We start from the raw sequence: 72,089 nt of genomic DNA, 5'->3' as shown, positions 1-72,089 counted from the left end.
ATAGATATCAGATTAAAGACTTTAACCCAGGTACTTTGATTCTTTTACATAGTGTTCTTCCATGCTCCAACTTATTCATGTTCTTCTAACATATGAAAATTCAAATGTACATAAAAGATAGATTAATTAATTATCAATTTTCTTTAAAAAGTATTCCCTTTTTCCTTATTTTTTTGCCAAGCAGACTAATAAATCAATTGTTATTGTGGTTACCCAGCAATTCTTTGCCCTTCATTTTGTTGTAGGACTGGAGAGAGTTAGATTTCGGTAATGCAGGGATGAATCTATCCCTAGAGTAAAGGTCTTGTGGTACTTAAAACTTTCGTTTCATTTACTTCAAATGTTTTTAAAAGTAGCTATTTTTGCAGTTTTGAATTTGATAGACTCAATGATCATTCAAACTTTAAAATAAATTGCATGCTCATTACAAAATGTACCACTTGCTGGGTGTTTTTTTTTTTTTTTTTTTTTAATCATGCTTTCCTGGAAGACTGGTTGTCATGGCAATCCCTTCAGATAGCTGTATGACTGCAAAAGAATATGGGCCAGTGATGTAGTGATGGGTAACTGATGGACAGTTAGTGTTCCATAGATATGTGTGCAATGAAAACAGATTTAGAGATAGTCCCCCCAGCAAGTTCAATGGACTCCTGCAGATGATTTATGGGAATATTCAGCCATTTTGCATACATTTTGCATTTACTTATCTATAAACATGGTATTTCCTATTCCTGATCATGGAATATAAACTCCATGAGGGCAGAGATGTCTTTATATTGCTAGAACAGTGCCTGGAAGATAATATGTGTTGAATAAACACTTGGTAAATTAAATTCAAAGGCTGAATGAGCTATGATTTCACACAGTAGAGGAAATGACCTTACAGATCCAACAAATGGTGTAAGTGCCTAGAAAACTATCTTTGGGCTGAGTCCAAAAGAAATGATGATAATAATAATAATAAACATTTACATAGCACTTGCTATGTGTCAGACTCTGTGCTAAACATGTTACAATGATTATCTTATTTGATCCTCACAACAATCTTGCCAGGTACATGCTATCATCAGCCCAATTTCACAGATGAGAAAATTGAGGCAAGAAATTAAGTAATAATATTATTAATTATTTTTCTTTAGTAATTTTTAGTCCTTCCTAACTCATCATGACTCCCTTTTGAGGTTTTCTTGCCAAAGATAACCAGACTGGTTTGCCATTTTCTTCTTTAGCTCATTGTACAGGTGGAAAAAAAAAAGGAAGCAAATAGGGTTAAGTGATTTGCCCAGGGTCACTTAGCTAGTAAATGTATGAGGTCAGATTTGAACTCAGGTCTTTATATTTCCAGGTCTAGCATTCTATCCTCTTTGTCATCTAGTTAACCTAACAACAACAACAATACCCAACATGTATATAGAGCTGACTATGTTCCAGTTAACTGTGCTAAGTGCTTTACAATTATTATCTCATTTGATACTTACAACCTTGGAAGGTAGCTAACTGTCCCCATTTTACAGATGAGGAAACTGAGACAGAGGTTTAAGAGACTTGGGGAAGTTCAGATAGCTATTAAGTGTCTGAGGCTACATTTGAACTCAGGTCTTCCTGATTAAGGTTGTATCTGTATCACTTACCTACTATAGTCTTACTATTACAAATCAAGTGATATTTTATGATTTTCTGTTGCTTCTCCCACTTACTGAATAAGGCAAGGGGCATGTGTATTTTTATTATTATTTGATGCTTCTGTAGACCACCCCTTCCTTATCTCTTCCATTCTCCCATTCTACTCTCCAGTTCTCTTATTGATATTATCCAAGACTCCTTTCAACTAATGTATTCAGCAATCAGTTGTATTAAACACTGACTATGAGTCAGGCATTGTGCTAGTCACTGGAAATGCAAAGTACAAAATGAAATAGCTCTTGCTTTTAAGAAAGTTGTTACATTCTAGGATGGGAGGAGAGGAAAACAAAGCCAATAAACAATTGATCAATAAACATTTATTAACACCTCCTATGTGCCAGGCACTGTGCTAAGCATGGGAATAGTATAGATCCAGACAAGTAAAAAATATTTACAAAATGATTTCTTGTTATTTTTTATGGGAGAGCACCAGGTAGGGAAACAGGGTTCAAAACTAATCTATTTCTGTCTTCTACTTAAATACATTCTTTTATATATATATATATATATATATATATATATATATATATATATATATGTGTATTTTTTTTAAATGTTCCATTCAAATTCCAAACTATTTCCCTTCCTTCTTTCCAACCCTGAATTAAAGAAGACCAACACTGGAAACAGATTTTATGTGTGTGGATGTATATATTTGTGTATGAAACTATGCAATAGATAATTCTATCAGTTCTTTGTCTTGAGGTAGATAACATCTTCCTTTGTAAGTATTTTGTAGTTGAATTGAATATTCATATAACTCAGAAAAACTTAGATATGCACATTTACTTTTCTAACAATATTGTTATTAGGATATATAATATTTTCTTGGTTCTGTTTATTTCATTCGATTCTTTCCACGTTTTCCAAAAAATCAACCTGCTCATCATTTCTTACAGCCCAGTAGATTTGCATCTTAATAATTTACCATAAGTAATTCATTCATTCTGCAATTGATGGACATCCCTTCAATTTCACTTCTTTGCCACCACACAGAAAGCTATAATAAATATTTAGAACATATTGGTTCTTTTCTTTCTTTCTTTCTTTTTTTTTTTTGATTAAATTGGGAAACAGACCTAATAGTGGTATTGCTGGATAAAAAGATTTATAGTTTTATAATTCTTAAGCATAATTCCAGATTGTTCTCCAAAGCAATTTGGATCTGTTTGCATCAGTTCACAGCTTCATCAATAGTGTATTAGTGTCCCAGTTTTTCCACATTCCCTCCAACATTTGTCATTTTCCAATTCTATCATTTTAACCAATCTGGGAGGTGTGAGATGGTATTGCAAAGTTGTATTAACTTGCATTCCTCTAATCAATAATGATTTAGAGCATTTTCCTCATATAATTATAAACAGTTTTGATTTCTTTCTCCAGAAATTGCCTGTTCATATTCTTTAACCGTTTTTCATTTGGGAAATGATTGATATTCTTACAAATTTGAAGTTCTCTATATATTTGAGATGTGGGTTTTTTATCTGAGAAATTATCTATTAAAAACTTCCCCCCACATACTAGAACTTTCTTCTTTCTTTCTAACCTTGGCTACACTAGTTTTATTTGTACCAAATCTTAAATTTAATATAATCAAAATTATATATTTTACATATCACAGAAGTCTCTTATTTATTCATAGATTTTCCTCTCATCCATAAATCTGATAATAATATATTCCATGTTCTTCTAATTTACTGATGGTATGCCTAGGTGATGTTTCCATCTTGACCTTATCTTGGTAAATAGTATAAGATATTGTTCTATATTAAGTTTCTCCTGGATTATTTTTCAGTTTTCCCAACAATTTTATTTTACCAAATGATGAATTCTTATCCACAAAATTTGACTTTACATTTATCAAACAACAAGATTACTATAGTTATTTATCTCTCTATATTATATTATCTACTATATTTTACTGATCCACTATTCTATTGATTAGCTAGTATCAGATAGTTTTGATAATTACTACTTTATATTACAGTTTAAGATATGGCACTGCTAACCCTTCTTCCTTTACATTTTTTCGTTAATTCATTTGGTATTCTTGACCTTTTGTTCTTTCAAATGAATTTTGTTGTTATTTTTCCTAGCTCAGTAAACTAATTTTTTGTTAATTTTTTTTGAGATGGTGATTAGTTTATATAGAATTGCCATTTTTATTTCATTGACTTAGTCCACCCACATACTATTAGGATTTCTCTAGTTATTTATATCTGACTTATTTATTATATTGTTTATGGTTATTTAAAATGAATTATCATTTCTTCTTGCAGAGCTTTGTTGTTGATGTATAGAAATTCTGATGATTTGTAAGAATTTATTTTATATCTTGTTACATTGCTAAAATTATTGTTTAAATAGCTTTTAGTTGAATTCCTAGTATTTTTCAAATATATCATATTATCTGCAAAAAAAAGATAATTCTTTTCATTGCCCATTCTGATTCTTTCAGTTTCATTTTCTTCTCTTATAGCTTGCTAACATTTCTGGTACAATATTAAATAATTTTGGTGATAATGGGTATTCATTCTCATTTCACTACTGATGTTATTGGGAAGTCTTCTGGTTTATCCCCATTTTTGCTGATGATTTTAGGTAAACGTTTCTTATTGTTTTAAGGGGAAAAAACATACCTATGCTTTCAAGTTTTTTTTTTAAAATAGGATTAAGTTTTGCAGTTCATCAAAAACTTTTTCTGCATCTATTAATATAATCACTTGATTTTGTTACTTTTGATATTGGTAAAATCAATTATATTAATACCATATCCCTCATGATCATAACATATACTCTTTGTGATATATTGTTGTAGTCTCCTGGCTAGTATCTTGTTTAGGATTTTTGCCTTAATACTCAGTAGTGAAATTGGTATAGTTTTCTTTGTTTTGCTCCTCCTGGTTTAATATCAGTACCATATTGGTGTCATAAAAGAAGCCTGAGAGGATCCTCTTTGGCTATTATAAATAATTTATTTAGCATTGGAATTAGTTGATTTTCGATTTTTGGTAGAATTCACTTTTAAACCATCTTGTTCTAAGGCTTTTTCCTTAGGAAACTCATTTAGAATGTGTTCAATTTCTTTTTCTAAGAATAGGTTTATTTAGGTATTATATTTCCTTTTCTGTTATCTTGGATAGTTTTTGTTTTTATAAACATTCTTCCATATCACTTAAATTGTTAAATTTATTGGCATATAATTGGGCAAAAAAACTTCTAATAATTCTTTTAATTTCATTCTCATTAGTGGTATAGTCACCCTTTTAATTTTATTTTTGATACTAGTGATTTAGTTCTTTTCTTTTATTAATTCAATAGTTTTTAAGTTCAATTTTATTAATCTCACTTTTAATTTTCAAGATTTTCAATTTGGTGTTAATTGAAATTTTTTCATTTGTTCTTTTTCTAGCTTTTTAAAAATTGCATACTTAATTCATTAATATGCTCTTTTTCTATTATATTATGTTAAGAATTCAGAGATATAAATTTTCCTCTGATTATTGCCTTTGCTGCATCCCATCAGTTTGATATGTCATCTCATTATTATCATTCTTTTTAATAAAATTTTTAATTTCAATGACTCATTCTTCAACTTAATCATTTTTAAAGATTAGGTTACTTAGTTTCCAATTAATTTTTAATCTATATTTCCATGTTTTTTTACTAAATGTAATTTTTATGATCTGAATTATTATCATTTGAAAGGCTGTATTAACATTTCTGCTTTTTTGGCATTTAGATATAAAGTTTTTATGGTCAATTTTTGTAAAGGTGCCACTGAGAAAAAAAAAGTATATTCCTTTCTATTTCCATTCAATTATCTCCAGATATCATATCTAAGTTATCTAAGATTATATTAATTCTTTGACTTCTTTATTATTTATTTTTGGTTAGAGTACTTAAAGGATGTCAAAATCCTTCACTATTGTAGTCTTGCTATTTCATTTATCTTTAATTCATTTACCTTTTCCTCTAAAAATTTGAACACTATAGCATTTAATGTATATGTGTGTATGTGGGTAGTACCTTTTGATGTAATGTAGTTTTCATGCTTATCATTTTTAATTAAATCTCTTTTTAGCTACAACTTTGTCTGAGATCATAATTACCATGTCTACCAGTTTTAAACATCATCTAAAACATAATATATTATATGCTAACCCTTTATTTTTACTCTGTGTGTTTGTCATTTTTTAAATGTAGTTTCTTGTAAACCACATATTATAGGATTCTGAATTTTGATCCATCTTACTGTCTGATTCTGTTTTATGGATGAGTTCATCCCATTTCACATTCAAAGTTACAATGACTAGTTTTATTTCCCTCTTCTGTTTTATTTTCCCTATTGTGTATGCTTCTTTCTCTCTTTTTATTCTATCCCTCTTCAGAAGTCTAATTTATTTCTGATCACTGCCTTCCTAATCTATATATCTTTCTAAAAGTACATCCTGTATCTTCTCCCCTTGCTTCTCTATTTCTCTGTAAGTTAAGAAGACATTTACATCCTAATAAATGTATATGTTGTATTTACCTCCTTAATGTTTCTCCTGGTTCTTATAAATCAGGTTTTCTATTCAGTTCTAGTCTTTTAGCTTTGCTGGGTAGGTTATTCTTGGTTACCAATTCAGCTTCTTTGCTCTTTGGAATATCATATTCCCTATGTTTTGGTTTTTTAATGTAGAAGCTGCTAAATCTTGTGTTATCCTGACTGTAATTCCACAATATTTGAATTGCTTCTTTTTAGCTGCTTACAATATTTTCTCCTTGACCTGGGGACTTTGAAATTTATCTATAATGTTCTTGTGGGTTTTCTTTTTCTTTTTCCTTTTTCTTTTCCTTTCTTTTTTTGGTGAGTTTTCATTTAGTTGGTGATTGGTAAATTTTTTTTTTCTATTTCTATTTTGCCCTCTAGTTCTAGAACTTCATGGCAATTTTTCTTAATAATTGATTTTAGTATATAGAGTCTAGACTCTTTTGTATTGTAATTTTCAGATAATCTGAGTAAATTCTTGTGTTATCTTTCTTTAATCTGTCCTCCAGGTCAGATTATCACACTCATAAGCAAGCACTCACTTCTTAGCTGTAGCCCCAATATAAACATTATGCCTCCCTCCTCCACCAACGAGGACCAGGAGAGAGCGGTAGCTTTCCCTAATCAATCACAACCCTTACATTACCCTGAAGCAAAAGCTGCTGAAGTAAGGGTTCCATCTACATAGCTGTTTGCTTTTGTTGTTTGCTGTTTGGTGACTCTGAGCTATGTGCCTGAGGGTACTTGCTCTTCAAAAAGGCAAAATAATATGTTAGAGGGCAGATCTTTCTTAACTTTCTCCAAAATTGCCTTAGGCTAGACAATTACTTTACTTTTACTTTTAATTATTTTAAATTTTAATTGAATTTAATTATTTCTGCCACTCTAAAATTTACTTTAAGGCATTATTTTTGTTATTTGTGGGGGAAGTTGAAAGAGCCAGGTAGTTTTCTGTCTTATTCTGCCATCTTTTCCCAATCTCCTCCAGATGATAATTGATTTAAATGCTTTTTTGGGAAGTTCTCTTCTCTGGGGGGGTGGAGCCAAGATGGGGAGAGTAGACAAGTTTTTGTCTGACCTCTTCTTTTTGGCTTCCTCAGATCAACACTAGATCAAGTCTCTGAACTGGTTTTGGGGTGACAGAACTCACAAATATTTGGAGTGTAACAAATTTCCAGCAGAAGATATTTTAGAAGAACTTCAGAAAAGATCTATTTCAATTGGGCATTGGGGAGAGAGACCCAAGCACAGGTGCAATGGCAGGATCCAGAGGAGAGTGGCTTCCTTAAACCAGAGGAATGTACTAGGAGACTCTTAGCCAAAATTCAGTACCATTGGCTACTATGTCCTGGTTCAGAGCTAGTGGATCAGCAAAATAGCTGTGAGTCATCAAGACAAATAGTAAGCCCTTGAACCCCAGAATAATGTTGGACTTGGTCACATCCACCCAGCATGGAAAGGAAGCCAGTAGCACTGGCCTCAGGGCAGTGTGAAGCCACTGTTGCCTATAGAGGAAGATTGAGACAATCTACCTTTTGCCCTTTGCCTATCTTTGCCCTAAGAGCAGACCTCAATCTTTAAAAAAAAAAAAAAAAAAACACAAAAAAAAAGCAAAAATAGCTCGGACCATAGATAGCTTTTATGGAGGCAGGGAAAAATAGATGTCAAACCCTGAAAACACTAAAGGCAAAATGTGTCCAGATGAAGCTCCAAAAGGTGATATGAGTTTGTCTCCATCTTACAAGGCTCACTTGGAAAAATTCAAAAAAGGATCTTAAAAGAGAGTTTGAAGAAAAATGGAGAAAGGAAATGAGAACTTTGCAGGATAGTTTGGAAAAGGAAACTCAAACTATCTGAAGAAAACTCCTTAAAGATAGATTTAGTGGGGGCAGCTAGGTGGCACAGTGGATAGAGCAAGAGCCCTGAAGTCAGGAGAACTGAGTTCAAATCTCATCTCAGTCACTTAATACTTTCTAGCTGTGTGACCCTGGGCAAGTCACTTAACCCCAGTTGCCTCAGGGGGGAATATATATATATATATATATATATATATATATATATATATATATAACTGGAAAAAGCAGATAGCTCCTTACAAAATAGATTTGACAAAATGGAAAAAGAAAGCAACTCCTTGAAAAAAACTGAATTTCTGAAATGGAAAAAAAGTCTAGTGAGTAAAACAAGTCATTTAAAAATTGAAATTGGCTAAATGCAAAAGGGGATAAAAAAACTAACTGAAGAAAATAACTCACTAAAAATTAAAAGTGGACAAATGGAAGTGAATGACTCAAAGAGACATCAAGATTCACTCAAAATCCCCAAAATGAAAAAAATAGAAGAAAATGCAAACTACCTCATTAGAAAAATAATTGACCTGAAAAATGGATGTAGGAGAGACAATCTAAGAATTATTGGACTATCTGAAAACCATGATGAAAAAAAAGAGCCTAGATAACATCTTTCAATAAATTGCCAAGGAAAACTGCCCTCATGTCCTAGAATGAGAAGGTAAAATATCCATTGAAAGAATTCACCAATCACCTCCTGAAAGAGACCCCCAAATGAAAACTCCAAGGAATTTTGCAGCTAAATTTCAGAATTATCAGATTAAGAAGAAAATATTGCAAACAGCCAGAATGAAACAATTTGAATATTGAGGATCAACAATCAGAATTACCCAGGACTTAGCAGCTTACACTTTAAAGGACTGAAAGATTCGAAATATGATATTCCAAAAGGCAAAAGAGCTTGGATTGTAGCCAAGAATCAACTATCCAGCAAAATTAAGCATTATCTTTCAGGGGAAAAGATAGACATTCAGTGAAATAGGTAAATTTCATTTATTTCTGATGAAAAGACCAGAACTGAACAGAAAATTTGATCTTCAAATATAGAACTCAAGAGAAGTTAAAAAGTTAAAAAGAAAAGAAAAAAAAAAAACTTGGTTCTATTAAAAGTTAACAAATTTACATCCCTATATGGGAAGATGATAAGTGTAACTCTTGAGAATTGTATCTCTGTTAGGGGTGTACCTAGAGAATGAATTTGACTTTATTGTGATGATATAAAAAAGAAACTAGAGGTGAAAAGGGATTGTACTGGAAGAAGAGAAAAGGGGAGGTAAAACTGGGTAAATTATATCTCAGGAGAAGTTAATAGAGCTGCAAGAAGAATTAGACAGCAAAACTATACTAGTGGGGATATCAATCTTGCACTATCAGAATTAGATAAATCAAACCACAAAATAAATAAGAAAGAAGTTAAGGAGGTAAGTAGAATTTTAGAAAAGTTAGATATGATAGATCTTTGGAGAAAATTGAATGGAGACAGAAAATATGACTTGAATTGAATGGAGTCTTTGTTCATAGCTGTATATGGAACCTACATAAAAATTGACTATGTTTTAGGGCATAGAAACCTTAAAACCAAATTCAGGAAAGGCAGAAATAATAAATGCATCTTTTTCAGATCATGATGCAATAAAAATTAGATGTAATAAAGGGCTAGGGAAAAGTAGACCAAAAATTTATTGGAAATTATATAATCCAATTCTAAAAAATGAGTCGGTGAAACAACAAATCATAGTACAATTGATAATTTCATCTAAGAGAATGACAATAATGAGAAAACATGCCAAAATTGATGGAATGCAGCCAAATCAATTCTTAGGGGAAGTTTTATATCTCTAGATACTTACTTGTATAAAATAGAGATCAATGAATGATGCAACTAAAAAAGCTGGAAAAAAGAACAAATTAACTCCTCCCCTAATTAAATAATAAATTTAAATTCTGAAAATAAAATTGAAATCAATAAAATTGAAAGTAAGAAAACTATTGAATTGAATAAATAAAACTAAATAACATTTAGTTTCTATATACCCTCCTCTCCACACCAACAAAATAGATAAAACTTTTGGTTAATTTGATTAGAAAAAAGAAAGAAAAAAAACAAATCACTAGTATCAAAAATGAAAAGGATGAACTTACCACTAATGAAAAAGAAATTAAAACAAAGGTTTTGCAAGGGTCAGTGTTGAAAACTATCTGTGCATATGTTTTGAAAATAAAAAGCTTTATAAAAAAGTTCTTTTCTCAGTTATTTGTGTTTTTGATGACTATTGTTGTGACAATATAAGTTTCATGTCATCTATTAGTCCTCATAGTACAAAGGGATGCCCATACTTTTCCTCCAATTGTGTGTCCCTTCATACTTTAAAGAGTCAGCTGAGTGTGCAGGAATTGAATAATTTTATATTTTGTTTGTCAGGTAATACATCATTAATTCTCAGCAAAGTTTTAAAAATAACTTGAATCAAAAATAAACAATTATAAGAAATTGACTTTGAAGTAACTATGAACATAAGCTCTTTAAAAGAAGATATTGTTTCATTCTTTGTACTTATATCCCCAGTTCCTGGCACATAGTAAGTGTTAATAAATGCTAGCTGATTGATTTTCAGTACTACCTCCATCAATACAAGCAATAATTCCTCTATAAACTTAGGAGTTACTATTATCCAAAAATGAAATATGGTCAGGCCATAATCAAAGCTTCTCCAATTTTGTTTTACTCTTTGATGACTGGGGTCCACTTTTATATCATAAAGAGGCATTAGAATTAAATCTTAGTGGAAAATATAAGTTAAATGTAAAGTCGTCTTTTATCATGGCATGTTTTTATATCATGTTCTCAGTGGTATCAAATTGCTGTTGTTCAATTATGTCTGACTTTATGACCCCATTTTGGTGGGGTTTTTTGGGCAAAGATTCTGGAGTGGCTTTTCATTTCCTTCTCAAACTTATTTTGCAGATGAGTAACTGAGGCAAACAGGATTAAATGAGTTGTCTACATTCAATTGAGACCAGTTTTGAACTCAGGAAGCAACTAGCAGCCCAATGTCAAATACATTATCTTATTTGATCCTCACAATTGACCCCAGGTGATACACTGTTAAGAGGCAGCACGAGTTAATGAAAGGAACTTGATATTTAAAATAAGAAGACATGTTTTGAGACCAAGAATGAAACCAATTCATTGTTGGTCCATGGGAGAATTACTGAATCTATCTGAGAGCCTCAGTTTTCTCATCTAAAAATAGGCATAAACCACTATTTTTCTCAAAGAATTGTTATGAAGAAAGTCCTTAATGATTTAATAATCCTTAAGCACTATACAAACAGAAGCATTTCTTATCCTCATTTTATAGATAAAGAAACCAAGTTTGGAGAAGACCAGTATTTGCCTGAGATCATGCTCCTAGTAGGTTACAGGATTATTATTAGATATTATTTAATAATAATAAAAATAGTAGCTATATATATGTATATATATATATATATATATCAAAGAGCTTTATAGATATTAACTCATTTGACCCTCATAGGAATCTTGGGAGATCCATTTTACAGATGAAGAGACTGAGGCACAAAAGTTTAGTAACTTGCCCAGCTAAGAATCCAACGCAGTGTTTGAGCTCAAGTCTTCCTGCTAACTTGCCATCCAGTCCATCTCCTCCATTTTATATGTAAGAAAATTGAGTTCTAGAGAGAATATGATTTGCTTATGGTTACACTGGTAGTAAGTAAACATTAGAACTGGGATTTAAACCCATATGGGATCTCTGAGTCCAGAGACAGGACTCTTTCCAGTGAACTCCACTACCTCAATGTTAGAATCAATGGTTAAAAAATAGTATTTCTGACTTCAAATTGTTCTTTTCATTATTCCACAAGACCATCATTATTCACTCAATTCAGTCAATTATAAAAATTTATTAAGTGCCTGATCAAGCATTTCCTCCTCCCCTTCTTTTTTCTTTTTTTCTTCCTTTTCCTCCCTCCAGTCTTCTAGTACAGGCTAGATGACTACATGTTGGGCATGTTGGAGAGAGCATTCACTGATAACCATAGAATCATAGATAGAGATTTGGAAGGTATTTCCGAGATCAACTAATCCAACATCCTCATTTTATGGTTGAGAAACCTAAGGCCTAGCGAGGGGATATGATTTGCCCCATTATTTGCCCAAGGTCACACAGGTAGTTGGACATGTTGGAGAGAGGATTCCTATATAGGATGAAACTATTTAGATTAATTAATTTAAATTGATAGTTGTCCCTTTCAACTCCATGATTCAGTGATTCTGTAATTCTTTCTCCTCTTTTCCTTCTCTAGGTCAGAAATCAGAAACACAGCTATTTGACATAATAAGATAGAGCATTTACCTCTTTCTAAACAAATAGCAAAATTATTATCAGTTGATCTATTAAGTAATAAAAAGTATTAAGTACCATAGTATACCTGGCAGTATGCTAGGCATAGGAAAGATAAACAAAGACAAAAGCAAAATAGTACCTGCTCTCAAAGACCCTGCATTTTATTGGGGCTACATTTGAGTCATTATCAGTCACAGTTTTTAAAATTAAATTTTATTTATTTTTCATTTCATTTTTATTTTTTGAGATTGTGTCTCCCTATCTCATCCTGACTGGAAATGCAATAGCCACTTCTAGGCCTCATTCTGATATTGGTTGGCATGGAAGTTTTAATCAGTTCTGTTTTTAAACAGTTTCTGTGTTTAACCTGGATCCTCTTGGACAGCCTGGGGTGCCTGCCTTCTTCCCTCCCTCCCTTCCTCCCTCCTTCATTCCCTTCTTCTTTCTGTTCCTTTTCCCCTTCTTCTTTTCCTCCCTTCCCTCTTTTCCTGCCTCCCAATTATATATAAAGCAATTTTTTATATTTCTTTTTAAAACTTTGAATTCCAGATTCTCTTCCTTCTTCCCACTCCAAATTGAGAAAGCACTTGTGAAATTATGGAAAACATTTCCATAAAAGTCATGTTGTGAAAGAAAACATAGATCTTCCTTACCAAAAAAAGCCTCAAGAAAAATAAGTAAATACAAAAAAAAAGTATTCTTCAATCTGTACTCAGACACAATCAGTTCTTTCTTTGGATATGGATAGCATTTTTCATCATAAGTCCTTATATCATTGGATTGCTGAGAATAACAAAGACATTCACAGCTGATCATCCTACAACATTGCTATCACTTCATATACAATACATTTCACTTTGTTTGAGCTCATGGAGGACTTTCCAGGTTTTTCTGAGAGTGTCCTGCTTGTCATTTCTTATAGAAGATATTCCATCATAATTGTAGAGGACCACAGATAGGAGGGGAACTCTTGAAGAGGTATACCCTTCAGCCCAGAGGGAACCTGCTGACAATGTCTGGTTCAGCTCTTATCTCCTCTTGGAGGTATCTCAGCCTTCCTAAGAAGTCAGGGAGTGTGACAACCTGTGTTCTACTTGAAGCAGAAACACTTGCAGTAAAGATGCATTTACATAATAATAGCAAGATGCTTATAGTTTAGTGCTCAGTGAATTGTAATGATATAATTGTACCAAGGTATTTAAGGCTGAGAGAACTTGAAATAAATGGATTCCACATTTGACCATCCACAGGGTCCCTGTCTCAGTACTTCTCTTCTAAGACCAAGGACTCAGGCTGGTACAGAGATCCTCCAGAGAGTTAGTCTGGATGTACACATAATCACTTACCACAATTTATTTAGCCATTCCCCACTTGATGAGCAGTTTCTCAATTTCCATTTCTTTGCCCTGAGGAAAAAGCTGCTATAAACATTTTTGTACATATAAGTCCTTTTCTTTTTTTTTTTTCTTTTCTTTTTTTTTAATTTCTTTTGGGATTCATGCCTAGCAGTAGTATTGTTAGGTCAAAGGATATGCATGATTTATTATAGCCCTTTGGGCATAGTTCATATATTTTGATCCTTTATCAATTGGGGAATAGCTTTTTCTTTTTAAATAAATTTGATTCCGTTCCCTATACAGTTGAGAAATGAGACCTTCATTAGGGAAACTTGCTTCAAAATTCTTTTCACAATTACTATTGCTTGCTATAGGGAAAAACTTTTTTCAAGAAATACATCAGTAAAAAAAATTAGGAGAAAGAAAGATAAAAAGAAGGCTTAGAGAACATCAAGTCTGACATTCTGATTTTACATATTAAGGAAACTAAAACTGATAGTGTTGACCATCAAATGTTACACAGAATTAGATTCAATTGTGGTTCATATGATTTTTGATATTCTACCCTTCCATTGTCATTAAGACATAGATAAAGGGATTAGCTTTAGTGAAAGACAGAGATTCATTTTCTATGGATAAAAAGCAGTGATGATTCTGAGAAATCATGAGCATTATAGAAGAAAAGCTAAGAGGGTCATATTCAATGATTTCAATAAGCTCAGTGAAAAAAGAAGACTGAGTCATATTCTATAACTAGTTGGGACTGAAGTGTAATTTCAGGTGAGGAAAAAAAAAGTTTAGAACAATTGATGTGTCAAGAGAAACAGGGTCAATTAGAATAGAAGGATTTTTGAGAAAGCCAGATGAATTGCCAGATCGCAAATGAGTTTAGGGATCATGAATTTGTAGTGGGTGAAGTTGGCTGGGTTAAAAACAACTTTCTTTAGTGAATTGCAGGAGTCTTGAAACAGAAATGAAGAAATTGAGGGGTAGGAATTAATGGATGAAAGGGAAGTTGTATTTATAATGGGAAAAATAGTGAGGTTCAAATCTCCCTTCTGGTCCTTACTATCTGTGTGAGCTTGAGCAAATCATTTAACAGTTCTTAACTTCTCACTTTCCTCACCTGCAAAATGGGGGCAGGTAGATTAAATGAACTTCAAGTTCCTTCTAGCTCTAACCCTATGATTTCTATATAGGTCAGGAGAAAGGGATGTTCAAGAGGACAAGTAGATAATTAAATAAACATGCCATTAGATTGAGATAAAAATTGTCAACATGAGTATAATTTTCTACTTTTCATTAGTAATTGATGAATATTAATTGATTAGTCATATACTCTGATGCATTTTCAAAATTCTAGGTTGCCACTCATTCATTCTAAGACTTTATAGACCTATAGCATCCTAAAGCAACAAAAGTGGGAGAAGAATTGAGAATATTTGACTATCACAATCCTGGGAAAAGCCCTTTACAATTTCAGGTTATTTGCCAAGAATGAATTCTAATTGGTTTAGGTAAGAATTCACTCTGTAGGATTTTGAATAGATATGAAGACTCTTTAAACAGAAGTTAATAATAAAGGATGACATCTCTATCTTTATTAAAGTATATTTAAATAGGGGTAGGTCCAATTTTTATAATGGTTCAGAAGTAGAAGTATATTAATAAAGTTGGTATATGATATTGGGTTGGGAAGTAAAAATACCAGTATTGAAATATAATTAAAATGAGATATTATAACTAGACCCATAATAATACTAACACATAGTAATAAAAATAAATAAATAGAAACAAAAATAATATTTTGGGGGGCAGCTAGGTGGTACAGTGGATAGAGCACCAGCCCTGAAGTCAGGAGGACCTGAGTTTAAATTTGATCTCAGATACAACACTTCCCAGCTGTGTGAGCCTTGGCAAGTCACTTAACCCCAATTGCCAAAGCAAAAAAAAAAAAAATAATATTGGGGAGGCAGTTATATATGAGCCACAATTGAAGTATCTATCCTTATTTTTATTTTTATTTTTTTAACATTTTAAGTTTTATATGAGCCCTATAATTATCTCTGGGTTTCAAGTAGTACAAACGCTGATATAATATCTTCAATAAACAGAGTTTTTTTTTAATGAGCAATAAATATGCAAAATAAGTTAAATTCAGGTCTAAGTTTAATAAAGAGCAAATAGTTAAGAAATGAAAATTTTATTAAAGGACTAAGCTCTTATTTTTTATTGATAAACATAAATGATTTTTTTTCAGACAGTTTTTCCCTCATTTTTTTCCTTGAGATTAGCCTTTCCCTCTAGCATTAGTTTTCCATATATTACATTTTTTGAACATTAAAAACATTTTCCCCTTCAATTTTAGTTTGTATTTTTAGTATAGAACTTTAAATTGAACGCAGAAGGATGATTCCAGACTATATATCGCTGAGATATAGCAAAAATGGTTGTGAAATATTATTCTTTTGTGAATAAGGATTAATAGTTAAATATTTATTTTATCATTCCATTTGTGGCCTCATTTTCTTTTTTGGCTGCTTATATTTTAAATAGTTACAAATGTGATGGTTTCTTGCTAAATTCTCATCATATTGATTTTAATTTGTCCTTATCAAGGATCCAATTCTCATAAAGCTTATGATCTTTGCCAGCTCTGCATTATCTATAAATTTGTTTACTGTAACAGGTACTCCACACTCTCAGTCAGGAAAATATTTAATAATATTTGATCCAGAGCAAGCCTTGGATACAAAAACTACTCCCTGGAAATAAATTAAACATTTTCAAATGCTGTGCTCTCTCCTTTAGAGAAAGACTACCACTTACTAAGTTTTGCTTCAGTATAGTAACCAGTAGGTTCAGTGACTTGAAGAATTTTTATTGCTGCCTGAGAGGTCTCATATATCCAATGCAGAAATTCTCAATTTTGTGAGATGAGGGGGTTGGGTGGGAGGAGCATTTATGGACTACTTCAGCAAAGACTTGGCAGGATATGTATCCCTGACACATCTACCTGCTCCTAGTAAAAGGGAAATATGACAGAATGAATAGGGTTGGTGTTGCTTGGCCAGTGAGGTAATTCCTTTTTTCCTTCATTTAACAATTAAATGCCAAAAATAAATGATTAACTCATTCCAGAAACAACAGTACAGAAATAAGAAAGAGTCATAAGATAATAAGAAATTCATTCATGACCTATCCAGATGACCTTTCCAGACAGACACTTAGTAATTATAACAAATAGTACTGAGACAATGACTCACTCAGTAACTGTGTGATTGATGGGAATACCAGATGCAGTATGGTATAGTGGGAAAAGCATTGTGAAATATGAGGACCTGGGTCCAAATATCATCTCTGCCACTATTTAACTACATCTCCTGGAACCCCAATTTCTTATCTGTAAATGAGAGATTTGGGGTATGATCAGGACAGGGCTAGGAATATTTCTGTGATATTTCCCCATTCTCCTTCTAGCTAATAACAGACATCATTTCCTTTTTAAAATGCCAGTTTCTGCAGTCATGGTCTTGGGCAACTTCCTGTAATTATGTTCCTATATATTCAAATATGGTTGTTTTCATAATAGGTGTTTGAGGAATTTGTGGAACTTAATTGTCAGCCCATTAGCACTCTAATAGTGTTGGTATCTGTCTGTCTTGGAGATATCACTTAATTTCAGTTCTGACTTATCTTTGGAATGCACATCCTATATACTTGGAGTTTGTTTTCTGGTAGAAATAGTGTATTTTCTATCTTTGAACTGAGTATTTTTACAAATGGTTCTTTTTTTTTAACCCATTCATATCTGTAAGAGCACCCCTAAAATTACAGTCTATTTTCTATAAATTACCTTACTGGGCAGGTACACTGATCATAGAGTAAGCCTGTTGGCCAAAAGGAATCAATCAGAAGGCTGCAGTGAGCCAAAGTCTTGCTGACTCCCAGAGTGCTTTGCTAGTGTTCTCCGACTAAGCTTGTTGAGTTGTAGTGGTACTCCTCCCCCCAACCTGGCTAAAACCAATCTTTCAGTAATCTGTTTCTGCAAAGCATCCTGTTCTATGTCCACCTGTCTTTGGGAAAGTTTGTGCATTCTTTTCTCCTATCCCTCCTTTAGCTTCTCTTTTGTGGTTTTCCAAGCATGAATCTTTGGACTGTGGGCTCTTTTGTACTAGGTACTAGAGGTCTCAGCACTAGTATCTGATTTTCTTCCTAATAAAACTTTTCTGCTTTCAACCCAGCTTGACCTCCTGCATTTTTAAGGAGTGGGCTTCACTCCTGGACATCCCTATATATCAATTTAATTCTATATACGCAAGTTTTCAATTTAGTTTAACAACCATTATTAATGTATTTTACATTCACTATGTTCATGGAATCATGCTAGATGGTGAGAATAGTAAAATGAAAAATATGAAACTTTCGGCTTTCAAAGAATTTATCATCCAGCCTCCACCTAAGGTTCTTCTGTGTTGGGAAATATCATTTCCCAAAGCATCCCATTCTCCTTTTGGATATCTTCAATGATATGGGGAACAAGAAGTGAAAAGACAGGGAAATGTAATGAAATAGGCCAGTGTAGCTAGATTATAGAGTTGGGGAAGGGGTACAAGGTGTAAGAAGACTATAGAGGTAGGAAGGGGTAGATTATGAAGATATTTAAATTCCAAACAGAGCTTTTTATATTTGATATGGGCAATCTACTGAAGTTTGTTGTGTAGGAGTTATAGCATGGTTAGAACTGTACTTTAAGAAAATGATTTTTGCTGCAGAGTGAAGGATGGGTTAGAGAGGGAATAGACAAGCCAGGGAGATCAACCTGGGATCTATCTTGCCTGGATTCAGGTCAACAACACCACTTTCTGATCATTTTGACATCAAACTACCCTTTCCACATGTTCCAACTCTACTCTGGAGAACTGATCATCAAATCAACACTATCATTCCTAGAAAGAACATGCTAATCAATGATCCTATGACTACAATTGCTAGTCTTTCAAACTTCTCTGTCCAAAACAGTCCTCTTTGGTGATCTCCATCCCACAATTATGTTGTCTTCTCTTATTAGAATGTAAGTTCCTGGAGGACAATGACTTTTTTTCTAGTATTTATATCCTCAATGTTGAATACAGTGTCTGGTATGTGATCAATGCTTAGTAAATGCTTTTTCTTTTATTCAATTAATCATTTTTTATGACACACTTTTTACTTGTTTTTTCTCTTACATTTCTTATTTGTTATCCATTACAGTTTGCTCAGCCTATAATTGTATTTGTTCTTTTTCTCTTTTCTTCCTTCATTTTTCCCCTTTGTTGTTTCTTCCTTTTCTTCTATTTTCTTGTGTTACCAGTACACACCAATACTTTGTAAATAACCAAACACATATTTGAGAGTATATGCTCAAAAATATCTTGCTGAGGGGGTACAGGCTCAGAAAAGACTGGAGATCGCTGGTCTACAATGCAATATAGCTATTGAAATGTGAACTCCTTGAGGGCAGGAACCCCTTTTATTTCTCTGTCTTTGTATCTTAACAAAGTGCTTGGATTGTAGTATTTAATTAGTGTTTATTGAACAACAGCGGTAAAGACTAGATGGAATTCTTTGGGACCAGGTACATTTTAATAGAGCTCTTACACATTCATATGCTTATATACACTTCCCACATGAATACACATCAACACTCAAACTCCTCAGGTAGAGATCGGTATATTACAGAATATACAGAATAATATAGAATTACAGAATATTACAGAACTTCTAGAAAGTTTTGAGTTTTATTTGGATTTGAGACACAGGAGGGAGGAAGGTGGTTTTTTTTTTGGGGGGGGGGAGAAATTCTGTAACTATTCTAACATGTATCAGCTGTAATTGGCTTTTGCAGTTGTATGACAGTGGGACCTCATTAGTTTTTGTCTTCCTCCTGCTGCAGCTAATTTATCTTCCTCCCTAGGCAGGCAGCTGAAGGAGGAGGGAAAGTGTAGACAATAAATGTTTGATGATAGGGCAACTCCTCAGAGATTCTCCCAAGAGAACTCTGACCATGTCAGTGTGTCAGCTCATGGGAAGGAAAATAAGCCTCATTCTTGAAGATAGAGCCAGCATGGGATACAAGCGGGTAAGGATTGCTGGAACTATCCCACAGGACCAGGAAAGAGGAGTTTCGCCTTCATAAAAGGTCCTATTCCCACCCCAGAAGCTAGGTTGTCATAAGGGCAAAGTAGGGCCTAGCAACCCAGGCTGAAACGTGGGGGGGGTTAAAAATGCCAGCTCCAGGGTTCTAAGAGGTGACGCCTCCTGGGCTCTGGAGGAAGCCTTCGTTGACCCTTCCTCTGTCGCCCTGGTTAGCCTCTTGTCCATGGGGAGGAGAAGGTATCAGATGGGCGGGTTTAAACGTTTGCGGTGGAAATCCCGAGGCCGCCTGCTCCTCCCTGTGAGTGTGTGTGTCTGCTTGTCTCTGCACTGAAGCAGCAGCGGCGGTGGTGGCTGAGGCAGCAGCAGTGGCAGCAGCAGCAGCAGCGGCAGCAGCGGCCGGATTGGACTAGAACATCAGTGCGGTGATAGTGGAAGCTGCCCTGTGCTCTCTTGGAGGCCCCTACGCCCCGTCCCAGGCCGCCCCCAGACTCCTAGTGCTGCCATGCTTGAGTCCTAGCTCCCACCTCGGGTCTCCCTTCCCCCCAGCTTCCCTTTGGCTCTTTGCTTCCGTGGGGGGCAGCGGCGAGGGCCGTGTGTGGGGGCTGGGGTGGCCGCCGCTGCCTCCCACCTCGCAGCCCCCTGCCCTCTCCCTCGGCCCTCCTCCTCCTCCTCCTCCTTCACCACCTCTTCCATCTCCACCTCCACCTTCTCCCTCAGCAACCTCCGTGTCCGTGCCGTTTCTTCAATGGGCAATTTGCTAAGCGGGACCAGCTTCAAGGAGCCCACCACCGTGGAGGATTGCGACTCTACCTGGCAGACGGACTCCGAGCCCGAGCCGGACGAGGAGGAGGACGGCCGAGAGAGCAGCGGCCCCGGCAGCCGCGAGGGCCCGGGGCACGAGCCCGAGCAACCCTTGGGGCCACCTACTAGGACCAGCCAGTGGTCAGAAGACTGCGCCGCTGTACCTGACCGAGACGCGGACGCCGGCGGTAGCAAAGAGCAGGTACGCCCCAGAGCCTTCCCAGTGGTCTGGGAAAGGGGGTAGGGCCGTTCGGGACTCCTTCAGTCCAGTCCTTCTCTAACCTCTCCCCAGCAGTGCCATCTCCCCTGCTCCCCCCGCGTCCTCTTGGGGAATTTGAGAGCATCTCTGTCCCCGAGTGGACCATTTGGCTTTGCTGCCCCAGCCAGATGAAGGAGAGAGGGAGGATTCATTAGGAGGGTAAAGGGAGAAGCGTTCTCATATTGGGGAAGAGACTACCCCAATCTGGATGCATTTTATTTTATTATTTTATGGGCTGAGTGGGGTGGGGTGAGGGTTTTTTCTTTCAGCCCCATTCTTCCCTCCTTGCCTTCCGAAAGACAGAGTCAAGTCCAGGCGTTCTTTTCTCCCCTGGCACACTCCTTTCTGAGTCACCAGGAAGTTGAGGGGAGCCCTGCAATTGCGGGCGGGTTGAGAAGTAGGCGTGCAGTTGTGGCTATGGTTGTGACTGGAGGCCCAGGCCCATTGCACATCTGTGCCCATGAATTGTGTTGTTTAAGAAGTTCTTCCAAAGAGAACCTAATTTGGTTGGGTGCTTTCCTTGCACCTGGAGGAAGAGAGAAAGCAGAAGAATAGAAAAGGACTAGTCAGCTAAAAATAGAAGGCTATGAAACCTCTTCACACTTGTGGAAATTCTCTTAAACTTACAGATGCTGACCTTTATATGTAACTTTAAGGCTTAACTAAAAGGTTTCCCTTACCACAATCCTGTATGGTGGAGTACTTAGTAGTGCTAATTTCTCCATTTTACAAAGGTTTAGAGAGAATGCTCAAGGTCACAAGGGCTAGAAGATGGCAGAACTGAAATTTCTGACCCTCAAATTGAGTGCTCTTTCTATCGTGCAGACCATTCTAAAAATCTTTTTATTTTCTCCTGTCAAACTCTAATATTTCCCCACTTAAAGTCAAAATATTCTTCATTTACTCAGTGCATCTTATTTAAGAAATTCAAAGCAGTTTTTCGGGAATTGCATTAAGCCTGTTAAAACAGACACCTTACATGACTACTTTTATATTTAAAATGAAAATTCGATATGTAATTTTGCCAGTGGCTTTTTTTTCCAAATAAAGAAAATCAGCAATCTCTGATAAATTATCCAAGGATTTCTAGTAAAAGAGAAAAAGAAATGGCATCTACTACTCACTTGAAAAATTACCCCAAAAGCTGTTTCACTAAGAAGGGACATGCATATAAAGGATTGTATATTTCTATTGATCATCTTACTGATTGAGAAATTTGGGCCCAAGTAACTTGCCTAAGATGACATAGTTTATAAGTCCTTCAGTAAAATTCACTCTTCTCATTCCAAAACTGCTGCTCTTTCCAGTATACTGTACTGCCTCTAAATTAAACAAATAATAAACCTGTTCTGTTTCTATCCATTTGAATTCAATGAAAATGTGTGTGTGTGTGTGTGAGAGAGAGAGAGAGAGAAAGAAACAAGGGTTGATCACTCTTCTTCCTTAGACCTTCATTACCAGTACCATTTACATTGCAAAGAGTTTCCAGCTTGCTAAAGAATTCTCTGATTTATGAATCTTTTTGGCACTACCACAAGGACTTAATTTTCTCTGACCCTTTTAATGGTTATAGTGTTTTGTAGTCAAATGGGACAACTGGTTAAATTTAGGCTTACTTGGCTCAAGGATCCTCTGTTATCCTGACCCAAGGATAAGAACAGATCCCATGCTTCCCTAAGTCTTTCAACTTCTAGTTTCGAGAACTAAGAATAAACAACAATCTGCTGTTCTATGTGCTTGGTTCTGCTTTCTTGATATTATGAAGGGTAGAGAATATTTGGGCATTGTAACTACCTCTCCACACTCTGTCTCTCTACTTCCTATATAATCTATGCACCTCTCATCCTGCAGTTTTCCCTTTTTCATTTATCTTCCATTGAAAGCATAGTTTTCTATTGAAGTTTGGATGTTTCAGTTAATACGGGATAATCAGATTGAATCAGAACCAAAAAAAAATAGTGCCTTATTATAATCAGTACCATCTATATTAGTATTTCCCAAATAAACCATAGAAGGTAAATTTTTATCAGTCCATTACATACAAAGAGGCAGTTTGGTGTGGTGGATTTGAACAAGCCAATCTTGTAATCAGGAAGATCTGGGAATGACTCTTGCCTCTTACATGGATTAGCCCTGTGATTTGGGGCAAGAATTTCTTAGGCAAATTTTCCAACACCTATAAATTACAGATGAAGGGCCCATCTTTACTGGTGGAAAGATATTACAATTTGAGAGTTCTCCATAATACTAAAATCACAGGTCCAGGTTGACAAATAAGTGGCAAGTTATACATCACTAGCAAATCTTTTACTAACAAAGATTCCTATTCTTTAAACCTATAAACTTTAAAACTTTCTTTCCTTCTCCCTACTCATGGCTTTTGTTTCTTAATCTGCTTTACAAATAGTTTAAATCAAAACTTTGGGATTTCTTCCATTTCATGCTATACATTTAATTCCTGCCCCCCCCCCCCCGTATTGTTTAAAGTTTGTTTTTGTGGAGTGATAGGATTTAATATGAATCTTTGAGGTTTTCTTGGTTTTTTTTTTTTAACTCAGAAAATTGGGTTTTTATTCCTGACTTTGCCCTTTATTAGTCAAGAGTCTTAGTAAATCACTTTAGTTCTTTAAGCCTAAGTATCCTTTTTTTATGGATGAAATGAGGATACTTACAGAAGCTTTTTCATAGACATAGTGATGAGTACCATATACATGAGCTATTATTTGGTATCCATGGTTATATAGGAGAGAGGATCGTAATAGCATACATTCATAGGAGAGAGGTACCTCAGAGACCATCTAATCCAACTTACACAAGATAATATTTATAAAATACTTAACACAGTGCCTGGCACATATAGGCACAGCAAAATGCTAATTCTTTCTTCCTTCCCTAGACCACCCCCCCTCATTTTACAAATAAGGAAACTGAGGTCCTTAGTTCTGAAGCAACTTTACCTGAGGATGTAGAGGTAATGATTGTCAGAAGTAGGATTTGAACCCATTTCTTTTGATTTGAGAAGCAGTGTTCTTTCTGCTGCACCAAGAACAAGATTATATGATGCAACAAAGTAAGATATATTTTGTACTGTTTTATTATAGGGGTGACTTCTTCCTACAAGATTATTTTATGTGTACTTATAATTGTATTGGTATATGGAATTCTTGGTGCGCAGATGCTTCTGATTGATTTAAATTAGCAACTCTCTGACACATAAAAGTCTAAAGTACTTGCTTAAGCTCAGAGAACTTTAATAATTTGCTTGCCTTTGAATGCCCTTAGTCTGAGGCTGGACTCAAATTCAGGTCTTACTGATGTTAAATCTACTATACTAAACTGTTCCTTGATTTATATATAGGTATTTAATTTTTGTTGCCTTTTATCTACATTTTGGACATTTAAAACCCAAAGTAATGTTCCTCTTTGACATATGCATATGCCTATTATTTATGGAAGATATTGCATTTGAGCATGTTGGGCATTTCTGAGATAAAGATTTTTACACTTTCACTGAGGCCAAGCTGTAAACATTATTTTGTTAATTATAATGTCAATTTTTGACTTATTGGTGCCCAGTCCAAACAAATTTGGTAATTTGCTAGGTACAGCTGTCTTTATATGTATGATAGGAGCCAGAATTTAAGCTTCCTTGTGTTTCTGATAGAGTACCTAATGTTAAAAACCAAAGGATCTGGTATCAAATTGTATGTACTTGTCTTGAATTGTGAGAATCATAAGATTTTCTCTCTCTGCTGCTATTATAAATGAAAGCTGGAAAAAATTGGTCATAAAAGTCTTAACCAAATGTGAATGCTGCAGGTGGGATGCCCATCTATATATCTTGAACCCCAACTCTCCCTCTCCTAATACTAAACATGATAATATATAAATAGAATGATATCTTACACTTTGTATAAACATCTTTAGATATCAAAGCACTTGCAGGCACATTTTAACAAAAAGAATATCATCAAATCAAAAGGCATATATTATTATCTATTATGTACCAAGTACTGAGGATAAAAGAAGGTGGGTAGGGGTAAGGGGGAAGCAGAGAAGGGGCAAGAAATTATCTGTTCTCAAGGAGTTTACAGATGTGCAAATGTACAAGCAATTATGTAAAATATGATAATATCTATATATTTCTATACATATGTATAGAGGATAAATCAGGGATAGAAAAGAAATTAGCATTAAGGGGAATCAGGAAAGGCTTCTAGTAAGAGGTGAGCATTTTAGCTGGAGCATGAAGGAAGTCAGGGAAACAAGGAGATGGAGATGAAAAGTTCGGGAATTTCAGCACTGGGGAAATAAAGTGCCCAGAAATAATGTGGAGTAAATCTATTGTGAGAAAAATCAAAGTCAGTGGATCATAGAATATATGCAAGAGAGCAAAGATGTAAGAAGATTGGGACAAAGTATTCACATGTCCATTTTTAAAAGACATTTAGCTTAAGAATTTAGATTTGGCACAGATTAACTTGTTTTGCATAGATTTATGAAATTAGTAATGTTAGAAATTCAGGTATCTAAGAGTAAGATCAAGAAATATCATCTATGTTATTTCAGTTTGTAGATTAATTTCAGTGGAAAAGCTTTTGATTGCTTAGCATATGTAAGCATATTAACCTTGCTGATTTATGATACAGTATAATAAATATAATTGATGAAGAATTGTTTATACCTTCATATATTCCTTGATGTGGTGCTATAAAATATGCAGCTTATAAGATTATTTAGGTTTGTTAAAAGCCTTTTTTTCTTTCATAAATATATCTTTATTGTTAAGAACAGTTAAGTATTACAGATTTAATAAGTATTTTCTTTATAGAACCAATTTATTTCCTTAAGAGACTTTAGTTATGTGAAATACCAAAAAAAATTTTTTTCAGATAACCAGTTATATAACCTACAGTAAAAAATGTGGTGATTTGTTTATTTATTGCATTTCTGTTGTATATTGATCTGTCACATTTGGCATCATGGGTTCTGGCCTCTATTGGGTAATTATGAAATTTTATTATGTAACAGGAAATTTGTGTGAAATTCATAGTGACCCCAAATTAGAAAAACATTAACTAGTGAAGATTTCTTAGATGCTGTTAAGAATCAAAATGAGCTTGAGAATATGCCTGTGTGTGTGTGTGTGTGTGTGTGTGTGTGTGTGTGTAGGGTTATTTCAAGTTAATTAGGGAAATTGTATAATGAAATAAATGTGCTGATATTTAATGACATAAGCCAATATTCTCTTTCAGTAAATAGGTCTTCTTTTTAAATTTCAGAATGATGATTCCACTGAGTCGGCTACCAAACCAAAGAGAAGCTTTTATGCTGCAAGAGATTTGTACAAATACAGACATCAATATCCAGTAAGAATGTTACATAGAATTCTAGAGTATTAGAGTTGGAAAAGACTTAGAAGTTATTTAGGCCAACTCAATTTGAGGCATCTATTTTTTCCTTTGAAAGTTTTTAAAAAAATTTTTTAGCTTCTTCATGGATACTTCCAGTGATGGAGAATGCAATAGCAATAACAATAGTTAGGGGCATCCTTTTTTGAGAATGTCCCAGTTGTTAGGAATTACTTCTGTACATCAAACCAGAATTTGCTTCCCTCTATTATAAATTAATCCTATTAATCCTAATTAGTCCTCTTGGGATAAATAAGTTAAATATCCTTCTAATAGCTGGTTAAAGATTGTTTCACCAAAGTCTTCTGTTCTGTTGAATAAACATTCCTAGGTTCCTTTAATCTACATATGCTATGATTTTATTTACTTTCATCACCCAGGGATTATTCTTCTCTTAATCGGATCCAGTTGTAATCAAATATGATTATAATATATGATATGCAGTATTAAATATAATATTCCACAGGTGATTTTATTGGAATAGAGCATTGGGTCCTTGAAAGATGATTTTATATTTCAAAAACTATTTCAATATAATTTATTTCCTTTGTAATCCTATGTATTTTTGACTTATTCATTTAAAAAATATTTTTAGACCTCACTAGAAGTCTAAAAACATAATTTTTAGGCTTCATCAGACTTTTAGAGGGATCCAGAACATACAAAAAAGGTTAAGAATAACGAGGGTAGAGTTTGCCATCGCTAATAATTTCCTTATATAGATATGAAATTTCTATCACTAAAACCTAAAAATGCATTTGCTTTTTTGGCTGCCTCATAATATACTTTGAGCTTAGAGTCTCTACATAGCCGTAGATCTTGTTACATAAATTACTGTTTGGCCACATCTAGTTCACTCAATACTTTCACAATTCGTTCTACATTTTATGTTATTTATTAAATCTTAAGTTATTAACATAACTTACTATAATATTTCTCCTTTTTCTTATGCTGCAATTAATTAAGGAGGCACCTATTTATTTACTGTGTTGTTATTATTGTTTGAAATCTTTCAGCAGAACTTTAAAGATCTCCGATATCAAAATGACTTAAGTAATCTCCGTTTTTATAAGAATAAAATTCCCTTTAAACCAGATGGTAAGTAATCAAATACTTTTGATATGAAACAAATTTTAAGTAACAACAAAGATAATAATCCATTAGTTTATCTTCATCATGTACAGCATTCTTTTAAAAAATGTTTATTTAATATTTTTGTTTATTTTATTTTTACTGTGTGGCAAAAGTTATCCCAAATGCTCTTGCTGAGAGAGTTGTTCCATTTGCAAATGTCATTAAGGTCTGATGCTTATCTTGGTTATTCTTGTAGCTGAGAATTATAGAGAAATAATGATTAAAAGAGAGTCCCAAATTGAACCCATCCATTTCTACCATATAATAATTACAGAAACATTTACTTAGTGCCTACCATGTGCAAGGCAATATATACAATTTTGATTTTTCTTGAGTATATTTTTGAGTGGAATTGCTCTCACCATTTCTGAGGAAGCTTGCTTAAATGGTAATAGTTTCCAGAAAGCATCATGCCGTAATCCTCTAGGGTATTTTTTTTTTTGAAACAGGGAAGGACAGAAGAAGGATATAGGATATTTATCTTGTCTCTCTATCCTAAACCTAATAATCTCACACTATATATAGCTGTGATATATTAGAAAGTATATTGAATTGAATGTTAGAAGACATAGGCTAACTCTTTGAGTGAATAGCTGTGTCACTTTGGGCCAGATAATTTTACATATTGGAACCTTAATTTCTTCATTTATAAAATGGGGCATGATGCCAACTTTATTGGTAATGTAATGGAAATCTAATGGTAATGGAAAAAATGTTGGATTTAGTTGAAGCCAAATACAATCTGGTTAGAATCGTCTTCAGATCCTTTCATCTCTATTTTCTTATCTATAAAACAGAGAAAACAATCCTTATTGAATCTCCTTTACAGGGCAATTGTAAGCATAAAATGAAAAAAAAAACATGTAAAATTATTTTATTAACCCTAAAACATGTAATAATGTCTTCTTGTCTTTTTCATTGGGGTTCAAATATAAAAGATGTTTGGCAAGTAAATATCCTGATATTATTATTACATATTAATAGCTTATGATCTACTACACTGCTGGATAAAAAATAAAAACAACAAAGATGAGAAAAATAAGAATAAGAGTAATACTAATGATTATTCCTCTTTCTCCTTCTCTTCCTCCTCTCTTACAAATCTAAATCAGTTTCCAAGAATGTAGCTAGTTCCTGCATCATGGCTTGAATTATTCTTCAAAGTCCCATAAAAAGGGAGAACTTGTATTTCTTGCTGTGATAGCTGGGACTCTCTAATATGTAGATAGAAATAGGATGATTGGGATGGGGGTAGATAGAGGTGAGTCCTGAGCCCTCTAGATGATATGTATTCTTCAAATCTTACTTTAAGCCTGTAAAGTAATGGTTCCCAACCTTTTTTTGGTTTGTGGGAAGTCTTTGGCAGTCTGGTAAAAACCTATGGACTTTCAGAATTGAGATTACACAGATCCTAAATGTCTGAAGCTGAATAATTCAATGAAGATGAGTCTTCCTGATTCCAAACCCTGTGCTCTATCCACTTTGTTACTTAGGTGCCTCATACTTTTATTTGGAGATTATATATTTTTTAGTTAGAGATTATATAATTTCCCCCAATTTAGGTTTATTGACTCACTGAAATCTATTTAGACCCCTTGGTGGTTCATAGATGTCAAGTTAAGAATTTTTGCTCTAGAGCAGTAGTGCCAAACTTAAATAGAAACAGATTCCTGTGGCCCCTATATTAATTTAGAAAAATACAAATTAACATTCTCTGTTGTATTGTTATTTATTTTGTTAAACACCTCCAACTGCATTATAATCTGGTTTAGTTCAAGAAATGGAGTTCGACACATCTGCTTTAGAGCATCTTCCATAAGTGTATTAGTTAGATACATTGGTATAGTGGACACATTTACTTGTTCTTATCTTAACTATACATTCTTAGACATTCTTTTGGGATTGTAAAATTGGTTCAGGATAAATTGTTGTAGTTTTTACATTATTATCTGCTTCTTTCAGAAAAAAGGGGAGGCTAAGAAACATAAAAAAGAGTCAAACCATAAATATTTAATTTAGGTAAGAATTCCATAAGTTTTAATGATCCTTATGGAAATTGTTCTATGAGAACCCTTGAAAATAGAGTTATAGCACTTTCCTTTGGATTTAGTAACTTGTTCTTTGTCTCTTTCATTAGTTTTTGATTAGGCCGATTATAATCAGAGAATCTTTAAGTGAGCTGTTAAACATTTGTAATCCTTATAGTTAAGACCTAAGTTAGGCTCATGGCAGTATTAGTAGACTCATGTTTTCAGCCAAAATTTTATATAAATCATTTCCCTGGATTTCAGTACATATATTATATAAAGTAATTCACATGGCAATGCTCTTTACTTTTTGTTTTTTTAAAAAACAAACATTGTATCTGTATATGTTACCTTTTGAATGGTGGTATTCCGAAGGAAAAATGCTCCAAAGATAGGTATAAAGGCTGTCCCCCTTATTTTTAGCATGTCTTTAACTATAGAAATTCAGAATTACTTCTACTAGTAACACAGCCAAAGAGGAGAGAAACCTAGGTGGTGGGAGGGAAAATGCTCAAAAATATTTGGAGAAAGGAGAAAGAAGACATCAGTGGGGGTGGGAGAGAATAAATATGAGTCATATGAAAAAGATTTTTAAATGAATGAGGTTTTTTAATATAAAATATGTTTTCAGTTGAATAGCATCTTATATTTACAAAATCATATTGATCACTTGGAGAATTACTTTTAGTATCTTTTCATATGTTTTATATTTATTTATCTATTTACATGTGGCTTCTTCCTGGTAAAATGTCAGCTTCTTAAGGGAAGAAACTAGTTTTATCTTTGTATCACCAGTGTTAATACAATATGTAGTACACATAATAGACATTTAATAATTTTGTTGAATTAAATTGAATTACATATTAAAATCTGTTTGGGGGGAATTCAAAATATACAAAATTACTTATTTCATCATTCAATGAAATGTAGCATTTTACCAACATATTTTGTATCTTTAACTTCATCTATATATGTATATATATATATATATATATATATATATATAAAATTAAAGTTATGTACATATAACTATGTAACTCTATAGAAAGATATATCTATGTGTATAATGATACTATGTTTAAGTGTGATACCTGTTCAATTATTTTTTGACATAAATCTTACAGTTTATTCTTCAAACATTTCCAAATGAATCTGACTAGTTTTCTAAATATTTATGTTCAGGTGTTTACATTGAAGAAGTCCTAAATAAATGGAAAGGAGATTATGAAAAACTGGAGCATAACCACACTTATATTCAATGGTTTGTTATTTATTAGCTATTTTAAAGCATGACTTTAATTATTTGTGTTCACCAAATTATGTAAAAGAAAACTTCAATTTTTATTTCTTTTTTTTTGAAACAGGCTTTTTCCATTGAGAGAACAAGGTTTGAACTTTTATGCTAAAGAGCTAACCACATATGAAATTGAGGTAATATTTTTATGAGTGTTTTATTTTTTGATGTTCATTCTCTCTATATATATCTCTCTTTAAAAAAAATACACACACACACATACATACATGGTTAACATATGATAGTTGTACAATATATGTACTCTAGAGTAATTTTAGCTAAATTTGTTGTTCTTTAATAGGAATTCAAAAAAACAAAAGAAGCAACTAGAAGGTTCTTCTTGGCTTATAAAATGATGTTAGAATTTTTTGGAATGAAGTTGACTGATAAAACTGGAAATGTGGTTCGGGCTACTAATTGGCAGGAACGGTTTCAGCATCTGAATGAGTAAGTAAAGCAGTCCTTTATAAATCTTGGGCTCCATCCTTTCCAAGCATTGGATTTGCTCCTTGAAAATCTGCATTAGTGACAGCCAGATTCTTTCATTTAAAATATTTTAATAGTCTGTTATTTGTTTACATATTTCACCAAATACAGAGAAAATTTTCCTTTGGATCTGAAAAAAAAAAGAGTTTTTCCTGTTAATTTGAAAACTCTTTTTAAAACATGTAAAAAATCAATATATTTGGGATAGGTTGATAATTTTTTTTGGCTGAGATTTTTAGTATTTGTCATTAATTCTTATAACCAAAAGCCATTTTACTAATATTTTCCTGGTCTGCTTGCAAACTGATTTTTCTTGTTAATTGGAGGATGACATCTTTGTTGGACTGCAAAACAGCTTTAAAGCATTTTTAGAATACTATAATTAGCTGAACTAGACAAGTAGAGATAAAGGGAAAAAAACACCCATTAACACTAACCTAAACATTTTTTCTTTACCAAAACACTTTTAGAGCTTTATGCATCATTAAATTAAGTTTTTATTAAGCTCTTTATTTTATGTGCTTGGTCTTGATTTTATTAAATATAGGCATTTGCAAGAGATTTTATTAGTTCCTTTATGTAACATTATTGAATATAACTTCATTTTTGAAAGTTTCTTATAGTTTAAAAAAACTCTGGAGATTTAGATCTAATACTTTATGATCTTGAGTAGAAGATCAGCAACCATTTATTAAATGCCTAACGTGTACCTGGCATTGTATAGTGTGCTGGGTATACAAGGACAAAAAATGAAACAATCCTGTCTACTAGGAGCTTACCATCTAATTAAGAAACAACTACATTTGAATGAATAAATGAAAAAGCATTTACTAAGTGCTTACAGCTTGCTAAGCATGTATAAATATGCAGCATAATGTGGTGTCTGACTTTTTTAGCATTTTAAAAACATAGTATGTATATTTCTTTCTGTCATGAAATTAGTTGCTTGTGGATCAAATTGTCTTCCTTATGAAATTTTAATTAATTTTGTAGAAAACTCAGAGTTATATGAAACTAATTTATTATTCTTTAGCAGTATCAGGCTATGGACTCAGCACTGTGAAAAATAAAATCGCTTCTTTGAAGTAGATCTGGAAGAATTTTCCTTTCTTAAATACTCTTCCTGTTTCCAAAATCCAAAATATTATTTGAGAATTACTTTTCCTTAGACTTCATAATTCCTTCCCCTCCCCAGGCAAGAAACACCTCAAAGCAAAACCAAAAATAAAACCATCCCATTTTTCAATCAACCACCATGGTTATCTACCCAGGAATCCTCAGGGCTTTAGAAGGCTCTGTCAGTTTCACTGCTGGAGAAAGAATTTTTCCCTTAGGGGATACTTTATACAAAGTGTAGGATATTTTGAAGAAGCAATGGGTGACTCTCTATTGGCTATAGTCCAGGCAAGAGAAATTATTATAATAACATTTTTTTCTTTTACCCCTACTGCTTTGGTGTCCCTCCCATCTTTCATCTTTTATGTTTTTCTTTCATCTTCTCTGGACTTTTAGGCAGATCTTGACTAGAATGAAGTATATATAGTAAGTGTTAGGAAGCAAAGCCCTTTCTTGTTTGAGTCAGACGAGGCATGATGGTCTAGTCTTTTCCAAATCCAAAACTTGAAAGGAAAGCAAATCTAAACCTATCTATCTACATGTATATGTGTATATATAGACATATCTATATATCTGTATTTAGATATAAGTAATAATCTATTTAAATTAAATTATTTTAATTTAATTAAATTCAATAGAATTATTTAATTAAAATTAAATTATAAAAAAATCAATTTTAGAGTAAATGCATAAAGAAGAAAGGAAAAAAGAATGGGAGAAGAAAGTATATTAAGTAATATAAATTTTTTGGGACCATGGCTAGGGTAGCTATTTCATTATCCTCACTTTATGTTATATATACATAATATACTGTCTCATCAATTAATAAACATTACATTCTTAGAATGTGCCAGGTGCCTATATTCTTTTTAGGGGAACAATATGTACTTATGGGAATATATATGAAATTGTTACAAGATAATTTTTGGGGGGCATGACTTGAACCCAGGTCTTTCAGATTCTGAAGCTATCTATTCATTATGCCTTTTCCTAATCCTCACTGATTTTCTGAGGGTGTTTGTTATTGACTATAACTAATACAGTAGGAAATCAGAGAAGGGAGAGTTCAGTCTTCATTGGAGTAGTTGGAGAAGGCTTATTGGAGGAGAAGAGACTTGCACTGGGATATGGAGGATGAACACAAAAGAGTTGCAGAGATGCAGAGGAGTAATGGTATTTTAGACAAGGGAAAGAACATAAACAAAGGTGAGAATGAATAGTATGTGAGTGAGGAATAGTGAGGAAACTGACCAGGCTGTAGTGAAGGGTTTGTATTGGGGAGTAAAGAGAACAAGTTGGATATGTAGGGTGGAACCAAGATGTAAATAAGATTGGACAAGTATCAGAGTGCTAAAGGGGAGTGGGTGGGAGAGAGAGAGAAGGATAGAGGGAAAGAGGGAGGGGAATGTGAGTGTGAAAGAAGGGCTTCTCTGCATGTGTAACATGAGAGGTGGAGGAGACAGAATAACAGCCAATCTGCATTGCTTCAGAGAATTTCCCAAAGTAATGCACCACAGGTCTGATCCCAAATAATCACATACTTAAAAAAACTAATTTCTAAAATCTATTAATTTGGGTTTTTTTTATTTCATAGTCAAAGATAACAAAGATTTGGCAAAAACATGTCACCAAGCATTGCTAGGAACTATTATGAAATCAAATCTATTTGTTAGCTGTTAGTGGATAAATTATAAGAAAGAAATAATCATAACTTGCTATTTAAATAAATTTTAGAGAGCACACTTGAATAGCCTTTCCTCTGAGAATACCTTCTATTGACTCTCCATATTTCTCCTCATCTTCCTTCTTGTTCTTTTACTTCTTGTTATTCTTTTCTTGTTTCTGTTCTTTTTATCCTCCTCCCTCCCACTCTTCTGTCTCCTCCTTTTCCAAGGGTCAGCCAATTTGTAACAAAAATTTGGATTCATATCCTGCCTCTGATAACACCCTTGCAGTGTGACCTCAGTTAAGTCTTTAACCTTTTAGTGACCCATGGAACACTTTGAGACTATGTTGCTGACTAGTTGCCTCTTCATATCTGGTGAAATTGCAGGTTTAGATAAAACAAAACAAATATAAACATATATATGGGAGAAAGCTTGGCATAATGTCTAGAAGGCCATACTTAAGAGTTAGAAACTGAATTCAAGGCCTTCCTCTGATTCTTACTACTAGTTTTGTGACTGGCAAATCGTTAACATTTCTAAGGCTATAAGTCATAGACCAGTTATTGTTTTGTATCAGTGAAGGGTACTACACTAGGAGTTTTCTACATACATGTATGCAAATTATTGTCCAAAATGAAAGGAATAAGGTACAAATTATTAGGAAAATAAGATACTTTAAAATCAGTACAGCCATACTAAAATATTGATTCTTTTTTTTGTTAAAGTATTAATTCTTTCATTTAAATCAGGAATGTTCTCAGTATGACATTAAAATAATAACATTCTAACAATTTAAAATGGCATTAAGATGTCATTAAAAATCTTTAGAAACATGGTCTTTCATTGGGATTTTCTTGGTAACTACATTCTGGTTTATGAATCAATTATTTTGAAAGATACTGATGTGATTTGCATATGGTTATTTAGTAAACTTTACAGTTTGTCATTGCTACCTGAGAATTGTCACTTCTTGATTTTTTTCAAGGAACTGCTCCTTTTTTTCCTCCATGCACAACCACTGATCCAAAGAAATCTACAATTCAGAAAATGTGTATATGTGTACATATGTGTGTGTGACTGTATATGTGTGTACATGTGTCTTTGAGGTTTGGAGGGTGGGGATAGTGAAGCCCATCTAATATTTTTGAGTGAATTTTAATGACTTGTGTCAAAATATGCAGAAAAGAAAGGCTCTTCTACCTCAAAAGCTTTATGAAATAATTCATCGAAAGTGCTATTCTACTAAAGGAAAAAATCTGTCTTTGAATGATATGAATTGCTTAAAAATAGAACCTTTGATGTATATTGTCCTCTCCCTAATGATTCTACCTGCTATCAGAACTCCTGTCTTGATGAGTTTGCATATTATATGCTTTAGGTATTGGTTAGGCCTGGTCTTGTTTAAATATTTTGGGAGAGGAGAGTATACTTATTAAGCTCTCAATTATCTCTGCTTTTAGAGAGAATCAGTGGTGCAAAACATCAATTAAATAAAAAAACCTATTTATAGATATGTCCCTATAAAGGCTTTTTTGGGGGGGAAAGTTTAATATTTGTCAGGCATCAACTTGTAACTCCAATTAGACTGACTAGATTAATATGAAAAAAATAGGATTTTGCATTCCCCAGGAATACATTAATTAATGTAAGTAGATTGCAACTTAGAAATTTGCTAGGTATTAGGGAGAAATCGGCTATTGTTAAATCACTTGCTATAGTTAATTGAAAACATGAACAGTTCCATGAAGGTAATTGAGTTGGTTGCTTGATGCTTTTAGCTTTTGAAAACAAAGTTTAGGTTGATGACTCAACAGATCAGGATGATGTAAGTAGACTTTCAGACTTACCTAAGTGTTGTTCCTCCCTTGACATTCTATTTTCATCTCTGTGTCTTCTCACTGGATATTCCTTATGCCTTTAACATACTCCTTCCTTCCCACCCTCACATTTAAAATCTTTAGTTTCTTTTAAGACTCAGACATACATGTCACTTGTTATTAATTTTGTAGAGGTTAGAGATATGTTCTGGACCTGTGACTTCACTGATATTAGGAATTCTCAGATGAGGAAACTACTCTTTGAGATTGGCATGTTCTCTGTCACTTATAGTCCTAGAAAGTCTCCTAGAGTACTGAGAGGTTAGTTTAGTATGTCAAAAAGAGGACTTTTACCTTGGTCTTCCTGGATATCTACCACTCTGTCCACTACCCTATGCTAATTTTGTTTTGTATGTATATCGGTGAACCCATGTACATATACATATATATGATCTACCTTTGTATTTGTGTATTTGTGTTCTTTAAATATACATCTAGTATATGTGTGTTAGTACACACATATGTCTGTGTGTATAAATATCACATAGAAAAATATTTGTATATATAAATGCATATGTATGCATATCCTGTTGTTTAGATATATAGAACAAATATAAGTTCTGTTTATGACTAATAATAATCTTGAGGGAGATTATTTCCTGGCTAAATCCTCATTATGGCTCCATTCTCTGATCATCTCCATAAGAGTCTTAGACTTTCACTGGATCTCTTGATTCTGAGAGGTGAATTTTTGCCTTACCTTGGAAGGGCCTATTCCTCCCATTCCATGCAATTTCTAGGACATTTTATCTTATCTTCCTCTCTTCATTTGTGTTCCTTTCAGTTTCAGTATTCCATTATATATAAACTTCTTGAAGGAAGAGGCTATCGTATTTGCTTGTATTTATAGTTTAATTGTATAGTACAGTGCCTAGAACATAGTAAGCACCTGGCAAATGCTTAATCTGTTTATCTGAATTCAGGTTAGGAGATATTTCACTAATTTTCTTTGTCTTCCCAGTGCCAACAAGGGCCTGATACATAGTAAGTATTTAATGAATGATTGTTGAGTGATAGATTAGCTATTTTAACTGATAAACATATGATTTCCAAAAGTGGATCATGCTTCAATTCAATTTAATTAAACTGAAGAAAATGTCTCCCTGATTTCCTTGCTTTGGGTAGATTTTTAAATCTTATAAACTATTTTAGTTAATCTGTGAGTTGAATGAGATTCTGCATTTGTTCAAAGTTCATTTAAAACAACTAATATCAGAAAGGGAGAGAGGGAGAAGAAAGGAACAGGGGAAAGGGAGAGAGGAGATGGGCAGGGGGAGGGAGGGAAGAAGGGACATGTTAATTATCCATTCATCTAGATCTCTCCCTACAATATTAGACCATCAGAAAGCAAAATACTTAGACCAAACCAGCAAAACTTCTTGTAGAAATGTCATTAAATGAGCCATGATTTTGTGTTATTTTTCTGCCTTTATGGAGAGGGTCAGTAGGAGAGTATTTAGTTGAAAAGATTTTTTTAAAAATTGTAGTTAAAATATTGTTTGCTCAATGTCCTTTATACTAGGATAAAAGAGCCCACATAATAAATTCCTGCTTTAGTTCAAAGAGAAAAATTTCTGTCTTCAGATAATTCATATGCTTTCTGTTGTGAAAAAAGCAAAAATATGTTATTCAGTCCTTCCCCCCCCCCTTTTTTTTATTTACCTGGCAGAAAATTTAGGACTAATTTTATCATTCTAGTATTTTATTCTGTTCAATTTAGGTGCAGGAAAGCTTCTATATCCTCTTCTTCCTTTCAATTTACTTTGTTCTGTTTATCTTTAAATATGTTGTCTCAAATTGTGTTTTATTCTATAAACAAGTACTAGAGGAAGTAAAATATACATTTTACATGAAAAATATTCTATAATGTTATTCTGGGTATTAGCTGGCTCTTAGAGGATGTCATGAAACAATGCTGAGCTGGTCCAAAATAGAGTGAATCCTTACTCCTATATGGTCATCCTTTTATTCATCTCTGATTGACTTTTTGCTGTAATCTACACAGAAAATCTTTTCACACTCCTTGCTTATAGCAAGGACCTTTTTTCCCTACTTTATTGATAGAACCCAAACCACTTTTGCTGAACATTTTCATCCTACCCATTCCACAAAACTTTATAGTTTTGAATATTCTGTTCTTTTTTGTTTTACTTTCAAAGGATAAAGTCATCCTTTATCTTTCCAAAGCAGTCCTATATTATGGTCATATTAGGGCCCAACCACATTATGCATTTGTTCTATTCATCATATGCTTCCTCTTTTTATCACTATCTCCTAAACTATTGGATTCTTCTCTGCTATCTGTATTTATACCTAAATCTTTCCCACTTTAAATTAATAATACAGCAAGAGGGAAAAAACCAGCCCTTCACTTTACTCTGCCATACCTTCAAGCTGTTGTCTTACATTTGTCTTGATCTTTCTTGATAAGCTTTCTGAAAGAATTGTATGTTGTGCTTGCCCCTACTTCCTTACCACTCACTCATTCACTGTTCAATCCTTTGTAGTGTGGCTTCTACTAAAAAAATGCTTCCATAGAGATTACTGCTAATTGCTTAATGACTCAGTTAAATGGTCTCAGTTCTTATCCTTTTTAACCTTCTTCACCTTTCAAAATTTGACATTATTGACCAGCCCTTTTCCTTTCTTGTTTCTCTAGTATACCTGTCTCCAACCTCTTCTGAGTATTAAAACTGGTCTTTCCCACTTTCTTCCATTAATTCATCATTCATCTCCTGCCCCCTAAGGGAGAATATCCTTCCAGGCTCTTTCCTGGCTTTTTTCATCAACTCCTATGACATATTACAATGCAACAGTCTTCCTGATTTATACATCTTAGTCTGATTACTTTATTGAGTTGCAGTCCCACATTTCCAGCTGCCTGCTAGTTATTTTAAATTGGATGTCTCATTGGTATCAAACTAAATCTGATCTGTCTCAAACTTAACTATTTACTGCCTCCTCCCCCCAAAATCCCCCAATTTCTTTCCTTTCTCAAAACTTCCCCAATTTCATATGACAGTACCACTGTTTTAAGTCACCAGATTCAAACCTTTAGAAACATCTTTGATTCATCCTTCAGCCTCATGCCTTAAATGTAATCACTTGCCAATTCCTATGAATTTTTACTAACATCTCATATTCAAACTCTTCTTTACATTCACTTGGTTACTACACTAGGACAGCTTCTCCTCAACCCAACTGAAGTTTTTTTTTTATTCAGATGTTGCTAGAAAACGGCTGTTTGGATTTCACCTTTGCTTTTATTCCCTACTTTTGTATTATATTTACTGAAGAAACAACATGATATGTAGGTTCTAGATTTGGAACATGATACAGATTCGAAATAAGGATTGACCTAAAAGGAAAAATTTGAATACCTGAGCTGCAACTTAATGAATAAATTCTATTATAGACAAATCACCTATTTCTCTGAACTTTAGTTTTTTTCCATTTGGGGATGTTTGGGGAATAATAGCTGTGGTACCTGACTTTGAGGGTTGTTTTGAGTATCAAGTGAGATAATAAGTACAGTGTTTTGTAAGTTCTGAAACTCTATAAAATAGTTTTTAGAATCTTCGATCTAAAGCTAAAAAGATCTTTACATGCCTTCTAGTCCAACTTCCTCACTCACTCTCACACTGGTATATAAGAGGCAAATTCAAACCCAGGCCAGAAAAGATGGAACAGGTATCATGCCTACATGACACAATTGAGTATCATCATCCCTATAAAAAAGGACTTCTTTTAAGTTCCATTATCATGTATCATGGCATGAAGGAGACTGTAGTTTTATAAAAGTTAAACTTGAAAAGACCTGTGAAATGGCAACAGCAAGATTATGCTATTGATCAATCTGGTGGACATAGCTCTCATCAACAATGAGGTGATTCAGACCAGTTCCAATGGTCTTGTGATGAAGAAAGTCATTTGCAGCTAGAGAGAGGACAGTGGAACTGAATGTGGACCACAACATAGTATTTTCACTCATTTTGTTAGTGTTTGCATTTTGTTTTCTTTTTCATTTTTCCTTTTTGATCTGATTTGTTGTGCAGCATGATATTTGTGGATATATATATGAACTGCTTGTGTTTAATATGTTGGATCTTTGCTGACTGGGGGAGGGATGAGGGGAAGGGAGGGAAAATTAGAACACATGGCTTTGTAGGGGTGAATGTCGAAAATTATCTATGTATGTATTTTGAAAATAAAAAGCTTTAATTAAAAAAAGAAAAGATCTGTGAAAATGGAAAAATTGGAAGGATGAATTATATGTCTGTTATCCAGAGATCAGCCTTAGGTAATTAGATAAGATTGTAGAGACATCACCAGACGATTGGCCACCAAATAGTAATTAATTTTGACTGTGACCTCTCATAAAGAAGTACAGTATTACAGACAAGGAAATAGCTGTACTTGAAATATTTAGGTAAAAGAGATGTGAATAATTTATGAAATGAGAGATTTAAATGTATTGATTGGATAATGAAAAGTGCTATATTTTAAATAGGTTCTGATTTTGGATCTTTTATTCACTACTTATGCATCCTTGGACTTGTCACTTTTTAAATAATAGCTTTTTATTTTTCAAAATATATGCTAAGATAGTTTTCAACATTCACCCTGGAAAAACCTTATGTACCATATTTTTCTTCTTTCCCTAGACAGCAAGTAATTCAATATAGGTCAAACATGTTCAGTTGTTCTAAACATATTTCTACCTTTGTCATGCTACTCAAGAAAAATTAGATCAAAAAGGAAAAAAAATGAGAGGGGAAAAAAAAAAAACAAGCAAGCAAACAACAACCATAACAAAATAGATGAAAATACTATGTTGTGATACACATTCAGTCCTCATAGTTCTCTCTCTGAAGGCAGATGGCTCTATCACAAGTCTATTGGAATTGGACTGAATTACCTCATTATTGAAAAGAGCCAAGTCCATCACAGTTATTGATTACATATTCTTGTTGCTGTGTACAATGTTCTATTGATTCTAACTCACTTCACTCAGCATCAGTTAATGTAAGTCTTTCCAGGCCTTTCTGAAATCCTGCTGATCATTTCTTATAGAACAATAATATTCCATTACATTCCTATAACAAAACTTATTCAGCAAGTGTCCAGCTGATGGGCATTCACTTAGTTTCCAGTTCTTTGACACTGCAAAAAGGGTTGCTACAAATATTTTTGCACAGGTGGTGGACATGTCTTAAAACCCGTTTCCTCAATTGTAAAAGGAAGATAATTTCTGAAGAATCTTCTAACTCTAGTTATAGGATCCTAAAAACTTAAGATCACTTAATGATTCAAACTCTTTGACTGTTAGTTTTCTTATCTATAGAATGAGGGAGTTAAATTAGATGATCTCTAAGGATTTTTGCAGCTATAAATCAATTCTATAATGATCCTAGAAAGCCACCATCAACTTGAAAATCATTTTTGTCATTTTTTATCACATTCTTTCCCAAATAGCACTCATTCAAATATTTGCATATTTACTTAATACCTGAGGAGTGGGAGAACACATGTGTACCAAGAACTGAGTTGTAGAAAAGCTTTCTTTATTTTGCATTCTTCATTTCATTAGCAATAAAGTACAGTGAAGAAGAGAACTTTGTGAAATAACAAAATCAAGTAATAATCCCTTTTCCTTAATATTATGGACCCAGTGAGATTCCATTCAGCTTTGGCATATCACAAAACTCCATCTCTCATATTATATGAACTTCAGCTTTACAAATACCTTTAGTCTGGTTAATTCCTCAAAGTCCAATTGATTTGCCATTATTAACTTCACTTTACTTCTATAAGGATTTATTGAGTATTTCCCTATGCTAAACATGTAGTATATACTGGGAATAGAAAAACAAATACAAAAACTCTTCCTCCCCTCACACAGCTTATATTTTACTGATAAACATTACGACTATGTAGAAATGGTTGCCTGGATTGAACTTCTTTGCAAGCAAATTCTACTTGCTTTTTAATAAGTTAAATTAGATGCACTTAAATTGGACCATATAATTGTCACTGGCTGGAAGGTAGAAAGGCATGATACACTTTCAATTTAGTAGTGCCCAGAAAAAAGTTAATGCACACACTATTTGAAAAAGATTGGAAAATGTACAATTATAAAGTAAGTGGCAGAGTGCCCATTAAAAAAATAAAACATTCCATTCACATCTACTTATTTCTTTGTTTAAAAATTTATTTGACGTAGCTTTTGGTCTGAATCAGGGACATCAACTGTGGTTCTGAGAGCCAAATCTATTTAATGTTTCAGACTTATTTTCCCTATTACTTATGAAAGAGAATTACTATTTTCAGAATTCCCTCCCCCTCCCCCATACTTTTTTTTTTTAAACTAATGCTGAGACTCAGCATTTGCACAATAAAATGGAAACCCAGAATAGTCACTGTTGTTTTCTGATGTATTTCTTCAAGAGTTATGCCATTCATTCATATGCCTGCTCTTTTCCCAATTGTAGGTTTGAGCTGTGTTAAAATAGAACAGAGTTGTAGAAACAACATGTTAGAAACAAGTCTTCTTGTTCCATTTTATATATCTATAATCCAGTAGCATCGCTGCTCTTTGCATAAGACAATCCTTCTCCCAATCCTACATATTTTACTTGCTGCCTCCTATGCATGGAATGCTCATTTCCAGTTCCTGGTTTTCTTCAAGCATCAGTAAAAATAACACTTTCTGCAAGAACTGTTTCCTGGTCCTGAATATTAATGCCTTCCCTCCACACACCCCAAGATTACCTTCAGTTTATCCTATATCTATCTTGTTTGTAACTAGTTGTTTGCATGTTATCTCCTCCATTAGATCTGAATTCTTTGAGGGCAGGGATTGTTTTTACTTTTTAAAAAAAAATTTCTATTGCTTACTTGGCACATTGTAGACAGTAAATACTTGCTGACTTGTAGAATTCATGGGTAGGATGATTGTTTCTAAATGGTTCAATACAATCAGACCCAGAGAACCATTATTCATATCAAGTGGAACACCAAGGTTTCCTTCAACATAGTTGTGTGCAGAAGCACTGATTGAAACAGTTGGAAAATATTTTGAGTAAAAGCCATTGGGAATAACATGGAGGGGCTAAGTTGAATTGTGGAAGGAGAGCATAGAAAGACAGAGTATATTGGAAAAAAAGTATGCTGAGGTCTGAAAGCTGAGTATGCTTAGTTATATAAAGAGACTTTGGTGTTGAAAAGAGAATTAGATTTTGAAATGGGAGCACTTTCTTTGAGATGTGAAAAAAATAGTGGTGATCGCTAGTCTTTGGGAATGCTGAAGAGAATAACAAAGAATAGAAGAAAATATTAAGGTCATTGGATTTGCAACTGATGCAAATAAGGTGATCCTTTTTTCCTTCTTAATTGTTTTCTTTGCTAACCAATTAGAACTGCTCAGAAAATGAAGTGATTTCCCCTCTTTATTCTTTTCCAATTGCTTAATTCTGCTGATTTTGCTGATCAACTCCTCCAAACTGCAGCTGGCAGCATTCAGCTGTGTCAGCCCTTGTTATGCTTATACAAATCACAATTACAACAACAGTGATGTTTTTACAATTAAGTGGTTAGTTATACTATTGATTCTCAATATTTAATAAACAAATTTTAATTCCTTCAACATCACTGGGAATAATTCTTATTCTTTATGTTTTTCTAATGAAAAGCATTAAACAAAGAATGTGTTTTATAACAGAAGCTTGTTTGATTTTTCACACAAATCAGAAAATGTATTTTGATATCAAGGCTTTGTAGTATGTTATGGGGGAAAGATGTTGGTTCTGGAATCACAAGAACTAGATTTGAGTCATTGTTCAAATATAGCTTCTTCAGGCATCAGTTTCCTCATTTGTAATTGAAGAAATTGAACTCAATTGTCTGTGAAATTCCTTTTAGTTCTAAATCTGTATTTTATGCCTTATTAGAGTAAGGACCTGTGGCTTCATTGGGTGAGGAAACTCTATCAACACAAGTTAACAGCTCTGTCTCTTAGTTTTAGAAAGGTGCCTAGGACATTGAGAGGTTGTATCCTATCCACTTAGCCACAGTGTGTCAGAGGGTGGCTTGAAAGGCAACTCACTACTACCCACTATTCCATTTTGTTTCGTATACTATTCTAAATAAAAGGCACTAATTTATTTTTTACTTTAAGGATCCTTTTTCTATTTAAGGTAATTTGACATTTTTTTCTTCTCATTTGCCATAAAACTTTTCTTATAGTTTTAAGTTCGTGTTTTTTCCGTCTGCTCTTTTCCTTATTGCTGTTAATAATCTTTTCCAGGTCTCAGCACAACTACTTAAGAATTACCCGGATTTTAAAAAGCCTTGGTGAGCTCGGATATGAACATTTTAAATCCCCTCTTGTAAAATTTATTCTTCAAGAAGCTCTTGTAGAGAACACTCTTCCAAATATCAAGCAGAGTGCGTTGGAATATTTTGTTTATACTATTAGAGACAGAAGAGAAAGAAGGAAGCTCCTTCGGTTTGCTCAACATCATTATACCCCTCCAGATCATTTTATTTGGGGCCCTGCTAAAAAACAAAAGCCTGAAGGAAGCAAAGCAGCAAAGACCCCTACATCTCCTGTCTCTGGCCACAATATTCAATCGTCTATGCACAAAAAATCCAAGGAATCTAAGAATAACCCCACAGCTGTTCATTTAAGTAGCAAAGCAGCTGAAGAAAATAAGGGAGAATTGAAAGAAAATGAAGAAAATGCAGATAGGCCTGGAATGGAGGCTGGTAATGAAGTTGCTAAGCTGAGAAATAGTGAAAAGGACAGCAGTGCTGAAAATCCAAATTGTAAGCCAGAAAAAACTATTAATAATCTCTTAGATAAAAAAGAGACTTCTGCTTCTCTTGAAAAAGGTGAGGACAGTGAATGTCAGAGTCCAGATTGTGAAAATTCAGGAGTTACAAGAAAAAGCTCCTCTGATGAGAATAAGAACTGTTCTAGTAACTGCTCTGAAAATACGCAAATCAGTTTAGGTAAGGAAAAAACTATCGCAGAGCCCATCCCAAAGAATAAAGACGAGATCAAATCCTAAAATTGGGATCTAGACATCTGCTTGTGACTCCTGTTGTAAACAATTTTTGTTGTTTTCATTTTGGAAGTCTTAAGACAAGATGCATCAGATAATGCTTTTAGGTTCTGGGTTTTCAAATTCATTTTTGTATACAGTTTATAATAGCTTTAAAATAACATACTTGGTACCTTGAAACAACTGTTTGTGTTTGACCTAGAAATAGTTCCTTTTAGGATAGATTGCATTCTATATAGGGAAAACCAAAATAGTTCTGTTGTGTTGGGTTTACGTTGCTTCATCTTTAGTGTTTTTTTTTTTTTTTTAAATTTTTATTTATTTATTTTTTAAGAATAAAAGAAAGTACAGGTCTTTGGTCTTCTCAGACATATTCCAAAAGCAATTTTGTCTTTGAGGAGTATCTCAAAAAAACCCTTATTTTGAAAATCTTAAATGAAAAGGCCATTCTTGGTTTAGTTACACTGATATATCTAAATCCCACTTTTTAAATCTTTGTAAATTGATAAGATAAGTTGCCAGGGAGCATTAAGAACTTCCCAAATAAAGGATTATGCTGACCTTCAGCTAAAATTAGAAATAGAATGTTGGCTAGAGTGTAACTTTAAATTCTGTAGATTTTCTCTTAAACAAATCATAGGTATGTTTTCCTGAGTTAAGCATTTAATATAAATTTGGATGCCAAAGACACAGAGAAACATTGTTTCTGAGGATATTGTATTTGCTTTTAGGGCATTGATCCTGTAACTTTGATAATTATGTAAAAATGTAAGGAATAAAGAGGGAGGAATTTTAAAAAATTCTTAGCAAAGTCATGAAACTTTGCAAGACATTTAAAAATATAAAGACATATCTCTATAAGGTGCCTTATAAGATCAATACAGTGATATGGTCCTTTAAATATAGTGAAAAAAGATTATATGATTCCCCTTTCCAAAGTGTAAAGTTTTGAAACTAGGAAAAAAAAAGATTGAAATTAATTACATTTGGTTTGAATATATTTAGAATGCAGGACACCAAACTACAAGATTTCATCTCTGCAGGCATTTAAGCCATCAATGTAGACTTTAGTAGATGGTTACAGGAGTTGCTATGGATTTAAAAAAAATCATAATGGTCAACATTTCAGTGATAAACCTGTCCAGACTTAGATTGCTTCACACATAACAGACATACAATACACATAGTCATATTTGAAGCCTTTAAGCATGCCTTCCAGATCTGCCACAGATTGAGCTACACTAGCATAGCCTTTGAAAATCTAAGGGTAAGCCCAACACCAAGTAAGTCATTGAAGTAGGCTTTTCATGGAGGTTTTAGTATATGTATCTTAACTTTCAAAAATCTGTATGACATTTTTAATTGAGTTATTTGTAGAAAATGTGGGTAGAAAAGAAAGAATCATAACCACTTTAATAAGATTTTTTTAAAGCATGCACCTTGAATTTACTCTTTTCAATGGGAATAACATTTTTGTTTTATTCATTTCTTTTGGGGAAAAGCTTTTTTTTCCCCTTATATTTCTCTCTCTCTCTCTCTCTCTCTCTCTCTCTTTTTTTTTATTAGGGGCATTTAAAAAGTTATGAATCCAGAAAATGCTTAATATATATTTTGAATTCTATTATATGTTTCTACTTTTTTTCAGTGTTACATTTTGGGAGTCTTAGAAAACATTCAGCCACTATTTCCTTACCCCACCCAACTCCTAAATTCAGTGTGTCATTAGAGATGTTTGATGTTATTTGTAATGTTTGATTTTTTCCAAGTTTAATTATGAATTTTTACACAAAATGAAATCCCATATCAATGGCTATTATCAGTGAAGGATGTCATAATTATCTGAAATGTGAATGATAGTTCTTTGTTATGCCAATAAGTATGATTTTGACCATTTTGTGTAAATTTTGTAAAGTGCCTATTTTTGCTTTCTCTTATTTTATGCAATGGTCCTATGGTTATATTGAGCTTTTACATATCCCTTTCTTTATTCTATGCAGGAAATATATAGAATAATGTGTGGTGCTTAGCATAGCACCATGTTTTTGTGGGTACCTCATAAATGCTGTATGATGTGAACTGGGGGATAGAAAAAGCTCCCACATTTGTTTGTTCGATGATAGATAAAACAAGGACAATGTTGATGAGGAATAGTTTTTGAGAGCTTATTAAAAATAACAGATTTATTTAATTATTGAAAGTACCTTTGCATTTTGGACTTATGCTTCTATACTCAGTGTTTATAGCTGTATTCTCAAAATAAAGTAAACATCTAATATTAGTAATCACAGCTAAGTTATTAAATAATCATTTATTACAGAATATAATTTTTATTTAGTAATTATAGCATACCATAACTCATTGAGGTGGAAACAGACCCTAGATTGTCCATTGCAAGAACAATAACTGACAATTAAATGGAGCTTTATAGTATATTATCTCATTTAGTCTCAGTGACAAACATAGTGAATTAAGTAACTACAAGTATGATTTATTCTCATTTTACAGATGAGGAAAATGAAGCTCCTTGAGAGAACATGAATTGTCCATATTCATATGGGTAGAAAATATCAGAGGCGGGATTCAGGCCTAAGCTCTCCTGATTCTAAGTCCAGCACTGTCCATAACTCTTTAAAAATATTTTTGTAGGGGCAGTTAAGTGGTGCAGTGGATAGAGCACCAGCCATGAAGTCAAGAGGATCTGAGTTCAAATTTGATTTAACACTTAACACATTCTAGCTGTGTGATCCTGAGCAAGTCACTTAACCCCAATTGCCTCAGAGGAAAAAAATTCTAATTAAGAGTTCCTTTTCTTGTATATGATATTGTCTAACTTGTTTCATGAAATTTTCTAACACATAATGCTATAGAGAAAACTGAGCTTCTTCCACATGGAGTCTGGTCTTCCTCGCACTAGGAGCTTTTTGAAATATGTAGTTAAGATAAAAGAGGGTTCTTGAGAGGAGAATAAAGGCTAGTGAGAGAATATAATCATTTTTTTTGCAGCTGCACAAAGTGCCAAATATCTTGAATTTGTTTTTCTATCAAAAAATACTCTATGAATTTAGTAGCTTGTTTTATAAAATATGCAAAAATGCATTTCTATGTATTTGAAACAGGAATCAGTCCTGTAGGTCTGGTTTTGTCATCTTATATTAAAATAAATACACAATTATTGTGATTACTAAGGCATATTGAAAAGCTATTATTACCAAAAAATTCAGTGAAGCATGTCTAAAGTACCAGAACATTATTGAGTCTTTGTGATGTATAGTCCTTACCCTGTACCTGAGGCTACATGGATATGCAGTCAGATATTGACATAATGCTAACTTTATTTCAGGACAAATAGATGTAATTCTGTATGGATTATTCCAGGATGTTTGTGATAATTTGCCATTTCAGTTTTTTTAATACTGGAAATGAAAAAAATCTATACCATTAAAAATCTATGCCATTCACCATACAGCTTTGGTGATTGTTCCCATAAAAAAGTTCCAAGGAATTTTATTAGATATTTAAGTGAAAATATCAGTTTTCTTTTAATCCAAGTACATTATGCACTTTGGGAGAAACTCTGTTAACTGTTTTCAATTCATGTTTTGAGGGCATTTTTTTTTCAGTCTATGGAAGAAAACAAATCTTGTGACCACAGATTAATAAAATCATTAGGGAGGTTTTAAGCAATATTTTTTTTTTTTTTGGCTAAGTAGGAAGGTTTCCAGTTAGTATTTTTTATTAGTCATCATAGATTCAAATTTTATTTAGTAAAATATGTATTTTCCTTTAAGTTTTTTTTTCTGAAGAGCAGTTTTGTTGGTTTTTTTTGGAGTGGTGGGTAGGAATAAAAATCAAATGTAGCATATTATGTATGCTTTGCTTTAATAAGTTTAGTAAGGAAAAGCTTATAAATAACAAAATTGATAAAAGAAATTTAATGTGTTTCTCTAAAAATCAAATATTGCTAAGTTAAAATTTTGTCAGAATTGACTTATCTCTAGTAACTAAATTTATCAAACCAGACATCACATTTTAAAGCATTTTCAAGTATTTCTTCCTACCTTAGAAAGAAAGAACAATATGAACTGTCCTGTCTTGCTTTGTCTTGGTTGTTGACTACACCTTCAGCTGAGATTTTAGGCCTCTTCTCTTAGGGGGAGACCTCTTTTTGATTCTAGGAATAACACTTCTCCATACTGAACAACAGATGCAGTCATTAGGCAATGTCCACGTTGGAATTAATTATTTTAACTTTTCTTATCAGAGCAGATCTAAATACCATGGTAAAAGAAGTTATAAATACAGTAATATTTAAAATTCTGCCAAGGAGATAGATCCAAAAATGGCAACTTAAAAGCTCATTAAAGTTAGGGTGACTAATATTTCAGTTGCAGTTGTAAGTAAAGATGGCTGTCAGAGAAACATGAAGAATCTGGGAACCCCCAAACAAGGGATTTTATGTTTATTTACTCATTCTTCTTTCAACTTATAATTATATATTGCTTATAGCACTGATTCATGTGGGTAATTTCTAGGGGTGACAGTAAGGTTTTCTCTGTTTACTCTTTCCCAATTCTGAATATCCTACCTACTCAGAAAATGTGTACAGGAATATTCCATGTTTTTAAAAATCATATATGATTGAAACTAGTAATGATTTGCTTATAAATAAGTATTTCTAGAGGTTTCCAGATGTGCCTTACATAGTGTAAGCAGTTTTCATTAAGAAGCTGATACTTTAATTCCTTTAAAAACTAGAAGAAACCATATCATGATACAAAAATTATAATATTTAATATCTTGAATGAAATTGGTTTCTATGCAAGTTACTGTTCTTTTTTTTTTTTTTTTTTTTTTTTTTTTCCTTTTGGAGAAATGGCCTCTTGGTGAGACTTGCATTCTTCCAAAGAGGGAATGGGAAATTAAATGTATTTTCCATAAAGTTAAATAAATACATTGTTTTGGGAAAAGTAGTTGTTAAAAACTATTTTTGTTTTCTATTGATTAGCATATTTTATTTTTAGCTTTCAACACCTATCTTAGATAAATATGAAATATCACACCTTTGTACCTACTGATAAATAGTTCACGGAGGTCAGAAAGGAAAACTCTTTTGACTAACATGTTAGAAGTTTGACTCTTAAATTGTTCAAGGCATCTTAACACTACTTTCATAGTTGCTTTGACAAATTATGATTGCATGATTGAGTCCTGCTTTTCAAGATAATTATACTACTAATAAAAGAAATACTAACATATTTGTTTTTTTTCTGGCTTGTTGACCTCTCTCCATCTCTCTCTTTCTCTGTCTCTTTCTCTCTCTAAATATTTATTTTAGTGAATATATGCAAGATGATGAAAATGTTTTCCTGAGTTAAAAACCATCCCATTAAAAGCGCAGATTTCATACATTTCACTCTATACAAGACAACATAATTTTGACTCAGTTGAAGTGAATGTCTGTCCTTATATAAATGATAAGCAGTTGGTCACCATCTTTTTTGTTGTGTAGTATCCTGAGATCAACTTGACTCCTGTTTTACAAATTATGTGAATAATTATTCTCTGGGAAATACATTACCCTATATATTTTTTTGTTTCTGAGTCAGAAATTATTTTGGCAGTCTTGTTGCAGTTTTTAAATCAGTAAAAGGATTCAGTATGCTTTAAAAATAGAAGTGGAAGGACAAAAGTTGCAATTGCTGTGGATTCTCAGCATTTAATCATAATGCTTAATGTGATATATTTAAACCTTGAGATTTATTCTTCATTCTTAAAATCATGGAAGGGTTAGTGTTAATACAAGGAAGATGGTTTGCAAGACCTTAAAGCTGTTCTTTTTTAAAAATTTTCTGTCTCCAGGAAAACTTCCAGTTTTTTCAAAGTGTGTGGAATTAGACATTTGGGATTTATTGGGTACTTGCAGAATTTACAATCTAATGGGGCGGGGAGGACAAAGAAACCACCAAATATTGAAACATTAATTCATATTTATTTGGAACTTTTAAAGTTTATAATATATTTTCTATATATTGATTCTATAAGGTAAGTAATTCGATTATCCTCATTAAGAAACCGAGGTCCATAGGAGTTAAATAATTTTATCCATGGTCATAAAGTTAGAAAGCATTAGAACTAAGATGCATAGCTAGATTTTCTACCTTTAAAATCATTGTTCTTGAATTAGACGTCTTAACCTTTGTATGTGTCAGGGACTCCTTTGTCAGCCTGACAAAGCCTATGGATTCCTTCTCAGAAAAGGTATTTAAGGAAATATTAAATTTTAATTAGAGGGGACAGCTAGTTGGTGCAGTGGATACAGCACTAGCCCTTAAGTCAGGGGGACCTAAGTTCAAATATGACCTCAAGACACTTAATACTTCCTAGCTATGTGACCCTGGGCAAGTTACTTAACCCTAATTGCCTCAGCAAAATAATTAATAGTAATCAGAGGTTAGAGAAAATAGAGCTTTTTTTTTTTTTTTTTTTTTTTTTTTTTAAACTCTCCAAGTTAAAACCTTTCTGAAATCCATGGACTCCTTGAGGGTTCACAGATCCCAGGTTAGGAATCCTTCCTGTGAAGATGATGAGCCAGGAGAGGGGAAGACTTGTGGGTGTGTGGGTGGTGCTGTGATATGGTGAAGTGGTTGCTCTTATTTAAACTACTTGAAAGATTGGAATATAGAAAAGGGGTTAGATTTTGTTTCATTTGGTCTCATATGATCAGAGAAATAACCACGAGTGGAAGTTGCAGAGGGGTGCTTGACATTTTAAAAAAGAAACAAAAAAAGTCCAACAACTTTTTAACACTGAGAACTACCCAAAAATTGAATGGACTCCCCCAGGACTTAATGGGTTTTCCCTCTGGAAACATCTTCCAGTAAAGTTTGAATGACCAATTGTTGGATATTTTCATAGGAATCTTTGAAACTGAAAGTATTTGGAGTATGTGGTCTCAATGTTCTTTCCCAGTCTGAGATTCAGTGGTTCTCTTTGGAACAGAAACAAGCCTAATACAGAAACATACTTAACCATCATAGCCAGTAAAATGTTTGGAAGTAATTGCTGCATTTATTAGAATTAGAAGAGAATAATCTGGAAAATCTTCATCCAGGATATCATTACTGAGTAATGTTTTTCAAGTTGTGACCTTACTAATTGTGGTGATATTAATCTGGGAAATAATGGAAATAGAAATTTATAATCTCATCTTGTTAAATCTGTCCCATTCCATCCCCAACCCCCTCGTATAGTTAATAAGTAACCAGCTTCTCTAAAACAAGTTTCATTTCTCTATTCCTGTGCCAGCCAATTGGCTTAGGTATTAACACATATTTCTCTCTACAAAAAGGAGGAAGAATTGAGAGAGTTGGATGTCATAGATTAGTTTTGGATTTATTTTTTATAAGTAGCACTTAACACTTTTGTGACTGAATAAATTTCTTAATCTTTATGAGCCTCATTTTTTTTCTCACTGGTAAAAAGAAAAAGTTAAATTTGATAACCTCTAAACCCTCTTCTAAGCCCCAAGGCTTGTGCTCCTAAGCAAATGCTTGTTCAAAAAAGAGACAAAATAATTATCCACCACACTTCTGCGCCAAATGCATAAGAAAATGGACAAATCTAAATCGTGTTTACCATCAAAATTCGAGGTGTAAATAAGGATAAATTACTTACATTCTTCAACTGATTTCAAAGAAGGGTGTTCCCTAAGTGAGATAAATGGCAGGCTACAATCAATTTACTTTTCCATTTTGGAAATGGTATTATATCATATTTATGTATTTCAGGAGAAAATGGTGGTGTAATTATTTTTTTAAATGCACATATTTTCATTTTGCAGTGGCAAATGTGTTACAATTGATGGGCCTGTTCTGTACTCTGTATTCTTTTGCAGTATAAAATTACAGAATGCCATGCATGTTTGTTAGCACCAATACCATATGTATGTGGTAGAAGTTGTAACCAGTTTCTGGATTTGTATGGTACTATAAAATGCTTATTTTATAATTCTGTAACTGTATGGCAGTGTTATGCCAAAAATGTATAAAGAGCGATAATTTCTGTTGCTTTTTGCTAAGTTTTAAAATATTGTTTCTAAAATAATATATATGAAGTTCCTTTCAAGTAAATATTTTAATAACTGCCAAAATTATATCCTGTTATAATAATTATAATAAAACCTCTTCAATTTAGCAGCAGTGTTTTAGCATGGTTTTAGAAAATATTATATTGGCCTTGCATGATTAAACTTTTTTTTTGAAGAGCTAGAATACATGGTTGACTATTTTTCCTACGCCTGCCATGTGATCATACTTAGTTTCTACTTTTTCAGTTTTAAAGTCACACTCTTTGATAGTAATTACTCATTTTTAAAGCTTAATTTTTAATAAAAGAAATACCACAAAGAATAGAGTCAGTCAGGTAAACTTGGATTCAATTCTTGACTCTGACTCTTACTATCTGCCTAACTTAGGCAAGATTTTTAATCTCACAGTACTCTAGAAAGCTCTAAGACTGTAAGTGGCAGAAAAAGTCCTAACCCGCATTGTTGAATAGAATATCCATCCTCTCCTGAGAGTTCCCAAGATTAATAAATCAGAGGGTTAGTTCCTATCTTATTTTGGTAATGACAATAAAAATTAACAGGGATAAATTCAAAGTTGGGTGGGGAGAAATATAGAGGATGTATTAAACCTATGATATACCCAAAGTGTGCAACTTATTATTCAAGTGGGGTTTCGTGGGAAACAGCTGTTTAGAGTGTTGAGTGGAATTATCAAAATTGTACACATGTACATTTCACTTTCCTTGCATGATTTGGAAGTTGTAGTCATGGTTGATGAAAGTGTGTATGTGCATCATAGGATCTAGAACTTGGCCTCCAATACATGGTACTGTAGGACACTGTAGGCTCTTAATAAATATCTATTGAAAAAGTAAGTGAAGTCATAACTGATGACTTGGGAGTGGGAATGGGAGAAAAGGGAAATATAAGTTTTTTAGGGACAGGGACTTTTAATTTTGTCTTTGTATTGCTAGGGCCTAATGGCATCTAGCACAGAGAAAGTACTTAAAAATGATTATTGGATTCAGTTAAAGATATCATTACAAAAGACTAGTGATAAATGATCAGAGAGGTAGAAGGTCATGTCAAATTAATTTGAACAAATTGAAATTATTTCTTGAGGATTGCATTTAGCCAATTGATTTTTCTACAAGAAGTAGATATATTTTTATTCATTTTACTTTTAGTGTACATTATTCTGTAATAACAATAACTGAAGAATTACTACTTGGGCATATTCTTTACAACTGAGGGATAGCTATCAGTTTTATTTTTTAGGAGGGACAATGTATTTTAAAACATTTTGATTGCCTGTGATTGGAATAACTGATTTTAATCACCCCAAGATTAGGTAAGGGTGTAGAGAAGGAGGAGATAATCAAAGCAATGTCAAAGGTGGTAAAAGTAAACAAACTGAAATTTGATAAGTCTTGGAATTGGCTTTAATGGGTGATGTTGGAAAAGTGGGGAAATCCAACAAAATAATTGTAGAAATAGGTTGAGGTAGGGGATAGAGTCAGAAACAGATTGAGGTAGGGGAGAGTCATAAGAGATGCTTATACCAGAACAGTGATGGTGTATCATTGATCTTAGTGGTAAATAATTTATAAATAAACTAATTTATGTAAACAAACATTTTTGTGCAATTCATGATGATTGTATAACTATGAATGATACTTTCATTTCCTACTAAATAGCTACTAGGTATAATACATATTTTCATATGAGAACTAGTGGGACCTTTCCCAAGCTTATAACGTTTTAAAACTAATATACCTATTTTTATTCATTTTTTAAAGTAGCCCTATCAGTGTTAATTAAAAAGGAAGGGAATGAACATTTATGTAACTCTGTACCTACCATATGCGTGGTAACTATGCTAAGTATTTTACAAATATTATCTTACTTGTTCCTCACAACAACACTATGAGGATTAGTTTTGCTGCTATCTCCATTTTGCAGTTAAGGAAACTGAGACAAATGAGTGACTTGTCCATGATCACAAAGCTAGTAAGTGTTTGAAGCTATATTTGAATTTAGATTTTCTTGATTCCAAGCCGAGCCCTTTATCTGCTGTGCCATCTTGCTGCCTGCAAAAGAGAGCTATAGTATTAGATATTGCTTCTTCCAAGTTATGACTCAATAGGAAATTGTTTCTTTTTGTATAGGTCCTCTATACTCTGATATCTTAATTCTTTCTTATTGAAATGGTAATTTTAACTTCAAACACTCCAATGAGGTATTAATTTCATAGCCTGGGGAGACCATTTAAAGGCTAACACACTGAAATAATGTCTTGCTAATTAAAACTTTGAACAAGGTGGCCCATTTGCCTATTTTCAAGATTTTTATTGTCTAATATAATAAATAAGGATTTCAAGAAGTAATAATTTGCCAATGAATATTCTTTCTTTTGATATTTTCATTACTTTAGCAATTTGAAGAAACTAGTGGCAGAGCAGATTGAAGACCAGTCTTAAAGTAATAAAGACCTGGTTCAAGCTCTGTTTCCTGAATGTATTAGCTGTGTCATCACTAGAGTAGCATAGTATACTAGACAGAGTTCTGGGTTTGGATTTAAGAGCACAAAGTTCAAATCCAGATTCTGCAACTCATTTTTTTTGTATAACCTTGGGCTCTGAATCTTACTTTTTTCATTTATAAAATTAGATGATTGGATTGGATGATCTCTGGATCCTTCTAGCCTTACCTCTGATCCTGTGAAGTTCTCAAAGTTCTTAGACATTTTTCTATGCTATAGGGAGGTTTCTGATCTTCATGGATGCCCTCATCCATTGTTGGAAGTACCCCAAACCAATGAAATCAATGATCCAAACCAAAAAAAATTAAATGGATAGAATGGATATTTGGTATCTTTCACTTCAAAAGATACAGAAGAAGTCATTTGAACCCTTTATTTTATCATTTTAAATTTTCTGGACATAAATTAACTAAAGACAGTGGCACTTCAGCTAATCCTGGCTTCTGGAATCACAAGTGCATATAGGTATGAAAAATAAAATTATATTCTAAGAACCAAGAGTTTCCAAATAGAAGGAATCAATTTTAGAGAGGAGGAAACCAAAGTTCAGTGGTTTTAAGTAACTTTCTTAAGATCAGGCAGTTAATTGGTTGGGTGGTATTTTTTGTTCTCAAAAAGGACCAAAATGACATCACTAAGATAGAGTCAAGGTATATGCCTGACTATGGCTGATCAAAACCTATACAAGCTTGAAATGGTCTATCATGGATGAGGTGGATCATCTCTAGTAGTCCTGATTTCTATCTTGCTCCTACACCCAAATGGCTTCAGCAGAGATAGTATGGCTGGTGACTTTGCATAGCCCTCCTCACTTAAATCCAATTCATTTGAATGTCATGGTATTACCTCCCCAGTGTCATAGTTTTCTTTAAGAATGAAGGAAAAACAACAGCTACAAATGGGGCACAAATAGTCCATGTGAACATTTGAGGTAGATTTTCTAAATTATGCATCTCACATTTCTTTTGAGCTGCTAAAATTCTGCTTTGCTCCTAGAGCACAGTACCTTCTTTGATGTGGGCACATCCATGCTGGAAGGTCCTATGCCAGTGTTTCTCATGCTACAAACAAACTCCAAAGTTCTTCAGAGAGACCTCAAGTCTCTCTATACTGTTTCTTCTGACCACCAATGCAGTGCCTTCCTTGTATGAATTCTTTATGAAATAATCTTTTAGAGTAGAGTACACTTGGTATTTGATCAGTGTGCCTAACCCATTAGTTTCATTTTCTGCAGCAGAGTTTGAATGCTTGGCAGTTTAACTTGAGAAAAGATTTTGTGTGAAGGACTTTATTCTGCTGGGTGATCTTCAGAATCTTCCTAAGACAATTCAAATGAAAACAATTCAGTTTCCTGGCAGGAAATTGGTGTAATGTCCAGTTAGTAACAACATTTATCCTACAACATTAATTCTGATAGGTTTAATAATAGTATTTATGTAGTATTATGTAATTGCAAAACATGTTACATATTATTTCACTGGATTCTCCCCAATAGTCCTGATATAGGTGTTTTTGTTATCTCCATTTTATCAATGAAAAAATTGAGGCTAGAAGAAATTAATTGACTTTTTCCAGGTCAAATATCTAATAAATGTCTGCGGCTGAATTTGAAGATGAAAGTGGTTCATTTCAAGTCAAGATGCTATCTTTTTGCTCATAATGATAAATGGGAAAGTAACTGAAAGGGCTGAATGGCAGCCCTTTGAACAATAGCTTTTAGTCACTGACCAAAGAGCCACTTTCTTTTGGGAAAATGGTAATAGTGAATAGAGCATCAGGCTTGGAGTTAGGCAGGTCTGTGTTCAGATCTGCCTTGTTTGATCCTGTGCAAGTCACTTAACCTAGTTCTCCATTTTCTCATCTGTGAAGTGAGAATGATAGTAGCAAATACCTCCCAGATTTGTGGGAAAAGCAACAGTCTCTCTAGGTAGGAGTAACTGTCCCAAAGGGACTCGACTGAAAGTGGCCAATTGGGCCATTATTAAAGTACTTAATATAATATTATAGGCACAATATAGAGGTTTATTATTAATATTATTATTGGTTGAGAGTCACAAATTATGCCCTGCTATTTTCCATATTAGCATCAGCATCATTGAACAAGAGCATAATAATGCATTTATTAAAAAAAGGAACTTTGCCTGCTGTCTCTCTGAATTCTTTACTAAAGTACAACCTTTCAAAAACAATACTTTCTGAATTTTGTTGAGTGATTTCTTTCAAAACTTGTTAATACTAACAGATTTAGAAATAAGAATGTTAAAACTTGCATATCCCAAGACACAAGACACCTTAGTGTTGCAGATGAGAGCACTGTTCTTAAAATCAGGATGATTGGAATTCCAGTTCTACTTGTGACACATTCTGACTTTAAGACCGTGGAGAGGAAAAAGGAACAAGTAATTATTAAATGTCTACTGTGTGCCAGATATTATTTTTCATGTTTAACAAATATCTTATTTCATTTTTACAACAACCCTCTGAGACAGGTACAGTTATTATCTTTATTTTATGATGAATGAATTGAGGCAAACAGATTAAATGATTTGCCCAGGACCCACAGCTGGCAAATTTCTGAGCTCACATTTGACTTCAGGACTTCTTGACCTCAAACCCACTGCTTTATTCACTGAATAACTACCCATCCCCAGGGAGGTGCTATAACCTCTTATTTTACTAAGTAATTCTTAAATAATTACTATTTTATAATAACAATAACACCAACAGGCCACTTTTCTGTAGTGCTGTCCTGAATACTTTACAATTATTTCATCTGATCCTCACAACAACCCTGGGAGATAAATGCTATTTTTATCTGAATTTTACAGATGAGGAAACGGAATCTTCACAATTATTTTATCTGATCCTCACAACAATCTTGGGAGGTAGGGGCTATTTTTTTAATCCCTAAATTTCAGATGAGGAAATTGAGGCAAACAGAAGCTGAATGACTAGCTTAGATCATACAACTAATAAAGATCTGAAATTGGATTTGAATTCAGATCTTCTAGTCTCCAGATTCAGTGCTCTACCAACCTGACACCTAGGACTTTAAGTTGCAAAATAGTTGCTAATCTATCCTGGCAGAATAAGTTCTTTATACTACTGAAATCAATGGTCCAGTAAAAAAAAAAATAAATAAAAAATAAAAATAAAAACAATGTAATAAAAGTTTTGTTTATAATTATGTACTTAGAACACCCATGGCCTTCCTATTTTCATGTTATAACAACAAGTATTATACCTTGTCAAATTACTTTTAATAATTGTTTCAAAGCTGATGGGTGATCTTCAGAATCTTCCTAAGACAATTCAAATGGAAACAATTCAGTTTCCTGGCAGGACAATGGTGTACTCTCCAGTTAGTAAATACATGTTTTAAATAAAAATTAAAAAATATTAAAGAACTATTTGTTTAATAATTTAAATTTTTTTAAAAAGTGGTTTTGAGATGACTCTCTATAGTTTGGTGCAGTCTCTGGTGTTGGGGCTTGCCTGAAAATTATATGCATGGACAAAGAAAGCACAAGACTGAAGTCACACTGTTCAGCCAGAAAAACATTTAGAGCATATGGCTTGGTGTTTAAATTCCCTTAGCAGCATATGACAGATTTGACTCTTGCCCCTGAGTTTTATTGTTTACATGTAACTTTTGCTCAGTGATAAGTCCAAACTGGTTTTGGACAGAGTGAATTTTTCCTTTGCATTCAGCTTTTAACCCCCCTGCTTGAATATGGGCTGTGTCACTTTGAATCCACAGTAAATCCTGAAGCCCATTCTAGTTGGGGATTCATTAAAATGGCCATCTGAAAGCTTCCACTGATGGAAGATGATAAAAGCATCTTCTTAAAGCATCTTAATTATTATTTAAGAACACATGTCCTGCAATATCAATTGCTAGCCAACTCCAAGGAAAGCTTCATATTGAAATGACATTTGTTGTTGGATAAATATCTTGGACTTTACTGTGGGGAAATGAATACTTTCTCTGTTTATATAAGTTCTTTATGAGGAACATCCATCAAGACTCATGGGATCATAGTTTTAGAGCTGGACTTAGCACTGGTTAGAGTTTATCTCTGGTTTTCTTATTGAATCTACAATCGATTTTCCAATCTTGTTGGAAAATGAGCATCTTAAAACATGCATATTCTAATGACAGAGGAATATTTGTATAGCGGAAATAGTATGTAGAGAGTGATAGAGAGTGAACTCAGAGGCAGGAAAAGCCAAGTTCAAATTTTACTTCCCATAAACTGGCAGTGAGACCCCTGGCAGATCCCTTAAGCTTTTGGTGTGCTAAGTAACACTTCAAATAGGTGCTAGTTTGACAGATTAGCTAATCCACCCCCTTTATTTTATAAATGAGGAAACTGAGTTCCATAAGTGACTTGCCCAGGGTCATAGTAAATGGGAAATACTAAATTCAATTTAGGTCCTCTGACTCCAAATTTAGTACATTTTCCACTAACAAAGTGGGATCAGTTTCTCGATTTCTTGTTTCTAAGAGTTTTGCTTAGTCTTTTTCAGTCATGTTTGAGTCTTTGTGACCCCATTTGGAGTTTTCTTGGCAAAATGTGTTGGTTTCCTAATAGTAGACTTCAAAATCTGGGATTGGACCTTAGGTATCTGTATCTTCCTCAAAGTCTAAAACAGTGCTTTGCATGTAATTTTTAATAAATGATGTTGAACATTTGTTCAATAGTGAATAGTCATTCACTGGACATTACTACATGAATGTAAGAACATTATCTCTAATAGATTATTGGATAAATATCTTGGACTTTCTTGTGGGAAATGATACTTTCTCTGTTTATTTGTTATGGGAACTTGGGGAAGAAATTTCCATTGAAGTGGTTTGTCATTTTCTTCTCCAGCTCATTTTACAAATGAGGAAACTGAGGCAAGAAGACTTAAGTGACTTCCCGGTGGTCACACAGCTCTAGTAAGTGTTTGAGGTTCAGATCTGAACTCAGGAAGATCTCTGAATCTAGTCTATGCAATGTACCATCTAGCTGTCATTTCTATTAGTACAGAATTTTTAAATAGAGATTTCCTAAATAGTTATACCTCTGGGAGATCTTAAGATAAACTTTATATAATTTCCTAAAGTTTATCTTTTTAATCACTTTTTTAAAAGTTATATAAATGCCACTGGTCTTTTGATTACTAATACTATTTTAAATTCATTTTTTGTTGCTTTGGTTTTCATCTAGCTGGTTCTATACAATAGGATATTTAAGAGTTCTTATTGGCCTTTAGGTTTGCAGATGTTCTTAGTACCTTTTGTTTTTACTTAGAATTGATAAGTATCTTTTGATCATAAAATACTCTTTCCCTTCTTAATACTCTTGGATGTTATAAGAATGAATGAAATAAAACACATTTAAACACTTTTGTAAGCTGAGGATATAGATGGAGAACTGGCCTTGGAGGTAGGAAGATCTATGTTTAGGTCTTGCCTTTAACATATATACCAGTTGTGTGTCCATGGATAAGGTACTTAACTTTCAATAATCCAAATGACTCTCTAAAACTATAGGACTTACTGATCTACATTGATGGAAGGAATGAATTTCCATACCAGAGAGCTAATCCTATGATGAAATAACAGATATGGTGGGGTGGAGGGAGAGGAAGAAAAGAAAAGTTAAGGCTTTATTGATAAGATAAATTTTGTTTGAGGCTTTGACCTATTCTGATTGGTGAATAAGTCCAAATTCTTGTAAGAATTAAATTTTAACCCACTATATCTTGAGAAGTATGAGCTAGTTCCTTGGAGGGCCTTGGGGTCAGCCAGAGTCAGGATAAATTAGAATCCTGGTCTTTAGGGGGAGAAATTAAGGAGACAGACAAACTGCCATGAGGCTTGCCAATGATGTATCTTGGATTCTCTAGTCTAAAGTCACCAACCTCTCCTCCTCGGCCTGTCTCACCCCATCCTCTAATCCTTTCCTATGATTATCTTAACACCAAACACTGAGCCAGAATCAACTGTGAGAAGAGCCATTTATCCAAACATATGCTAATAGAGCCATTGTCTCATAACGAAAAGGTAATTAGCCTTAAGTGCTCAGTTGTCTGGTTCAACTGCACCTATTCAAAGTTTAGGCCCTCTACAATATCTAATCAGTCCAATAGTATACTTCACATCCTACCTGGATATCCATCAGACATCTTGCCATCTTCCCTTATTGTGTAGCATACAGACCTTCCCCCCTCTTCCCTAACTTTTCACCTCTTGCTCTTGAAACACTAAGGAATTCATTTGTAAGAGCTAGATTTTAACCTATATCTAGTCAGTCCAACAGTTTAGTTTATATCCCACTCAATCATCCATTAGACATATTACCATATACCTTTATTGTGTAGCATACAGACCTTCCCCCATAATTCCCAAATTTCCACTTCTTGCTCTTGAAACACTAAGGAATTCTGTAAAAGGCATAGAAATTGACTGCCCTATTAATTTCTTCAGAACTAAATTCCCTCCCCAGACTGCCACTCTCTTATATGTGTTTTCTTCCTTCATGTGTTTAGAGTGTAAAGTCAGTCCTTAAAGTCAGGGTCTGCCAAATTTTTTTTTTAAACTATCATTCCCAGAAATTAGCACAGAGTTTGACATCTATTAGACACTTAATAAATAAATTTCATTTATTCAGTAATGTCTAGTGAATGACTATTCATTTGTTCAACAACCTTTCATTAAAAATTACATCCAAGCACTGTTTTAGACCTTAGGGAAGATACAAAAATAATTGAGGACAGATCTTAGATTTTGAAGTCTAGTATTAAGAAACACAACACATGCACACAAAGACACACAGTGTGTTAGGATACAAGAGCTATGGTTCAGAATAGCCTATAAGAGCTTCAGTGATATATAAGATGCAGATAATTTTTACATTAATGGAATATTTAGCACATAATATTTAGTATACATATATTTAACATATTTAATATTTTCTCCTTTATTGTCAACTCTTCTGTGTATAGGGAAAAAAGTAAAAAAGCTAGTTAATTTCCCCAAAGTATGTTTAAAAGAATTTTGTCTACTCTAGGTAAAACTCTGCTGATAAAACATTTCTCCTTACTTTCAATCTTGAAACCTCTTGAAAATCCTTGGTAATTGCATAAATGCTATTGCTGATTCAAACCAAAAATACATGAAATTCTGCTCTGAGAAACATTTAGCAACATGAAAACTTATTTTAAAGGGTCCATTAATGTGACAGACTGATCTCAGAGGAGCAGTCACACAGGACCATAGAGCAAGTAATCCATAGAAGAGACATATTTGGTGTGAAAGGGCCAATTACTTCATGAAGTTGCTTGATAATTGGAGCCAGGGAATCTCCTCAACTTAAAGTGCCCCACTGGTATATATTACCATTTTTGCAAATTTTGATGGGTGTGATTGAGACTTGGAGATTGACAATTTTATGACACAGAGACATTCTTCTGACTTTTCCTTTGAGAGGTCATCACATGGCAGTACTTGTTGGCACTTCTTGGTGCCTTTCATGAGACTTATTCTTCACATTCGATTTTTTGAGATTAAAAGTTTTCTTTCTGCCTCAATATATTACACCAATTTTGCCACATTATTGTAGCCTGCTTAGATATAACCATGATGTAGTAGAAAGAACAGTGCACTGGGAGTTAGATTGAGTCCTAACTCTGAATTTTAGCTCTAACATATTATGAGCTGGATGACCCTGAGGAAATTGCTTAGCCTCTTTCTAGGACCTTTAAAAGGATTACAGAAATGACAGCTGGTTTTATTGCCGGTAGTATTTTCAGCAGATACTCCTGCTATAGACAATTGCCAGATTAATCTTTCTGAAGTATCTTCTTGGTTATGTTATTCTCCTGCTTAGAACTCTTCATTGACTCCATTGAAAGAAAAATAAATATATCCTATTCAATTTGGCTTTTAAAGCCTTCACAATCTGATTTTAAACTCCAGATATTGTCTGCTTTTTGTAGCATAAAGTTAACCTCTCAGCTTCAGTCACAACCATCTAAATTTGCAGCAGTGAAAATGTACACTAGTGGGACACTTTAAGTAGGGGAGAAAATTTTTCATACATACTTCCTATAGCTCTCCTGACCTTTGCTAATAGCCTTAATTGCATCTGAAACACTTTCTCTATCCCTGTCTATTCTTAGAGTCCATGTCAAGTGTCAAACTGTAATGGAGAGAATTCTAGATTGGGCAGGAAGACCTAGGCTATCATCCTCCCAAACCTGAACAAGTCACTCATCTCCCTGACTCAGTTTCCTCATCTGAAAAGTGAGGGATTATATTAGCAATGAAATGATTGATGTCAAGTACTTTGTAAACCTTAAAGTCCTATATGAATCTGAGTTAATTATGATACTATGATGTTATCATAGTATTATTGCTATATTATTTTATTCATCAGTCAAATTGAAAGTAAACTTTCTCTCCCTTGAACTCTTGTAACACTTTGCCCTGCTTTTAAAAATTGTATTTTAGTATTTTGTTTTTATGCCACATTCATTTCCAATTGCAAACCTCCTGCTCCTCCTAACCCAATGAATCCTCTTGTTATTCAGTTGTTTCAGTCATGTTTGACTCTGTAATTCTATTTGTGTTTTTAGTGGGGGCAAACATACTGGAATGATTTGCTATTTACTTCTCCGGCTCAATTTACAGATGAGAAAACTGAGGCAAACAGGGTCAAGTGACTTCCCCAGGGTCACACAGTTAGTAAATAAACCTTGACTAGGGAAGAGTCCTTTCTCTGCCTCATTTTTTATCTAGACTTAATCAGTAATTGGGCATTGCCTCAGTCAAACTGAGACCTATTAGATCTTAGTCTAAAAAGAACATCTCCCATTGCATCCAGGGCTATCTCCTGGATCCTGATCCATATCTGGCAACCGGAGCCAGCTGTACAGCCCTCTCTTACGTAAATCTGATTCACTTGCATGTCATAGCTTCACTTCCTTGATGTCATATTGTTCTTTAAGAATGAAGGACAAACAACAAATCTTACCTTGCAATGATGGAGGAGAGGAGCAGAAAAAGCTCTAAATAAAACAAACAAAACCAGAAAAACAGTCAGCTGAACACATTACCAGCTTTTCGCAACTCTGCAACAAATCTGTCATTCCCTTCCTCATCAAGAAAAAAAGGAAAGTTTCATTCCATTTTTGTAAGACACATCATGTATTAAACTTATACTTTTTTTACATATACACCTTGTTTCCTTATCATTATTGTGGACTCTTTGAGGGCAGGCATCCTATCTTGTATGTTTTTCCATCTCTCATCCAAACTACCAATAATGTCTTGAATTGTCATGTTTATGATATTATGAATGAATGTTTAATTAAGATAGAATGATTCTCTTAAATTCAACCTGATGGTTTCCTTCCAAGATAAAATATAAATTTTGCTATTTGTTATTAAAAGTTTTTCACAAACTGACACCCTTTTCTGCCTTCCAATATTCTTATACTTTATTCTTCTATCTTCTCAAATACTCTGATATAGCTCTATCAGAATATTTTCTGTTCCTCACACAAAACTAACATTTTCTTCCTCCTTTCCTTTGTACTGGCTTTCCTCCATATCTGAAATCTCTCCCTCCTTATTTCAATATTTAAGATGTGGCTCAAATCTTCTGAGGTCAAAGACCTTCTGCAAGAGGTCTTTCCTTCTCTCCCTAACTACAAGTGCTGTTATTATTAGGCATCCAGTGTGTGCCTAATTATTTATCTGTCTACAGCATTAGAATGAGAGCTTCTTGAGAGCAGGAATTTTTTTTCTTTTCTTTGTGACCCCAGAACATAGAATAATAATTGGTATATACTATAAGATGCCTAATGAATGACTACTGATTGACTGAAATACAAAAATTCCTCAGAAAACTCTGAGTTAATTTTTGTAAGTATTATTATTTCCATTTCAAGATTCCAGGACTAAGATCCTTGGAGCCTAGGTCTAGAGCTGAGAGGGATCCCACCAACTAATCCAACCTACTAATTTTATAGTTGAAAAAATGGATGCCTAGTGGTATACAGGTAGAGTACATAAGAGCCAAGGTTTGAACTCATCATCTGACTTGCAGAGCTAATATTCTTTCCTCTTTACTGCTCCCATTACTCTTTCTGCAGTGTTTTGCTATAAGAAATGGGAGGAGAACATACTTCTTTTAACATCTCACTCTTTGCACCATTGAGAAAATTTCCTAAAGAAATTTGAATTCTGTCCAAGGGGAAGAAGTAGAAAACATATCTCTCAAGTTTTTAAAAAGTGAACCAAAAGAAGCAATAAAATATGTCGCAGAAATCATCTTAGCAGAAAGATCAGTTGAAATGCCTTTTCTATTTCTAATCTCATATAATCATAGAATAAATGGGCTGAGAATTGCCCTGCAGAAATGATAACTATTAATCAGGTCTTTTTATATACACATACCTTTTTTTCGGTCAATGAAGCTTGGTTAGCAGCTCAGAAAGAAAATAATAAAAACCGGCATTTATATAGCCCTTCAGAGTTTACAAAACCCTTTTGAATGCTCCTCACAAAAGTTTTATGAGATAGATGTTATAAGCATTATTATGCCCATTTTGCAGATGAGGAAAATGGCTTAGATAAATTATTTGTTTATGGCCAAATAGCTTATAAATGTTAGAGGTTGTATTAGAATCCAGGACACTCCCAACTCTACATCCAACTCTCTTTTCAAAGGCACTGATATGAGTAGGTCAAAATGGGCTTTGCCCTAGGATAACAGATTTTACACTGACAGCATTTGATATCCTTCAATAGCCTAAAACACCTTAATTAATAAGTTAATGAAGATCATTAGTTAAAATATGAAAATATCAAATGGTAGGGTAGGATGAATGCCTCTCTTGCTCTATCTTTCTCTCTCTCACTTTTTCTGCATTGAATGATCTCATATAATAATTCTGTGGCCTCTGTCTTTCTACCAATAGCAAATATACTAACTTTTCTCCCTTGATCAACTGAGTCCACAGCTTTGTACCACCTGCCTATGGGGGTGAAGGGGAATGGAATATAATTCTGTAACATTTGCCCTGGGCATCATTTGTAATCCTTTCTTAGGTGCAAAAATGTTTAGTTATGGCTCTAACTTACCATGAGTGTAGCCAGTATTTTACATGACACAGGTCTGGGGAGGAATTGGTCAAGTAACAAGTACACATTTGCTTTTCCTCGTGTGTTATACAGGAAATACATGATGGTTTCTGTCCATTGCCAGTACAACACAGGGAATTTTGGTTTGTTTACTTATGTAAAATAGAGAGGCGCTTCCCTCTATTTCATTTTAGTCTCTTTTTACAATCATTATAGACATATTTTTTCCCTTCTAAGTTGGATTTTTTGTCATCTCCAGATCTAAAATATATTTTTTAAATAAATTGCATGGTATCTTGTTTGTTTTCCTTATCTCTATCAAGCTTTAGTTCCTGAGTTGGGACTTTGGGTCAGGTCCAGGATCCATCTCTTCCTGCAATTTTGTTGATAGTAATTGGCCCTGCTGGTCTCACTTTCTGTCTTCTTGGGGCTTGTGCTAATCTTCATGAGATGCAATTAGATCTTTCTATGTCTGAGAGGTTAAGAATGCTAGATCATTACAATTTTTTTGGTATCTCAGGGTGCTAAGGACCTTGGAGTACTGGGTAGCTGGGCTATCTTAATCTGAGTCATGGCAACTCATTGGTCACTGCTACTTCCCAGAGATTCCAAAGTAATTGTGGCTTTCCAATCACCTTAAGGCTTTCTGAGGTGAGCTTCTGTTTATTGTTGCTACTGGACACAGAATTGTATATGTTTCTGAATGGTCTTTGGTCATTTTGGAGTTCTAATGGTGTGTTTGCTTGTATAGTGTAAGTATTGAGGAAACAGTCTCTCTTCTTGCCCATTTCTTGATGGCTAACTTTTTGTGCAATTCTGAAATGAAAATATTCACTTATTCTATTTTCTATTTGTATTTTTTGATCAATATTTATTTAGGTGAGAATTTACATGGCAGCTAGCAGTCTTACTCTACTAGACAGTCATTTTGCCTGAAAATGCCTTCCCCTTACTTTAGAGCAAGCATAGATATTCTCTGACTTTTTTCTGTTGGCATGCTGTATGGTGAGAAAATGTTTTCTGGTTTTCTGAGGAACCATAAGGACCAACCAATGACTCATTAGAGACAGCTAGAGCTGAGTATGGATACAAAAGTTTAAGATCTATTCACTTCTTGCCTGGCAGCTTTGGAGTAAGGAGACTTTTGAAATAACTGTGAGTTTCCAAATAGGAGGAGGAGCAACAGCCAAAGCTGCCTTATATCCCCACCTCCACATTGCCATGAATACATAGTTCTTTTTGTTTCTTTTTCTCCCATTTATTCTTTCTTGATCATAGTTAATTGAATATTTGGAGATGAAATTGACCAAGTTATGACCTTGTGAGCTTTGAAATATTGGGAATGCCATCAAAAGTCTAGCAACTGAAGTTAGTAATAGAATCTACTGGTAGCTGCAGCAACCAAGTGACCTGCTGGACCCAACCCAGCAAAGAGCTATCCCAGATGACTAAGGGAACAATTTGTCTATTAGCTGTATAATGCCCAGAAGTGAACTTAGTGAAGATTTCATGAAGGGAGAAAAGCAATTCCAGAGCTAAGAGGCATTTCTCAGCTATATTTATTCCCTATGTGTTCCAGTAACTCTTAGGCTTTCAGTGAGAGCCCATTCTTTGTGGTGATAGACTTTGTATATGTTCAGGACAAGGAACATGTTCTTTATTGGGGAAAAATGCTGTGCCAACTACATTAAATTTGAATCCTTTCCTCAGAGGTGGAGGAAGTACAGAAAAGATGCAGAGGGGAGGAGGTTGAGGGGTATTTTTGTGTTTTGGTGCTTGCTACACATTTTTAGTTAATGTCATTTTCTGACAGCCAATTAATGTCAACTGGTTTATATTGAGAATATGTTAACTAATTAATTCATATTAGAGAAAGCACACTTGTTGGGAGTTTGTAGTTGATAATATTAGAAACTCCAACTCCTTAGGCTTATGTGTAAAACCCCAAGGAAAGTAGTCATTTCCCTGCCCAATTTGCCAATGGGAAAAGCAACAGGGAACGTGGATGAACAAGACAAATGGAAAAACAAATATTCTCAGCACTAACTTTTACTATATATGTGAAAATAGGATGATTTAATCAGGTCTTGATATTATGGAACTAATTTCATACTGGGCCTCATTTTCTAATTTTCTTTGAGGTAAGAGTATATGTTTTTATTTATGACTATTGGCCCATGATTTCTTATACTTTTTTAAAAATATTTTTCATGTTCTGGCAGGGACACCATAAGATGTGTGCTAGATATAGAGTTTCAGGACACCATTTTAAAATTCATTTCTATCACTTAACTACTTGTGTGATATTGAAAAAGCTATTTAAACTTTCTGGTTCTGTTTCTTTATCTATAAAATGAGGTGGCTTGGTTTAGATGACATTTTTTAAGGCCCATTCAAGCTCTAAATATCTATTTTTCTATTTTAAATAGGAGATCCTATATGACACTGGGAATTGAGAAATTCTCCTTCTTCCCCCCCTCACATTCTCTCTCTACCTTATCCCTATTTAGCTATCCTATGTTCCATTCATTCAGTCCTATTTTCACTGATTGTTAGCTGAATTAATTTTCTCTCTCCCTCTCCTTCTTCTTCCCCCTCCACTTCTCTCTGTCTTTGTCTCTGTCTCCGCCTCTCTCTGTTTCTGTCTCTCTGTCACTCTCTGCCTCTGATTCTCTATCACTCTCTCTGTCTCTGTTTCTCTGTCTCTGTCTCTCCCTGTTTCTCTGTATCTATGTCTGAATCTTTCTCTATTTCTGGTTCTTTGTCTGTCTGTCTCTGTCTGTCTGTTTGTCTCTCCCCACCCCCTCTCTCTCTTCTCCTCTTCTTTTTCTCCCTCTCATAAATTCTATTTAAATCAAGAGATCTGTGTTCTGTTCTTTGTATAGCAAAGTTTTTTTTTTTTTGGGGGGGGGAAGAAGGTTTTGTAAGTAATTTCTTTATTAATTTTTTTAAAGGAAAAGTTCCAACCCTCAAGAAATTTACATTCTATTCTGGAGGGGATGGGGAATACTCACAATGCATAAATGTCCTCAGATAGTTCAGTATAAAATGTATATCAGTCACTTATTCGTCTAGGCCTTAATAGAACTAGATAATAGGATCACAGAATGAAAGTCCAACCCCCTCATGTTACAGATGAGGAAAATAAAGTCCATGGAGGAATAAGATAATATAGTTAATGTCAGAGACAGGATTTGAATCCAAGCTCTTATACCCAGAGCTAGTGCTTCTTTCCCTTTAACATATGGCTTAGTCCTATGATCCTTCCTAATCCTGAGAAAACAATCTTAAAGAGTACAATGACAAAAATAGGGTTGTTTTTACACCAAGATAAGGTCAAAATGGGTTCATGACCTAGGCATAAAGAATGAAATTATAAATAAATTAGAGAAACATAGGATAATTTATCTCTCAGACCTATGGAAGAGGAAGGAATTTATGACCAAAGAAGAGCTAGAGATCATTACTGATCACAAAATAGAAAATTTTGATTATATCAAATTGAAAAGTTTTTGCAAACAAAACTAATGCAGACAAGATTAGAAGGGAAGCAATAAATTGGGAAAACATTTTTACGTCAAAGGTTCTGATAAAGGCCTCATTTCCAAAATATATAGAGAATTGACTCTAATTTATAAGAAATTAAGCCATTCTCCAATTGATAAATGGTCAAAAGATGTTGTGAACAGACAATTCTCAGCTGAAGAAATTGAAACTATTTCTAGCCATATGAAAAGATGCTCCAAGTGAGTATTAATCAGAGAAATGCAAATTAAGACAACTCTGAGATACCACTACACACCTGTAAGACTGGCTAGAATGATAGGGAAAGATAATGCGAAACGTTGGAGGGGATGTGGGAAAACAGGGTCACTAATACATTGTTGGTGGAATTGTGAATACATCTGGAGAACAATTTGGAACTATGCTCAAAAAGTTATCAAACTGTGTATATCCTTTGACCTAGCAGTGTTTCTACTGCACCTATATCCCAAAGAGATTTTAAAGAAGGGAAAGTATGTGCACGAATGTTTGTGGCAGGTCTCTTTGTAGTGGCCAGAAACTAGAAACTGAGTGGATGCCCATCAATTGGAGAATGGCTGAATAAATTGTGGTATATGAATGTTATGGAATATTATTTTTCTGTAAAAAATGACCAACAGAGAGGCCTGGAGTGAAATGAGCAGGATCAGGAGATCATTATATACTTCAACAACAATACTATATGATGATCAATCTGATGGACCTGGCCATCTTCAGCAAAGATGAACCAAATCAGTTCCAATACAGCAGTAATGAATTGAACTAGCTACACCCAGAGAAAGAACTCTGAGAGATGACTAAGAACTATTACATAGAATTCCCAATCCCTCTATTTTTGTACACCTGCATTTTTGATTTCCTTCACAGGTTAATTGTACACTATTGCAGAGTCCGATTCTTTTTGTACAGCAGAATAACCGTTTGGACATGTATACTTATTTTGTATTTAATATATACTTTAACATATTTAATATGTATTGGTTAACCTGCCATCTGGGGGAAGGGGTGGGGGAAGGAGGGGAAAAATTGGAACAAAAAGTTTGACAATTGTCAATGTGTAAAATTACCCATGCATATAACTTCTAAATAAAAAGCTATAATAAAAAAAAAAATAAGGTTGTTTTAGGGTGAAAATAGAGAACCTTGTCTTTCGGCACCATCTGTAAATTATACCTGTTCTGCCTATACTTAAAATTACCTCTGCATGGAGGAGACAGCAATTGTGCATTCTCCCTTTAAAAGTTTCAGAGAACCCCCTTGTTTGTCACCCCATTGTTCTGAGCATATATGGAATGTATGATCTATTTTATGGCATTATATGGGGCAAACTACCATGGCTGAGATTTGTAGCATCTTCAATCAGCATAGTTCCAAAGTGCTGAATGTAGATTTTCTTCCAAATAGGAGAACAAGCTGAAAGCAGAATAGCAAACAATCCTATCTAATTTATCTTCATACAGCTCTCAAAATTGGGAGCCTAAGGCCAAGGAAGCAAAATATGCTATGCACCCATCTTCTGCTCATTGCAATCTTCAAAACAGAATGGAAAATTAGCCCAGGAAAGGAAAGTGTAAATCATTCTTCCTGTGTCACTGTCTTTTATAATTCAAGAAATAGCAGTGTCACAGAAAGCTGAAGAGGGGGATTCTCCTGTCTTCAAAATCAAGAAGAAGAATGTTTCACATTGAATTTTTTTTCACTTTATATTTTAAACTGTAGAAAACCTTTAAGGTAAAAATAGATGGAACAG

General features: G+C 33.8%; 1 protein-coding gene across 3 annotated transcripts; it reads left to right on the top strand.

Moving 5' to 3' along the window:
* Positions 1–19,846: 19,846 nt before the first annotated feature.
* On the top strand, positions 19,847–45,447 carry OGFRL1 (opioid growth factor receptor like 1). 3 transcript variants are annotated; one of them, XM_031964661.1, is made up of 8 exons: positions 19,847–19,895; positions 20,630–20,915; positions 26,255–26,341; positions 27,400–27,481; positions 30,727–30,805; positions 30,909–30,975; positions 31,140–31,285; positions 44,290–45,447. In XM_031964661.1, exons 2-8 carry the CDS (start codon positions 20,658–20,660, stop codon positions 45,053–45,055), a joined length of 1,485 nt encoding a protein of 494 aa, XP_031820521.1. In that variant the 5' UTR covers positions 19,847–19,895; positions 20,630–20,657; the 3' UTR covers positions 45,056–45,447. The 3 variants fall into 3 exon arrangements, with proteins under 3 accessions (XP_031820521.1, XP_023358840.1, XP_012404599.1); XM_012549145.3 differs by lacking the exon at positions 19,847–19,895 and adding an exon at positions 20,023–20,329; XM_023503072.2 differs by lacking the exon at positions 19,847–19,895 and having other exon boundaries at positions 20,022–20,915; positions 27,403–27,481.
* The last annotated feature ends 26,642 nt before the right edge of the window (positions 45,448–72,089 follow it).

This window comes from Sarcophilus harrisii, chromosome 4 (genome assembly GCF_902635505.1).
Source record: "Sarcophilus harrisii chromosome 4, mSarHar1.11, whole genome shotgun sequence".
Taxonomy (NCBI): Eukaryota; Metazoa; Chordata; class Mammalia; order Dasyuromorphia; family Dasyuridae; genus Sarcophilus; species Sarcophilus harrisii.
The sequence above is the reverse complement of the archived record's forward strand: the minus strand, read 5'-3'. Positions and strand labels throughout refer to the sequence as shown.

Coding starts and splice junctions, on each gene's coding strand:
- OGFRL1 (XM_031964661.1), top strand. CDS start 20,658: ATGGGCAATTTGCTAAGCGGGACCAGCTTCAAGGAGCCCACCACCGTG. Junction 26,342..27,399: donor AATACAGACATCAATATCCA/GTAAGAATGTTA, acceptor GAAATCTTTCAG/CAGAACTTTAAAGATCTCCG. Junction 30,806..30,908: donor AACCACACTTATATTCAATG/GTTTGTTATTTA, acceptor TTTTTGAAACAG/GCTTTTTCCATTGAGAGAAC.